At 39.6% G+C, this 58,635-nt stretch overlaps 5 protein-coding genes across 6 annotated transcripts; 2 read left to right on the top strand and 3 right to left on the bottom strand.

Annotated features, from left to right (window-relative positions):
• Positions 1-2,054: 2,054 nt before the first annotated feature.
• Positions 2,055-5,826, bottom strand: LOC117291272. The gene is made up of 2 exons (XM_033772907.1): positions 5,228-5,826; positions 2,055-4,684 (listed from the first exon to the last, which is right to left on the bottom strand). The coding sequence occupies exons 1-2, from the start codon at positions 5,663-5,665 to the stop codon at positions 4,658-4,660; spliced, it is 465 nt and encodes a 154-aa protein (XP_033628798.1). The 5' UTR covers positions 5,666-5,826; the 3' UTR covers positions 2,055-4,657.
• Positions 5,827-7,958: 2,132 nt separating this feature from the next.
• LOC117306817 (steryl-sulfatase-like) lies at positions 7,959-12,967 on the top strand. Its single transcript, XM_033791349.1, has 6 exons — positions 7,959-8,310; positions 8,652-9,021; positions 9,260-9,382; positions 9,542-10,234; positions 10,531-10,824; positions 11,112-12,967. Exons 2-6 carry the CDS (start codon positions 8,718-8,720, stop codon positions 11,498-11,500), a joined length of 1,803 nt encoding a protein of 600 aa, XP_033647240.1. The 5' UTR covers positions 7,959-8,310; positions 8,652-8,717; the 3' UTR covers positions 11,501-12,967.
• A 2,740-nt stretch (positions 12,968-15,707) lies between these two features.
• On the bottom strand, positions 15,708-20,339 carry LOC117297577 (steryl-sulfatase-like). Its single transcript, XM_033780681.1, has 5 exons — positions 19,983-20,339; positions 17,682-17,804; positions 16,836-17,528; positions 16,302-16,595; positions 15,708-16,096 (listed from the first exon to the last, which is right to left on the bottom strand). Exons 1-5 carry the CDS (start codon positions 20,305-20,307, stop codon positions 15,708-15,710), a joined length of 1,824 nt encoding a protein of 607 aa, XP_033636572.1. The 5' UTR covers positions 20,308-20,339.
• An 8,402-nt stretch (positions 20,340-28,741) lies between these two features.
• Positions 28,742-44,311, top strand: LOC117297915 (hydroxyacid oxidase 1-like). Of its 2 annotated transcripts, XM_033781102.1 has the most exons (8): positions 28,742-28,933; positions 31,023-31,174; positions 37,661-37,913; positions 38,301-38,437; positions 39,620-39,711; positions 43,065-43,226; positions 43,641-43,710; positions 44,151-44,311. In XM_033781102.1, exons 1-8 carry the CDS (start codon positions 28,809-28,811, stop codon positions 44,213-44,215), a joined length of 1,056 nt encoding a protein of 351 aa, XP_033636993.1. In that variant the 5' UTR covers positions 28,742-28,808; the 3' UTR covers positions 44,216-44,311. The 2 variants fall into 2 exon arrangements, with proteins under 2 accessions (XP_033636993.1, XP_033637000.1); XM_033781109.1 differs by lacking the exon at positions 31,023-31,174 and having other exon boundaries at positions 37,698-37,913.
• Positions 44,312-47,108: 2,797 nt separating this feature from the next.
• Positions 47,109-57,620, bottom strand: LOC117296569 (legumain-like). The gene is made up of 12 exons (XM_033779582.1): positions 57,448-57,620; positions 56,006-56,103; positions 54,405-54,486; positions 53,646-53,731; positions 53,230-53,305; positions 52,477-52,539; positions 51,399-51,584; positions 50,541-50,711; positions 49,677-49,793; positions 48,793-48,963; positions 48,601-48,668; positions 47,109-47,330 (listed from the first exon to the last, which is right to left on the bottom strand). The coding sequence occupies exons 1-12, from the start codon at positions 57,601-57,603 to the stop codon at positions 47,282-47,284; spliced, it is 1,323 nt and encodes a 440-aa protein (XP_033635473.1). The 5' UTR covers positions 57,604-57,620; the 3' UTR covers positions 47,109-47,281.
• Between the last annotated feature and the right edge of the window lie 1,015 nt (positions 57,621-58,635).

Raw genomic sequence — 58,635 nt, 5'->3', positions numbered from 1 at the left:
AACCACGATATTATGTGCCTTTGTTGTTTGTTAAATTTACTGTCAGATTATAATTTCTAACTTACCGTGGTGGTATTGCAGTCCCAATTTAAAAGTAGTGTGCTTACATAATACAGTAACACTGTGTTGGTCATCTGTGGCCGTGGCTTATAATGCTGTAGTGATATTTACAAGTCAGTGGAAATGAAGCCACAGCTGCTATAAGTAGTCAGCTCACAGCAAGTGGTTTTGCCTTTCCAATGTTCACCAAGTATGATCTGCAGTAAGTACTTTGTACATAATTGTTATCTGTTGCAGTGGTTTTTTACATTTATGATTTATTTGTGTATGCACTGATTTATGGACAATTTCCTTTAGGAGAAGGGATTTACCAGCTAGGTAGATCATCAATTTTTTTAGACTTGCGTTGACCTGTTTTAAATGAGTGGTAACAAAAGCAGGATCTTGTCAAGTACAAGTCGCAGAGAACACCATTTTTTATTATTATTAATTTTTATGAAAACGTTATCAATGCAAAAGTTTATGTATTAGAAAACACAAATGCACGAAAATTGTGGTATAATTTCATTTGTGTAAAATAAAAATGAACTTTTAATTTTCTGAAGCCAAAGGAATGAAGCAGTTACAATTTGACAGTGTATGGAACCGTATTGATCTATATACAATGTGCATCTAGAATGTCGGCCATTTTATGAGTCAATTCTCTCATGTACAAGCCTGTCGCTGTCTACCATGGGCAGCGGGCTGTATCGATACCTCTCTTCAAGCCTGTCGCTGTCTACCATGGGCAGCGGGCTGTATCGATACCTCTATTCAAGCCTGTCGCTGTCTACCATGGGCAGCGGGCTGTATCGATACCTCTATTCAAGCCTGTCGCTGTCTACCATGGGCAGCGGGCTGTATCGATACCTCTATTCAAGCCTGTCGCTGTCTACCATGGGCAGCGGGCTGTATCAATACCTCTATTCAAGCCTGTCGCTGTCTACCATGGGCAGCGGGCTGTATCGATACCTCTCTTCAAGCCTGTAGCTGTCTACCATGGGCAGCGGGCTGTATCGATACCTCTATTCAAGCCTGTCGCTGTCTACCATGGGCAGCGGCCTGTATCGATACCTCTATTCAAGCCTGTCGCTGTCTACCATGGGCAGCGGGCTGTATCGATACCTCTATTCAAGCCTGTCGCTGTCTACCATGGGCAGCGGGCTGTATCGATACCTCTATTCAAGCCTGTCGCTGTCTACCATGGGCAGCGGGCTTTATCGATACCTCTATTCAAGCCTGTCGCTGTCTACCATGGGCAGCGTGCTGTATCGATACCTCTATTCAAGCCTGTCGCTGTCTACCATGGGCAGCGGGCTGTATCGATACCTCTATTCAAGAGGCATTCTTGGGGGAAAATGGATGGAGAGATCATACACTACTACGATTGAAGTTTATAATAGATGTTAAATTTGCATCGGGATAAAGGATATTATTTTTTTATTTTTTTACCCATACACCAATGTGTGTTTACACTGTATACTCGGTAGTTTCCTGAGTCATGGGGAAAAAAATATCACAGGCATAGCACTGGGTGGGATTCGAACCAACGACCCTTGCAAATCTAGAGTAGTGTCTTATCAACTAGACTACCGAGATTGCATGATAGCTAGAGGCAGTTCGAGTTTTTTGCATATATTTTGCCTCCAAAAATGGCAGACAGAATGGGAGAAATGAGCTGCACACTTACTACTTTCCAATCCTGTCCGCCATGTTGAGAGTTTAAAAGTAACTTAAATAATAATAATTGCGCCATATCAATACCTCTTGATATACTCTCTTCACAGATGTCTGTGCCCCTCAGTTAATTTTTTGTTGTTATTCATTTTAGACAATGTTAATGGATTTTTGAAAGTCCATGCTGAACAAGTATTCATGTTCAAGTGGTGAAATTGACTTGCCGTGCCCCCTGCTTATCTATTATGACGTTTTGTGAAATGAAAAACATATTATAATTATACAGGCAAGCAAATTTTCCTCGGATCAGCTGATTTCCTCTTTATTTTATTAACTTAGTAATTTTCTCTTTTGGGGTGAAGTTACAGTTGCATGCCTGAATACAGTTATCATTCCCAGTATACAATATTTAAAAAATCAGTAGTTTTTAATCAGGGTAATTCTTAATCATATAATCTATCTTTTAATACAATGCCCTCATAAAATTAAAGTTTTCAACAGCTGAAGTGTAGAAATAAATAGAAACTATCAGCACATAGATTTAAAACAGAGTGTTTAATATCCCAAAATAATGGGGTTTTTAATGTCGAAGACTCGAGACAAATTTGTAATTATATTAAAATAACTTTTGTTAATGTCATCTTGATTGATGTTTGACAGACCATGTGCACATGCATTGCAACTATTTTTTGTTAATACTATGTATAATATCCAGAAGTGGGTTTTGGGACCCAAACCTTTGTTTTCATATAAGAAATCATTAATAGTCATTATATTCAGATTGGCATGCCATGCATATATTATTATTAATTGTTCGGCAGTAATTATTTGCTTGTTCGATCTCAAGCTGAAAAGTAGCATATTCTTCTTAATACTAAATGTACAAAAAAATATTGTGCCAGTGAGTGAAACCAAAGCCATAAAAGTGGGTCTAGGTATTTTATCAGCATTAACTTAGTATAAGATGCAGCAATATACAAAATGTTTGCACTGATTGTTTGTTTGATAGGTGTGAAATTTTTAACTAATTATAGAAACGGCAAAAACAGGGTGTCATCCAAAAATGTATATATTCCATTTCAAAATTTATTGTATCATTTCAAAATGTCAACCAAATATATCACCGTTTGGGAAACCGTGCAACTACAACCAGTGTTGTACATTCAGCCGTGTTTGTTGGGATTTAGGCGTACTTGGGCCATAAAGTAACATTACAGAATTGGTAAGAAAAAACCTTGTCTAAGATCTCAGATTAACATAAAAGTTGAGGTACACGGTCTAAATGATGATAGTAGAAAACATACCTTGAAATATTTCTGTCTGAAGTTTCCCGTTTGGAGTTGATCGCGCAGTGAGCGTTTTATTCATTTTTGTGTAAAGGGTGTCATTCAAAATGTGTAATCTGTCTTTCACTATTTTCTCTGGACCCAGATGGCCGATCGATCACAAACTTCTACAGATTTTTCAGTTTATGTACTGGTGGGTTAAAGTGCTAACATTGCCAGCTACTGTTTTGTTAGCAAAAAATAATGTTTGTAATGTTCCTTTAACCGTCCCCAAGTTGTTGGGATGTTATGGCTCTCTTTGATCATAGAGTAAGGATCATAACATGCAAAATGACAAGACCGATGTGAAGAGTTAACATCCCAACCCAACAAGATGGGCTAGGCCTAAACCTACTATTCAAAGTCAATTAAAACAAAGCAAACGCGGCAGTTTAGAGAGTTTCATCAGATGTGTACACGGTCATTAATTAAAGGGGATTTGTAAATCCTTTGAAGTATTATTTTAAAAAACGAGTGTGTCGTTGCAGTTCTTTCTCATAACATCAATCTTTAATATAATCAAAATGTTTTTACTGAACCCCTCCTTCATCCAGGAGGAAGATATTCCCTAAAAGTAGCCTATCCGTTAGTGGTCGAGAAAGCAGATGGTCAGACCCTTAATCCAAGTTGGCCATAAACAAAACCAAGATATCTCTGAACCGTATGGTTAAGAAAGGAAAGTGATAGTATTTATTGATACCATTCAAATTTACCAACTGAAACTACTGCCAAGAGAATCGGACAACATGAGCAAAAGTCTATACAAATAATCTGCTCGACAGCTCTATGAAATTGGGCCCCAGTACAGAGGAGGGAAGGGACCATTTGTACGATCTGAACTGGAAAGCCCTTCAGCAAACCTGAGCAATTATTTCTTTCTATCTCCTACACCTCCACGCTCCTACCATCAAGAGACTTGAGCCCACAGTACATGTCCCCACATAGTTTTCTGCTAAGTGCGTTTTTGCAGGTGCAGTGCGGCAAAACAAATGAATAGAGATCAAGCAACATCAGTGTTTTCAACGCACATTGCAAACTGGGCCCAATTTCATAAAACATGTAATCACACAAACTTGCTATGCCAGAAATATTGTGATAGAAACAGGTAACCAGCCGAAAATTCCATGAAGTTTAAAGTGTGTGCTTGTACCAGAGTGACCCAAGTTTTGCTTAGCAAGTAAATGTGCACGTATAGTTTTTGGGAAAAACTGTGAGGCCTTACACCACTGTGTATTAGAGCAATATTTTTAATTTGCACTAGATCGAATTTCCTGAGGGTGAACCTGTGAAGCAATGCAGTGAAAACCTTGCGGTACATGGAAGAATAGAATACTGCCATGGCCAAATAGGACTTTTTGCACATAATGTCTTTCCAGTAGGGCGCCCTCGCTCGCCTAGACGTCTAAAAAGAGGATGTTCATCGTTTTGGATCGAAGTTCTACTTTAAGAATAATCTTAAGAAACTCCTAAAGAAGAAGAATCTTGTCTCAAGATGAACATAAAACTAATGAGGTTCATCGCTGATTTCCGATTAACTTGCTATTTTGCTGATACATCATGTCCGTGTGAGGCTCGATGTAAAACTCGGGAATCAGCTTGCTTCGTTTTGTTCTCCGTCATCCAGTCATATCTTTGATGCCTTGCTGCAACAAAACAAAACAAAACATCGCAATTTCATTTCTCATTTTTTATTATGATCCAGTGGTTTCGGCCTTCCACCCGAAAACACTTTTGAATTGATGATTTTTATCATTAGTTGCGAAACACGATGAGACATAATCTGCCTCTGCAGATTTTTCTCGGACGACTTGCTTTTTAGATCAGAGCATGGAGGTAGAAAGAATACTATCCTTGTTTGGGTGTGTGTGTGGGGGTGTGGGGGGGGGGTATCGGAGAAGAGTCTTTATAACAATACTTAATTAGTTTTAAAGTTTAGGTTGTTATGACCCGTGACCATACAAAGCTTCAAAACGCAACTTGATATCACACAGTGTTTCGAGAAGTCGTTGTGATGTGTGTTTAGCATGCACATCCAGTGGATGTAAGATTCTGGAGTGGGTGGGAGGGAGCGGGGATCGGGTTGTTGGTCACAACCGCCGTCATAATCCCGTGTTGCATTGCACGAACGGGTATATGCCTATACTGCTGTGACAAAACCATGATAAAAACCATGATACAAAACTTACCAATTTTGTCTTCACACTTGCAATTTCCTCACGTAAATTACCCCTATCCTTGAGAAGCTGGATGACAAATTGTTTCAGCTTCTTTCCGTATTCCACCTGCCCCTCAGCTTTCTTCTCCAGCTCCTCTTTCAATTGAATTTCAAGATTCAAGTTTTCCTTGTAAAGCTGGCGGAACCTTTCCAACGTGGCTGCCCTACTGGCCAGTTGAGTTGCCAGCTGGCTGGTCTTCGTATCATCGATGTCCTGCTGTAGCTTATACTTGGCTGCCGTTTTTAGTTTAATGTTGTCTCGGAGATTGGCATAAGCGTTGTCTATGTTGTTGGCCAGCCTTAAACATCGGATATTTTGGCGCGTAAAGTACAAATTAATAAAGCAGTTCCAACTGATTATTACCAAGGAAAATATGGCCAGGAAAAATGGCACGTTTTGTTTAGACATGTTGGACCATGGGTTCGGAGAGTGGGTAGGCCTACTTGGGCTCGTCGGTTGCCGTATTAACCCTATACCCGGGTGGGTCAATTCAACAGCTTGTTCCGACGGTGAAAACGACGGCTGAGAGTGATCAGCTAATCTCGTGGACGCTAATACAGTCCGTATGACTGTCGTGTTGTGTGATGTTCTCGTATTGACGATGTTTTAGTACTATACTGGAAATGTGTGGTCAATAATCACTGCTCTTTTTGCAAGCCACGTATGGTTCCTGCATCTGTTTACACAAATCGATTATATTCAATGGGATAAATCTATGGCCCACTTCGATTGTTAAATTAAAAAAATCGATTTGCCGTTTTCATCGTATCATGAAAATATAAAATAAATCTGCACAATATTTCACACCTTTTTTACATAGGGATTATGATAGAAACTTTATTTGAATCATTGTTATACTGAAACTTGTCCATGTGGTTTGGGCCGATTTGATCCTTATTGCATTGTTTCTCTTACTAGCATTGTTCTGTTTTCTCATCCACTGATTTTATACAAGAACAATGCAAACCTTTGTTTGAGTGTACCACAGGGAGACACGTCAAGGGTGCCGCTTTGTTCCAAAGACACTGGAGCCTCTAGTAATTGCAAAGACCAGTCTTCCCACTTGGTGTATCTCATTATATGCACAAGATAACAAACCTCTGAAAATTTGAACTCAGTTGGTCGTCGATGTTGCGAGATAATAATGAAAGAAAAAAGCACCCTTCAGATGCTTGATTTCGAGACCTAAAAATCTAATTCTGATGTCTCGAAATCAAATTCGTGGAAAATTACTTCTTTCTGGAAAACTACATCACTTTAGAGGGAGCTGTTTCGCACAATGTTGTTGACTATCAACCCCTCCCCATTACTCGTTACCATTTAAGGTTTTATGCAAAAAATTATTTTGAGTAATAACGAATAGTGTCCATACTGCCTTTAATGCGCGCGACACAGCACCAAATAATAATTGTTTACAAAAGTGGCACACACACGAAAATAGTACCCACAGAAGTATCCCTTTAATTTTTGCTTGCATCTTATGCTCACTGAGCATTTCAATTTGTTTTGGGTACTTGTAAGCGGTGCTTTATTGACGGGCACTGTTACATCCACATTATGTTCATTGTATAAAAACAAAATTAAAAAATGCCACTAATGTGTATCATAATGATCAAAACATTGTGGAAAATGTCAATTTCAGCAGATGAAATATAAGGCCTATAGCCTATTTTTATCTCTGGCAGGCGGAAACTATTTATTTGAATTCATCAGAATCTTTTCTGTTTATTGACCAAAATCAAAACAACCATTATTAACACAATTCATTTTATGCAACCTTTACACTATACTCTATATATAGTGGGACTGGGAAAGTCTAATATCACCCCTTTATGTGCGCACTTTTGACGTGGGAACAGTCGGATACGGCGGGGTTTGTCTGCTAAAATATAGTCAAAGTTCACTCAATTCCCTCAAAAGTTTGTTTCCAACCAAATTTAGAGGGTTTTGTATCCGGCCTTTCTGGAGTGCCTGCAATACGGTGACATTCTTGTTCTAGACGATATGTCTGAAAACAATTAAAGTCTTCGGATATTTTGTCTATGTAATTACAAATATATGGGTTTGATTTAAATGTTTTTCTGTATTATTATTATTATTATTTTTTTTTTTTTTTTTTTTTTTTGTGTATGAAGCTCTGTATTTTAAACACAATCAAGCCTCTGGCTGCGAAGTTTGAATATTTTTAATAAATAAATAACACCAATAATATGCCTGCAAGTGCCGGGCCCTTCTGCCTACTCGTTTGCACTCTGTGACACGTGCTGTGTATTTCGAGTGATAGAGTGGCGAATTTGTCAATGAAGTGGTGAATTTTGATTTGTCACTTCGTAGAAAACAAAAATTATAAATGTTTATGATTGTTCACAGTTATGACAACTAGCGTAGTTACGCAAATTAGTTCCTGAAACAAAGCACTGAGTAGGCCTACATCAAGTATATACTTCGATACCTAACCGTAACAATAAATCACGAGGTGAGGAGGTTGTCGGATTACCGGGACAGTCGCCGAGCAAATAAACCATTCTTGAACTTGGAGTGTGTCATTCATAGAGAGGGGTCCTGTGTGTTTAACAATGGTGGAATTCCTCAACATTTTTTTGGACTTTCATGGACAGAGTAATAAAGAAATTGCATTAACCTACTTTGTGTACCAACTACAGGTACTTCATTGCAAGACTATGAGAGTGCCAGGGTGCAGAATTCCGTTGGATAGAATTGATCTGTAAAAATGGGTCAAGTTCGAGGAGGTAGTAAAAAGTCAACCATTTTGGGCGATTTTGCCTGGCACCCAGCAGGATGTTGCATGCGTAGGCCTAGGTTACCATGGAATATTGACTGATACATATTGACCACGTTGCTACTCGAACTTGCCTGTAGTTTGCAATCAACAAAACTGACATCAAAACAACAACTAAAAAACTAAATCTGCACTAAACACACAGAACTTGAACTCGGCCGAACTATGAAGGAGCTAAGTCTGAAGTTCAATTTTTAGTCCGACTTAATTTTGTTGATCTCATTTTTGTCACAGCCGTGAATACCAACTATAGGTAAGTAGGCCTACATGAAACTCTTACACCTTCGTTAATTTCTTGCTTTTGTTCGTTCCTTCTTTTTCCTCTTCCCCTGGGGAAGTATCAAACTTTTACCATCAGCCTAGGATTGGCTAATACGGCTTGAAAAGTTTGCTCAAACTCAAGAGATTATTTTCACCATACTAAATGGGGTCCCTTTAGCAACCAATGGAATTGCCTATGGCCCGTGACATCACGAAGATAGTTATAATAAAAGAACTATTAATTTTAAAGGATCCAACTTCTAGCTTCTCTCACTCGTTTAAACGCCACTTTTGTGTTTATTTCAACGAATGCTTTCACTTTTTGTCACACAGCTGTGTAAAGAACTTTCTAGATTTCGGGCCAAAAGCTAGCTACTCAACGAGCTACTTAAATCAATAATGTATACGACTAAGAAACAAACGTGTATTGGGAAACTTGTGGCATTGTTGTTGGTGCTGGGTGGCGTTGGAATGGCACTATCTGCTGAGGTGGATGTAGAAACTCGTCCACCGAATGTTGTCCTCTTCATAATGGATGACGTAGGGATGGGAGACATCGGTTGCTTTGGCAACCACACCATCAAGACACCTAACATTGACGGTCTTGCAAGGGAGGGAGCGAGGCTGACCCAACACATGGCATTTTCAATGTGTACACCAAGTAGAGCTGCTCTAATGACGGGACGACTGCCCGTAAGATATGGTAAGTCAATCGCATATAGATAATGGGCTGAGCTCATATAGAACCTAATAATTCCGGTGTATTGGTTGTTTTAATGAGCAACGACTCACTAAAGCCGAGGTATATTTTAATGGATGGAAAAAAAACAATTAGGGATTGGGGGCTTGTTGATGGTCACGCCGTTCACTATTGTGTAAAGTGTGTGTCCCTTAAGTTGTACAAAAGTCACGCCAGCTTTAAATTTTACACATTGTTATAGGTTTTGGGTCGAAACATCCGATGAGGGTCTTTATGTTCTCATCATCACATGGAGGATTGCCTTCAAATGAAACTACAATAGCTGAGTTACTGAAAGGATCTGGTTATGCTACTGCTCTTATCGGTAAGTCTGCCCCTCCAAAACAAGTTCCTCCCGCTAGCTGTGCATTCAGCGCCACAATTAAGTGATGTGTATAATACTATATAGAACCACAAGTTTTCTGTACATGAAATGGCTTATTTTAATACTCTCGTTCGTCTCTTTTTTTTTGCTCCATGATAGGTAAATGGCATCTTGGCATTTCGTGTAAAGAGAACAATTCTTGTTCAGATCCCAATTCTCAAGGGTTTGATTACTTCTTTGGCCTTCCAGTCACCAATTTTCGCGACTGTGGTACGGACAACATCATCCCTGTCTTGTGGGGCATGAGCAAGAAAGTTACATTGTCTGAGATGTTGACTAATCTTGCTATCGCTTGTGTCTTTGCCTTCCTCCTTGTGGGGACGAAACTCATTGGCCTTAGAGGTTTCATCTTCTTCATGGTTGTTGTTCTAGCAGGGAACATTTTAATGGCGTGCCGAGACGACATTCGGTCCAACTGCGTTCTCATGGAGAATCATTCCATTGTGGAACAACCTCTTCTTCTATATGACCACCTCACAGAGCGACTACACACCCGTGCCATTCAATTCGTTGAGCAGAACCAAAACCAGCCGTTTCTCCTTGTCATGTCATTTGTGCAAGCTCATACAGCACTGTTTAACAATAAGGAGTTCCGTAACCATAGCGTCCATGGTTACTATGGAGATAATATTGAGGAGATGGATTGGAGTGTAGGGGAGGTGTTAAAGACACTCAAGAGACTAGGTTTGGAGGAGAAGACGTTTGTGTATCTGACGTCAGATAATGGGGGTCATGTTGAAGAGTTTACCGATGCTGGGGAGCGACAAGGCGGCTGGAATGGAGTCTATAAAGGTACACTTTACTATAAAATAATTTAAAAAAATGATTCCAACATTCATAAATTTTCCAGTACCCGACTCTTTAAAATTCCCAGGTGTAGGTTTGCATTTCGATGGTAACACTTAAGGCTGATACACATTTGGAGCTGTTACCATTTATTTGCAAGTCAGTTTATCAACTTCCACCATGACATCATCAATTTGTCTGGATATTGACAGTGTTTTTAAAAATTTGTTAAACAATTTACAGAAAAACAAATTGGAAACATTTGGATAAAGTGACAATATGTTGTCCTTGTTTTTTGTAAGGTGGAAAAACCAACACGTGGGAAGGAGGAATCCGGGTGCCTGCCGTCGTGAAATACCCCGGGCATATACCATCAGACACCGTGGTATCTCAACCTACACATCTCCCGGACGTCTTGCCCACCGTAGCACGAGTCACTGGAGCCCAACTCCCAGATGACCGGGTGTACGACGGCCGGGATATGATGCCACTTTTGACACACGCTGACCATGCAGAGAAACAAGAAATATTACACGAGTTTATGTTTCACTACTGCGGGGGCTTTCTTAACGCGGCTAGATATACACCCAAAAACGGTAAGTAAGTGAAAGTATAAAACAAAACTATTTGGTCTATAATAGTCTGAACAACTGTGGTTTGAGCCAAGAGTTTCGAGAGACCACGTTCCTAAATTCAATCATTTGCTGGCAAAGACCATCAAATAGTGTTGTCCACTTAACTCAATAGAAAAAATATGTCACTTAGATTTGGTTTGGAGCACACATAAAAATGGGTTAGTCGTAATGGTTCGTTAAGTGTATAACATAACTTATGCCTATAACATGTGATAGGTTGTAATGGTTGTTCTCTATTAACAACGCAGGTGACACCACGTACAAGTTGCACTATGCCTCAAGCCACCTGGTACCCGGCATTCATGGTGTCATGGGATGTTTCGACGTATTCGCATGCGAGTGTGAAGGGAACAGCGTCGATCGTCACGATCCACCCCTGGTCTACGACCTTTCAAATGACCCCTCGGAGGTCAATCCACTAGACAGCAATGATCCCAAAGTAAAGAATGTTATAAGAAAGGTCAACGAGGCAGTGGCAACTCACCGCAAATCGCTCCCCCACAATACTGACCATCAGTTCACAGGCTCAAACTTAATGTCACGCCCCTGGGAACGACCACGATGTGGACGTTTTCCGCACTACTCATGCACTGATCCTTATTTAGATCAGTTGAAAAAGCTAAAAAGAGAAATTTAGTCAAGAAAAACAGCTTTCAAAATCGACTGTTTGGTGCATATTTTAAAGGTTTTAAAGATTCTAAGATTTGTCTTTGCCAGTTTGGTTTCAGTTTGATTACAGGTCTGTTGATACAAAATAGGCTTAAAATACTTTCTGGAAGGTGCACTGCCATGTTCCACTGCATGGTAAGGGGCACTTATGAAGAGAATGTTAATTTGTATTGGAACTTTGCAAAGGGTGCCACAGCAAAAGTACAGGGCACCACGGCAGTTGCATGCTGTGGGCGCCATGTGTTATTTTGAGGTCTGAATACACTTTAGGTTCGAGAAGTACGACCTAATCTGTTGTTCTAATTCAACGTGATAAATTGAGGCATTCCTTGCTCTCTGAAAATAACATTACTAACGACTTGGTTTATTTGAAAAATTGTGTATAACCCTTCATTCGATTCAGTATGCTACATACAGTGACATCTCTGTATTAAGGTACAGTGTTGCTCAAAATGGTACGCTCGGTATCGGTCATTTTGAAACAATAAACGGTGGTCGTTAAATGGCAGTCGTTAAAAAATTAATAGTTGTTAATTAATTAATAATGAGTATCTGTGTCATATCAATGATTCTTAAGATTCATTGTGTTTTCCCCCGTTAATTTTATTACATAATCGCTTAAGAGGTAGACCTGGAGAAAAAGTTTGCAATGACTTTTGGGGAGAAAGACTTTTGTTGTTTGTCTGCTTTTAGGTTGTCGTATAAATGTTGTCATCTTAGCTGATAGTCTCCCCGCCCATTATCTTGCAGAAGTCCCCGGTCGTGTCTTCGCCCTTCGGATAGTCTTATTTAAGTATAGATTCGCTCATAAAATAATGTACATTATTATCTAACTTGACTATTGTACTTGTTATTAAAGACATGGACACTATACTGGTAATTACTCAAAATAACTGTTAGCATTACAAACTTACTTGTTGGTAACGAACAATGGAGAGCTGGTGATAGTATAGCACATTGTGAGGATTCCTCCTCCTAAAGAAGGCATCTGAAATCACTTTTAACATTTTGCATGCAAAACGAGTGGGTTTTTTTTCTGACAGTATTCTCTTGCTACTTCAACCACCCAACAATCTTGCTATTGTGTGTGTAATGGTGGGTTTCACCAAGTTTGAGGACTGTCTTTGACAATTCAATTAGCACAGGTGAGCCCACTGCCTATAAATCTAATCGATATGTTGAAGTGATTGATATAGTAATTCACCATTAAATTATTTCGACTCTCTGTTCGGGTTTTTTTCAGTGTCACATTATTCAATTTCTTTGGTGCATCTGAAAATATTCGGCTTTTTCAGATACCTGTATTAACAGATAGTTCAGAGATTGTTGACATAACTGTATCAGCGCTCTCGACTCGTGGTCTTTGTCGTTCGGGTGCGACACATCGAGTTCTTAAATTTCAATTAGTAATGGTGTTCCTCTGGTAGATACAAATTGTGTGGTTTAAATACAAAATAAACGGTTAAGTTAGATAGAACAAGACTTGTGTCCGACTGGTGTGTTTTGTTTGAGGAGTTTGATGATGAGCGGGACCGGCCATGGCGGTCAAACCTTTCATACAGTGTCCTTAAAATTGGTCTGAAAAAAAAATAGTTCAAATTCAACGGTATTTTCTTGAAAACACGGTATGAGCTGCTGGGCTAGATCGCCACTTCTCGAGAAAACGGCGGAAAACAAAATTGAATGTGGTAGCAAACCTAGTTTATCTCAAGTGTATGTTTTTAGCTAATCTTGTTTTGGGAATAAACAAGTTTTTGCAACAGCTTTTTAGTTAAACATATAATTGTGCATGAGGTTTGAGCTGTGGGTAAAACGGTACAAGACGTGTTTAACACACGTATAGCCGTTGTTACAAAGTTTCCTATATTATTATTCATCTTTGTTTAATACCGAAATGGCATTTGTGAATGGGAATAAAAGGGTAGTCACTCGTTCTTAATAAGCCGTTTAAAACCTTGCAGGGTCGTTGCCGTGCGATAAACTTTGGCTCGGGCTCGCACGGCCACGACCCTGGCTAAGCTTTATCGCACGGCCACGACCCGTGCCGGTTTTAACCGGCCGATTTAGAACTCGTTGCTATCATTTTATTCCCCTAATCAATATAGTGAACAAACGCTGCGCGACGTTAAACATCAAAGCACAAAACAAAGGAGACACAGACGTAAGATTGTCTTAGTTATTTTTTAATGTCAACATCCCTGAAGAAAAAAAAAACAATCGATGGTCAAGCGAGAGTTTGAAGAGCAAAAATACAGGGCTTCAAAAATGAAGTGGACCAGCATGTCTATGTTCGGTTGATACCAATTTCTGCTATTTTAGGCCTCCGGAAAGATTATTAAAGGCACTGGACACTATTGGTAACTCAAAATTCCATTATTCTCTCATAGCAACACCAGATAGTCGACTGTCGTTATTTAATGACCGAACGTACCATGTTTGCACTAATGTTTCTCTGCCCATAGGTTAGGGAACAAAAACATATCGCTTAATCTTATACCTAATCAATGTGGTCTTTTATTTGCTGTTTATTATTGAATCATTGTGTGTATATCTGGGCATTATTGTATTGAATGACACCATTAAAATAAATGTTGCTGTATTGAATTGTTAACTTAACTATTCGTCAAAGTAAATTTAATCAATGGGAGACTTTGGTAGGCTCTAGGTGGAACTTCAGACTTTACCAGGAATCCATTGTTCTTGGTTTTGTGCGCATGCTCAAAACAATGTAAACAAAAAAATGACAATTCTGCTGCCACATTAAGCGTTCCAAAGTCTCACATTGCCCTTTCGAAACCATGACTTGAGTTTGGGCTCCGGCTTGAGGCTCCCGTTAGGCTCCGTCGGTTAGATGTGCGCTTTCGGTACTGGGCTTCAGACAGGTGCACGGACTCGAAGCCGGAGTCCTCGTGTATCAGGGCCTTCGTGGCTTGGAGAGTTGCGATTCCTATAGTAGCGTCTGGAGTGGGAGACCACGCACGTGAGTGGCGAAGCGTGCGTGGTCTCCCGTTCAAGTCGCATGGGATCGAAAAGGCACATTGACAGGATTATGAAGATGTAACCGATGAAATCTACCGAGAGATCTCAACACAAATAAACATGTATTCTGACAAAACTATAGAAGGTATTTCAGTCTATGCTTTATTGTTTCATCTAATTTGAGTGGATGAAGATGTACCTTCCTACAAATTATTTTTATATACTTTTTTAAAGTTTTAATTATAGGTTTTCTTGGTCAAATTCTGCAAATCAGCAGTCAATTTCATTTTCGTGCGTTCGAATTAAAGCTGTTTTGCCTCTCCAGTTGTTACTGCGTTTCAAATTCAGAATTCGGCCATTCAATTTCGTTTTGAGTCGAGTCAAATTCCTTTAGCGTATCGTCATTCTTTTTCGTGACACACACCCCTCAAGAAGCGTCTGCGAATTTGAATGCTGCTTTGGTAAATTGTTAAATTGAATTATTTATTTGTTAAATCGAATGACGCAATATTTTACTAATCATAAAACGAAATCGAATGACCCTTTTCAGTTGCATTCGATTACGCGCGAAATATAACAGCTTGTTCATTTTCCGAAACTGACCGAGAAAACCTATAATAACAACAGAATGTTTTTGTACATCAAATCCTTCCCCTGAAAATTAAAATAGCATCGATCGCGTAAGGTTATACTTTGATTTATGGGCGAGTGAAGTATTGTAAACTCGGACCTAAATTGTATTTAAAGACACTGGACACATTTGGTAGAATGGTCAATGACTGTTTCACCTTGGTGTATCCCATAAGTGCATCAATAAAACCTGTACATTTTTTTACTCAATTGGTAATCAAAGTTGCAAGAACATAATGAAAGAAAAAACCCCTTTACTGCATTAATTTGTGTGCTTTCAGATGTCTTAGAAAGGCTTCAGGCCTAGTGAGGTCATTCACAGATTCATATATCTTAGTGAGAAATTACCACTTTCTGGAAAACTATGCAACTCTTTTCTCGCATTGTTTTGTTTTTATTTTCAGCTCTCCGAATGCTCGTAAGTATCATTTTTTATGCCAACATATATTTTGAGTAATTACCAAAACATGTCCAGTGCCTTTGAACTTGTTTTGTCAATGGATGGTTGTTTACCACAAATCTTAATGCATCATAACAGTTAATGTTGAAAGCTGTTTTTCTGTGGACTACATTTCTCCTTTAAGCTTTTTCAATTGATCTAAATAAGGATCAGTACATGTGTAGTGCGGAAAACGTCCACATCGTGGTCGTTCCCAGGGCCGCGGCAGAATACTTAAACGTGCGAACTGGTGGTCAGTATTATGGGGGAGCGATGCGCGGTGAATTGCCACTGCCTCATTGACCTTTCTTATAACAATCTTCACTTTGGGGTCATTACTGTCTAGTGGATTGACCTCCGAGGGGTCACTTGAAAGGTCGTAGACCAGGGGTGGATCGTGACGATCGACGCTGGTCCCTATACATTCACATGAGAATACGTCGAAACACCCCATGACACCGTGAACGCCGGGTACCAGGTGGCTTGAGGCATAGTGCAGTTTGTACGTGGTGTCACCTGCGTTGCGGATAGAGAACAATGTTAAAATTAGGCAATTTTATCAAATGAATATTAAGTTTAATTCACACGACGATTCATAAATTTAGATTGGTCAATTGGAGAACTCTTTGTCAGCAACAGCAGACTAGAATCGCCGCACAGTCGTTCATTCAGAGAATAGATAGACACAAAGAGTATGTTATATATACTTTTCAATACTAACCGTTTTGGGGTGTATATCTAGCCGCGTTAAGAAAGCCCCCGCAGTAGTGAAACATAAACTCGTGTAATATTTCTTGTTTCTCTGCATGGTCAGCGTGTGTCAAAAGTGGCATCATATCCCGGCCGTCGTACACCCGGTCATCTGGGAGTTGGGCTCCAGTGACTCGTGCTACGGTGGGCAAGACGTCCGGGAGATGTGTAGGTTGAGATACCACGGTGTCTGATGGTATATGCCCGGGGTATTTCACGATGGTAGGCACCCGGATTCCTCCTTCCCACGTACTGCCTTTGCCACCTAAAAAAACAAACATTTAGAAACATTTTAAATAACCGTGAACAAACCCTTTCAAAACGTTTCTCTGTTTAACTTTCAACAATGTTTAGACAAACAATTAAACTCAATATCCGGACAAGTTGATGATTTTATGGCGGAAATTTATCAACTGCTTTTGAAACACGTTCTCAATTTTTTCGAAAAGCAAAATAATTGTGAACATTTGCATCAATTAAAATTGTTCTGAGTGTAATAATTTACCTTTATAGACTCCATTCCAGCCGCCATGTCGCTCACCAGCATCGGTAAACTCTTCAACATGACCTCCGTTATCTGACGTCAGATACACAAACGTCTTCTCCTCCAAACCTAGTCTCTTGAGTGTCTTTAACACCTCCCCTACACTCCAATCCATCTCCTCAATATTATCTCCATAGTCACCATGGACGCTATGGTTACGGAACTCCTTATTGTTAAACAGTGCTGTATGAGCCTGCACAAAAGACATGACAAGTAGAAACGGCTGGTTTTGGTTCTGCTCAACGAATTGAATGGCACGGGTGTGTAGTCGCTCTGTGAGGTGGTCATTCAAAAGAAGAGGCTGTTCTACAATGGAATGATTCTCCATAAGAACGCAGTTGTTCTTAATCTCTCTCCAGTACACCAAAAAGAAACCGTTCCCTGCTAAAGCAACAACCATGAGGAGCACGAAACCTCTAATTCCAACAAGTTTTGTCCACATAAGGAGGGAACCAATGACACAGGCGGCACCAACGGAAGCCCACATCTTAGCTCGAACGTTCCGGGGCTTGTTCCATGCCCCATGTACGGTGTTCTCCGTACCACAGTCGCGGAAATTGGTGACTGGGAGGCCATAGAAGTAATCGAACCCTTGCGAATTAGGATCCGAACAAGAATTGTTCTCTTTACACGAAATGCCCAGATGCCATTTACCTGTAAATGTTTAGTGGAGGAAAAAAAGAGAGACGTTGAAAAAAATGTTTAAAGAACGCCATTTCATGAACAGAACACCCTGATATTGTCATATTTTTGGCGGGAAGTTGGAAGTGCGCCACAACTAGTGGATCGTATAAGGGACAGACTTACCGATGAGAGCAGTAGCATATCCAGATCGTTTTAGTAACTCAGCTATTGTAGTTTCGTTTGAAGGTAAACCGCCACCCGATGATGTGAAAAGAATAACCCTCAGCCGTCTCTTACCTCCGAAACCTATGTGAGATATAGGAATGCAAAATAATCGGAATACACTCAGTATAATCAAAACTTAGTGTTAAATAATACCTTAAAACACACTGTGATAAAGGGTCCCCTCTGAAGTAAATGTATTTTTTGAGAAAGATGTAATTTCTCACTAAAATATTTGAATTTAATAAGAGACCTCAGCTGATGTCTCGAACTCAAGGCATCTGAAAGCACACAATTTGTGCGACTATAGGGTGTTTTGTTTTTCTTTCATTATTCTCTCACAACTTCTACGACCATTTGAGTAAAAATTTTCACAGGTTTGTTATTTTATGCATTATGTTGGGATAGTGAGAAGTGAGAATACCGGTCTTTGACAATTACCAAAGGTGTCCTGGTGTCGATTTCACCAGAAAGAAACTCTTCCTAACTTAGGATTAATCTTAGGACTTAGGACGAATTTTCCCATCCTAAGTTAGGACGAGTAACTCGTCCTTACTCGAGATAGGATTACAGCGTTTCGTGAAATTGGCTGCAGTGCCTTTAAGATGTGTAGAGTTGTCGTTGACCGTATACATTTGTACTCTTTTAATGCTACTCTCACACTTGGGCGAATATTCTTGCGAATATGGATATTTGAAATTCGCAGTGAATTCGCCCAAAATTTGCGAATTGATAGTGAATATTTTCACGTTCGCCCTCGGTCACCCCTCGACCTGTCCGTACCAATATGTTACGAATTTTTAAGAATGCTTAACAATCGTGGCCAATGATTGCCAATTCCTTACAGCAGCTTACGAAAGTTGCCAACGCTTACGCACGCTTACCAACGCTACTAATGGCTACCAATGCTTACGGAAATCTACGGCAAATGACTGTCTTCGCACCATTCGTTAGAATTAAAAAGCGCTTCCCAATGCTGTTTCACACTGTTGCGAATAATATTAGAGTGAATGTGCTTACGAATGAAAATATTTGACAATCGCTCATACTTCGCAACATTCGCCGTGTCTTCGTAAGCGTTCGTAACAAATTCGGAGCGGTTACCCGTCATCTCCCTAAGAAGATCGGTCAATTTACAAACTGGTTTGTTAGTTTCAACGAATGTTGCGAAGACGGTCATTCGCCTCGACATTCGTTAGCATTGGTAAGCCATTGTTAACGTCTGTAAAGCATGCATAAGCGTTGGCAACGTTTGTAAAGGCACCTGTAAGGCGTTTGTAACCTTCACGGATCCCCTTTTTTACAAATGTGGTCACGTTGCTGTTTGTCAAACGAACAAGTGGCCAGAGCGAGATTCGTCCCGGCATTTATAGCAATCGTGGCCGCGTGAGTCAGAAAATGGCAAGACATTGGCAACGATGGTAAGAAATTCGTAACAATCCTAAGTGCATTATTAACGTTTGTATAAGCCCTTTCGTAAGCATTCGCAAGCATTCGTAACATTCGCAAGCAATCGCTTTATTTGTTTGGTAAGCTAAGTCGCGACGTGCGCAACGTTCGTTGCCTATTTGTAAGGCATTGGCTAGCATTGTCAAGCGTTGGTAAGCATTCGTCATATATTGTTAAGGAGAGGTCGAGGGGCGACCGAGGGGTGACTAAAGATGAAAATATTCACCATCCAATCGCAACTGTTTGGCGAATTCACCGCGAATGTAAACGTTTTTATTCGCAAGAATTTAGTCATAATCGCAAGAATATTCGCCACATTTTGATTGAGTGATCTTCGAAAAGAGGTGGAGAATGAATAGTGAACGTTCCGGAATCGTTACCAACGCTTACGAAACACGGCGAATGTTGCGAAGTTTGAGCGATTGTCAAATAATTCCATTCGTAAGCCCATTCGCTAGCATATTTTGCCAAGTGTGAGAGTAGCATAAGTGATTGTTTTAAGAGAGCAAACTCTAGCTATAATAGTCAGTGCCAGCTGTGGCAGCAGGACGAGTGCCCCAAATCTGCCCCTACCCAAATGAGATTTAAGGAAATGCACAAAAATGACTGGCTCGAAACGTACCCCCCCCCCCGCAATTATGATACGCCTTCCCAAACGTAGGTACGTTCATAACGTGTCGTTCTTCAATTTTAGGTAGATTAACACCCCACACATCGGGCTTTTATGCAGATTGTTAGACTCTGATAAACTCAGCCCAACCATTCCAACCCATTATACTTTGCAACCTATACTCTTAGGCCGACTTATAATACCATATCTCATGGGCAGTCGCCCTGTCATTAGGGCAGCTCTACTTGGTGTACACAATGGCATTGCCATGTGTTGGGTCAGCCTCGCTCCCTCCCTTGCAAGACCGTCAATGTTAGGTGTCTTGATGGTGTGGTTGCCAAAGCAACCGATGTCTCCCATCCCTACGTCATCCATTATGAAGAGGACAACATTCGGTGGACGAGTTTCTACATCCACCTCAGCAGATAGTGCCATTCCAACGCCATCCAGCAACAACAACAATGCCACAAGTTTCCCAATACACTTTGGCACTCCAATTTCCCGCGCTTTTCCCTTAGCCGAAGACATGATTGATTCAAGTAGATGCCAGTTGAGCAGCTAGCAAGTTCGTAACAAATCTGTGTGGGGAAAAAACGGTACAGGCATTCGTTGAAATAAATACATTCAAAATTAAAAGTTGGATGCTTTGAATGGTTATTTTCTTTTGAAAATCATTCCCTGTCACAAACCTGTAGCCAGGTTCGGTAGCTAGCCTTATTAAATGGCTTTTTACCAATTAATTACGAAATAACGAGGAGTAATGAAAGTAACGATGGTTAGAGAACTGTGAAAGTGGTTACGTTTAATTGATTTTATATTGCACACCTTTTCTTGTTTTCTGAAAGAAACAGGGAACATTTTGTTTGTAATATAGCGCCCTCTATCATTCGTTTCATGGAAGGAGAAGCATGGTTGTGGTTTTCGCTGCCTGTTTGTTATTGCTGTTCTGGTAATAGAAACAACACCCTCTGCGTTGACGTCGTAACTTGTGGCGATGACGACGAGCAAAATGACTTCCTTTGTATACATGACATAGAATGTGATCGAAAAATGTGCCCTGTAATGAAATTGTTTACACCCAACTGTGATTTCTTGTAATAATGTTTCCTTGTAATATAGACGCAGATATTTTGGTGTGAAATAAAGTGTGGTTGACCTTGAGATTGGTGTCTGTCTTACTACACCCCAAGTATTCGATTTTAGATCTGAGCTAGAGTTATAACAAAACACCACGACGTTACGTAGAGAGAAAGCAGTCCTCTGTTTCTGAGTGTGCTGAGGTGTCCAGTGTTGTGACGGCTAGTGTTTGTGAGTATTAACCAACTAACACTTTGCTTTTGTTGTCTATACAAAATAGTAGGCATTCAAATTGACAAAAAAAAAGACACTGCGTCACAACCATTCTGGGTGTTTTGATGCAACATGCAACTGACCTTGTCACCCAAAGATAGATTTTTGACCTGGCCTTTCGACCAATCAGTTCGTTGCTAAAATGGATCCCATCGGGTTAGGAGTGTTGTAAACTCATTCCTAATGAGCGTGAAAAAAATCAGCAATAGGCCTAATGACAACGAGCCATTGTTTTAAAGGAAAAATGTGGGATGTTGCTCTCTCCAAATTTTGAAAATGAAATTCACTCTATTGTGTGACACAATGTATGGGGAAAAAAATCATCTGCAAATGTCACTATAGTTTCAAAAAGATTCAGTGAATTTACTATGAAACTTTGGAGAGAGTTTACTACAATATTTCTGCAGTGTAAAATTTCAAGAAGAAGACGAAGAAGAAGAGGAGAATAAATTAAGAATGAACAAACTAAAGTATGAGGCGGGGAGAAACTGTACTTACCTGGTGTAGAGTGTGATCCATGAGCGCAACTAAACTATAGGATACACATAAGATCAACAAGTTATTCATTATTTAAGAACTTCAGACTTTAGGCCTCCCCCAAGGACGGGTCGGGTCATGTGATGTGTGTGTTTAGTGCCGATTTGTTTTTTTAAAGGCACTGGATACTATTGGTAATTGCTCAAAATAATTGTTAGCATAAAAACGTACTTGTTAGCGATCAATGGAGAGATGTTGATAATATAAAATATTGTGAGAAACAGCTCCCTCTGAAGTGACGTTGTTTTCGAGAAAGAAGTTTTTTCTCACTAAAATATTTGGACTGGATTTCGAGACCTCTGAGCTTGAACATATGAAAGCACACAATTTCGCGTGACTAAGGTTTTTCTTCTTTCATTATTATCTCACAACTTCGACGACCAATGGAGTTCACATTTTCACAGGTTTGTAATTTTGAGTATATGTTGAGATACACCAAGTGAGAAGACTGGTCTAGACAAGTACCAAAGGTGGTCAGTGACCTTTATTTTTATGCACTTAAATTTATCGAGGCCAAGTTCTGTGTGTTTAGTGCCGATAGTTGTTTAGTTTTTAGTATCATTTCGGCAGTCGTGATTAATTGCCGTACGGGGAGGGTCATCGCATTATTTGTGCACTTTGCAATGGCGGGGTTCATGTTGTGCTCGGGGCATGGCGAGATAGCCACTCTATGGTTTATTATGAAATACTGTTTGAAACGAACGTGAATCATGAGTAATTGCTATAGTAACTAATTTCGGGAATAACCTGGATTTTGATAGTGCCGTAAGATATATATATATATGTAAAATGAATAGGGTAGATGGCCTTAGCTTTCGATCCAATCCGGACCTTCTTAAGAGGCATAAAACGAGTACAAACAAATACATATCCATTTATAGAAAAAGAGAGGGGAAAGGGATTCAGGGAAGGATCCAGAAAGAAGCGGGAAAATAACAGCTAATCAAAGTTTCTATTTCAGACACAATATTGGTGGCTATGAACCAATAGGAGTGAAGTGGCGAGGAGGACAAAGGATGTTTAGTATGAAAGGATGGGTTACTGGACCATAAAAGTGGTAAAAAAATGTATTGTTCGACAACAATACAGGGAAACATGAAAGGGTAGGATTAGAGAGCAAGTTGCATCATGATGCAACTAACAATGGTCAATTATAATATATGTATATATATCCCCCATGTTACGGGCCAAACAAAACATACAACAGAAAAACCAAATAATGTAAACATGTCTCTACATCAGGCAATCACACTGGCTCTTCAAACAACATAAAGTCCGAGTCGGGGAGCTTATGGCCAAAAGTTAAGTCCCGTACAAAATACATCATTAGAACATGCCACCTAGCTAGATACCTAAATAAGACTCCCAGGAACAAGAAAAAACCATGTTGGCAACCTGTCAGGTGTGGCAGAGGGCGGCCATCTTGGATTTCAAAATGGACGCCATTTAAGTTATATTTTTCGTTAACTTTGGCTGTGAATGTCGTAAAATCCTGGGGGGGGGGGGGTTGGCTCAAATTACATTAGCCATAAACTAAACTAATAAAGGGTACAACTGGAGTGTTTCAGATGATGGCTATCTTGGAATTCAAAATGGCCGCCTTTTTATTTATATTTTTCTACCAATTTGGTATTGTAAAATCCTGTTTTGGTGACTGAAGTAACATTGGCAATGACTTGAAGCTATACAAGCTAGCATTAATATAATTTATATATATAAATATAAAGACCAAATTAAGCAATCCTTTGGTTAAGGCGACCATTTTGAATTTCAAAATTGCCACCTATCAACACATTTTTGCACGTATCATGGTCTATGAGCCTCACAGAAACTTGGTGTTGGTTTCTTAATAAAATAAAAATGTTTGCAGGTTTAAGGAGCCCTATTGACTTTCAAAATGGCCGCCAATTTAATGTGCTTGTTTGACATATATCTTGGACTCGTATATGCGGGCTAGTTTTACGGGTCAACAAATACATCAATACATATACATATCCATCACAGCTAACTCTGACAAACTGGCCCAGATCTGGCCCAGTGATGACAAGGCCCTGGTTTGGTCTGGGCCAAGACCAGGCAACCCTAATGTTAGGTTTGTGCCAGGTCATGCCACACTATAGTTTAGATGGCGTCAGACCTAAGCCAGCTGTGGCCAGGCCCGTAATGTTAATATAAGATCTGTGCCAGGTCTGACAACACCTGATCTGGTGTAATATCTGGGTCAGGTTTGGCCAGAACAGGACGTCATATGATCAGATTTTTTGCCTGGTCTGGCCAAACCAGGTAATCCAACTGTTAGATCTGTGTCAGATCTGGCCACACCTGGTCATATTTTTAAATTAGTGCCAGGTTTGGCCGGGCAGAGAAATATTGAGGTTAGATCTGTGCCAGAGCTGGCAACACAAGCTCAGGGCAAGGCATCTACTTCGACTTGACTTAAGTCCCAATGATATTATTATTTTCGGTCCCATCCCCTAAAGTAACCCAACCTCTGCCGCGCCGCCTCGAGATCACAATAGCTACATTTTGACGTTGAACTTCTAAATGGCTTGTTGAACTGTTGGCGCGATTTAGTGTTTAGGGACCAGGAAAATTTCAGATCTAGCACAGATGTGACGTTTGGATTCCTGATCTGGACACCTAGCCCAGATCTGACATCATCTGACCTAGTGTAGGCTAGACATGATTGAAGATTGTTCAATCTTCAATCATGCTAGGTGTCCAATCTTCAATCATGTCTAGCCTACACTAGGTCAGATGATGTCAGATCTGGGCGAGGTGTCCAGATCAGGAATCCAAACGTCAAATCTGTGCTAGATCTGGCCACGCAAGGACAGATGACGTAATTGTATCTTGCAAGGTCTTACACTAGCAAGATGATGTTAGATCAGCAGGACTGGGCACACCAGAATATCATTAAGTCATCTATGGGCCAGGTCTACGTCTAAATACAAAATAATCTGATTGTTGTCCAATCTGGCCCGGGTCTGGCTACACCAGAACCTACGTTAGATGTTCACCCGATGAGCCAAATGGCTGATGTAGGCATTCATGTTCTGGTCATTTACAGTTAAATGCCAGATCTGGCCCAAACACCCCTTTGATTATTGATGTAACCATGTTGCCATTCTTTGAGTAGATTCGGCCAGATCTTGCAAAGATCTGAAATCATCAGATCAGGTGTGGCAAGACCTGGCAGAGATCTAACACTAATTTTCCGGGCTTGGTCACTTCTGGCCAAGATCTGACGCCATCTGACCTGGTTTGGTTGAAACACCTTGCCCAGATTTGCCATTCTCTGAGCTGGTGTGGCCAGAACAGGCACATATCTAGAAATATCTGACACATTGTGGCCAAACCTGGCACAGGTCTGACATCAAGATTTATTGGCCTGGCCTACCCCGGCCCAGATGTGATATCATCTGACCCGGTGTGGCCAGACCTGGCACAGATCTAACAAGATCTGACCTGGCTTGGCTTAACCAGACCAAGATCTAATTCTGAACCGGTGTAGTCTGGTCAGGCCTAGATGTATAATTAACTGGGCCCAGACCAAGCCAGGGCATGTTACTTCTGGGCAAGATCTGGAGCCAGTTTGTCATCGTTAGCTGTAATGGATATGTTTTTATTTGGTTTGTTGAACCGTAAAACTTGCCAGTATACCTACATTTATGAGTCTCCACAGACCAAGATACAGTATGTCGTCAAACAAGCACATTATTAATTTGAAGCCATTTTGAAATGCAAGATGACTCTTTAAACCAAATGATCCAACATAACCATCTTATTGGGTTCATTGACCCTGCAAACATGGGTATAGACACTTACACCAAGTTTCTGTGAGGGTCATAGACCGTGATACAGGCAAAGATGCATTTGATAGGCGGCAATTTTGAAATTCAAAAGGGCGGCCTTAGAAATGCAAAATGGCGGCCTTTACTAAATGAATCAATGTTATTTGTTTAACTTGGTCTTATTATATTAATGCTAGCTTGTATAGCTTTATAGTCGTTGCAAATGTTACTTTAGTCACAACAAAACAGGATTTTCCAACGACATTGCCAAAGTTGCGGAAACAAATACTTAAAAAGGCGGTAATTTTGAATTCCAAGTTGGTCGCCATCTGAAACAATTCAGTTGTACCTTTTAATGCTTTCTATGCAATTCTAGCCATACAAATCACGGTTTTATGACATTCACAGCCAAAGTTGAAGAAAAAATATAACTTAAATGCTGGACATTTTAAATCCAAGATGGCCGCCATCTGCCAAATTTTCAGTTTTGCCAACATGTATTTTCCCGTCTTTTAGGACCTAAAGAAGGTCCTAGCTAGGTGGCATCTTCTAATCATTTATTTGCTACGGATCACCATAAGCTCCTGGACACGACTCAGTGATTATGCACTGAAGAATACAATGGTATTGATCAAGACATGACGTAATAGGGCCACGCCTTGGCCCAATTTCATAGAGCTGCTTAACGGTCGATTCATTGCTTAACGGGCGCACCTACTAGCAAAGAAAGCAAAAGGGTCATAAAAGCCACATTTCTGCTTAAGCACTCTGTCCCCTTTCAACTCAACTCGACCCCATTTTAAATAAATTTGCATGTGCTCAGGTTATTTATTAAAACGACTGGTTTACTTCTTGGAAACATGTTAACATTATGCATCATTTTAAAGCTTATATATAGTGCTATATTGTAAGAATATTTTTTACCCCCAACAGGCTTTTGAAAAAAAATATGGTCATTTATATTAAATTCATATTTTTATTTTGAAATTTAAATTGTTTCATATTTTATGCAAATTTGGTAATTTCCAGATGTTCAAAAATATTTTGAGGACTGTTTTTGAAATCTACATCATCTGATCTTTCTATAGAGGTAAACATGTAAAGATGAAATATTAATTTTACCTCCTAGAATTTCGCTTTACATGTACATTATCAGCAGTCTATGGTCGGATCAATTCCTTCGTTCAACATTTCTTCCTCGTCAAGATCGCTGTTTTCATCTACAAAACCCCCCAAACCCAAAACTTACTCTTCTCTAAAATGTCTCCTGGAATGTTGAACAACATTTTGATATCTTTCCAGGCTTTTTCGGGGCATTTTGAAGCTGAAATGTAGCATTTTATATGAGATAAAGAGCAGAGTTTGCACGAAAGTCATCGTACAACGTGTACAACGTGTATTTCCGGGTCGCACTAAAAAAACAAGAAAGAAAAGATCAGCAGCTAAAACCAAAACGAAAAAATAAAACTCAGCCCTCAGAAATTACCTCGAATTAATAGAATTGCCAAGTACGTCGAAAGACCACATGGCGGATATTTCCGTTCGTTACTAAATTCGGGGTACAAAACATCTTTTTTACAGTTAAAAATACAATTTTTCAACAGTTTGAAAGTGATTTAGATGCATATGACTCTTGTGCACATATTTAATGGTTGAATTACGTTCAAATGTTCTGTTAAAGTGCACTTAAAAATTGTTGTCGTGAGGGGTCGTGAGTTTTCGGTATTTATGTTTTGTTCATGATCGAGGGCAGTGCGGATCGTAAACTTCAGCGGGCACAAATAGAATTGCATTTGTGCTGGGGCCAAGGACATGAAGTGATTTTGCCGTATTTTATTGATGGAATACATGATGACCATGAGGTTCGTAGAGACGATAGCGGATCGAAACCCTGTGGAAAACGCATGCGCAATGTAACGAACCGGTGTCATGACAAAAACTGTCCGCTGGCAATAAGTGTCCGCTCATTAGCATATTGCGTTATGATTGGTCAAGCGTCTATGACGTCACATTGTTTACGGAAGCTTGCTAAATAGTGTCCGCGGTTAGCGTGCATCATCGTTGCGTGCTTTGCTTGCTTCTTTTTTAACCTTTTAGTTTTACATTTTTGTAACGCTTTCCTGCTTGTATTTGATTATAAATATTCGTATTATTTATCATTTTTTTAGCACTTTCACAATTCTTACTTTTTAACCTGCACTTTTTAATTACTCAAGTAAAATACTAAAACATACTTCTGAGCTATTTAGTAACTTGACTTGTATTTACTTAAACGTTTTCTTGGTTGTATTTTATTATAAATAATTCGTAATATTTAGGACAATCACTGTTTAAACCTGCACTGTTTTACCATAGTAAAATACTAATCTTGACATACTTTGGATATTTCCTGTTTTGAAATTGTACTTAGATAAATATCTGTATATTTCTTAATTCGTTTTTCTGTAATTTTAAAACAGTATATATTTGTTCCTTTTTTTTATATAATTTTACACGCAATTCAGCATCTGGCTGCTGCCAAGTTTGATTGTTTTTTAATAAACCAATACTAATACTAATAATAATAAATTGGCTTGTATTCAATGAACGCTTTCTTGATTGTATTTAATTATATAATCAGCAGCATGGCGCCCGGACACTATTTGTTGGGCGGACACTATTTGTCACGTAATACGTGACAAATAGTGTCCGGGGTCTACTGCGCATGCTCAGCGGACACTTATTGCCAGCGGACAGTTTTTGTCATGACACCGGAACCAGCAATGGTAAGGGTCGCCGATGCATGACCAAATAATCAACCTCTTGGGCTAGTTTAGTCCGGATGGCAAGAATAAATTCGCTGTGTGAACGCAAGCCAATTTTGGACTAAGTCATGTTTATGTTTTGGACACCCGCGGTGCTTAGTCTTGGTTCCAACACCATTGGTGTTGCGCGGTCACACATAACCAACGTTCCGATCTATGCACGGTCGGATCTCTCTCACCAAGACTGGAACCAAGACTACGCGGTGCTCGGATTAAGGGCTAGTTTAACCCCACGTCTGAACACTATGTGCCACACGCAGATGGGGGTGGGGGTAGTCTTGGCCCAAGACTATGGTGCTTGATTCTGGATAGTGTACTACGCGCTGTTGAATCGCCAAAGCGCGCCCGCCACGGTATGATTTAGTTACGTGGACGGCTTGAAATCTAGACTATCCAAAATCAAGCACCATAGTCTTGGGCCAAGACTAGGGTGGGGCGGAGGTTGTCCACTAATTCCTGTACTCAAATATTGGTACCTCGTTCCTTTAACCAGAGTGCCCTGATCTAGGCTGCCGGTTTATATACAATAAGGTACCACATCAAAATGATATGTTTGGATGACTTTGAGAAGTATGCACGAGACAATCTTCCTCGAAGTGTCTTTAATGTTGTCAGTTGTGGTGCAGATGATCAACAGACCCTCCATGACAATCGGAATGCATTCAAAAGGTATGTACAACCAGAACTCGCTCTGAGCTGAATGAATGCTTAGCCCTGGTGGGCCAAATTTCATAGTGCCGCTTATTTGGGCTTACTGTAGCAGAACAATTTCTAAAGATGTTTACAAGCGTATTCAAAGGAACACGTTGCCTTGGATTTGTCAAATTGTTGACTCCCATAAATGGCCGACCGTGTTAGTTAGATAAGCAAAAGGTAAACCAGGCAATTTCGAGGCATATTTGTGTGGATCATTGTATTCTATTTTTACAACATCTTTCCAATCATATGCTCCGATCACTCGTCTGATCCAATGCAACGTGTTCCTTAAACATTTCATAATAGGCCCTATGCCCAATTTTATAAAAGCTGTTCAGCAGAAGAAAAAAAAAGTGAGGGCCCCTGTCACAACAATGTAAACCCAATGTGATAACTTTCCGTATGGCGCCACCACTTTTTCACTCATTTTTAGAAAAAGGGATATCTCATTGAGGTAAATTAGATACTATATTATTTCATATCGAATGAAAAAGTGGTGGCGCCATACGGAAACTTTTCCACCCAATGTATTTAATGCGTCAGTGTGTCCGTCGCACTAGTGCACTCCACTGATGGTGGACGGTGCAACCATGCAACGAACGATTTCAACCCGCGGGCTATCCGACTGTTCTATTATTGTAGCTCAATTCGTTGGACTGTTGCTATGGCTCTGTAAACTATAGAGTCATAAATAAAAGATTTTATCTTTTATGAAGCAGGACGGTTTGACCTTGGAGCTGGTTTGACTGAGGTTCACGCAGAACGAACCTCATTATAGTTTTAACGGTAGTCGGTAGGTCCATTATGGGCCACATAACAAAACAACATGTTGATCGTCTTTTTGTGGATGGGGAGGGAGTTTTTTATATTTTAATTTTGTGTCTTGCTTATTATGCAGTTTTGTTGACATGACCAACTATGAAATAAATAATAACGGATCATCACAATCACTTTAAAACGTAGGGTTTGTGTGTTTTTGATGTTTTCAATTGTTTTGTCAAACCAATTTATTTCCTAGATTGCTTTTTCTGTAAACATTTTCGAAAAACTAAAACGCAGTGTAGCCCGAATAAACATTTGAAGAATCGTTCTTGCTTTTGCCAAGTTGAATAGAACCTAGTTCTTTAAACATCTTTTTTTAACCTGTAACATTAAAGATGCTTTGTCAGATTTTTGGCCCCAAACATTAAAAAAAAATTTTTTGAGTGAATGGTATTTCAAAGAGTATCACCCGCTATAACGAAAAAAAGTTAAACTTTTACTGTTTATGGTCAGAAACCATGAATTTTTTTTAAAACGTTTCTTATAAAACACATAAGAATTGGTCACGTGATATATTGTCGGGATCCCGACAAAAACTAATTTTGAGCACTTTATTTCACTGCTAGTAGAATTGGCGGACTTTTTCGAGCAATGGCTCAAATGAAAGCCTGTAACTTTCTCGACCCCCATCAAAATACCTATTGAATTTTAAATCAAAATTCTGGGGTCAAATCGGCCAAAAATCTGCCATAGCATCTTTAAAAAGTATATGCTGTAAAATTTGACCAAAAAGATTATTGTAAATGTCGTTTTTATGATAAAAAAAATGGGGTCGGGTATTTGAACGGTCGGGTGGGGACGATCAACAGATTTGTTATGTAGCTTAACCTTGTTGGGGCTAATGCAAAAATGACAACCACTATCATGATAATGTGGTCAGCTAACTAAATCGGTGGGGGCATGGCAGGCCAGTCTTGAAAGAAAGTAGCTATTATGCATGGCTATTGCTGTGACTGACGATCTCTCAGAAGGATAGTAATGACCTTGTTTCTACCACGTTTCTACCCTATATGGGATTTTGAAACAGCTAAGCTAACCATTGAATATACATATCGAGCATTGGTGTTTTCAAATGTCATTCAATCAAGCAGTTTGTCCAGTAAAACATGCAAAGTGTCGCCATAGTGTGTTGGGAGCGGGGGTGGTCTTTTGGGAGTGCAAAACTTAACCACTAATACCACATAGCTAAAAAAAAGTGTCTTTTAAAGTTGCCAAATTACTTTATTTTATACATTTGTAGAATTCGCATCCGTCCCAGGGTTTTAAGAGACGTTTCCAAGAGAGATTTATCAGCAACCATTCTTGGCCAGCATGTACCATTTCCTTTTGGTATAAGCCCATCAGGCCTTCATAAACTGGTGTGCAGTGATGGGGAAACTGCAACAGCAAGGGGTAGGCCAAACTAACTAACATAATTGTTTTTTTGCTAACAAAACAGATGCTGTCAGTGTAAGCACTATATATAATGAGAAAATAGAATTAGCTGTTGCAAACAACTTACCAACCAAATGGACCGAGAGTATAAATGCAAAAAATAGTTAACCTGTAAACCTGTGGGAATGAAACGGGTTAGTGTGTAGAACCTGTAGTTGTCTCGATGATACGAATAACGTAGTGCTTTCTCTTTTAGTTTCCTAAGTTCCTGAAACAAGCGAACGCAACTTTGGTTAGACATGGTGAAAAAGAAAACAAACAGGAACAAATCTGTAGAGAAAAGCAATAAAAAAATGTGAATAAACTGAGGCTGGCGGTAACACCAAGGGATGATAATCTAAAGAGGAGTAGGGGTGGTTCTGAGAAGAACCTTTGGTTTCAATTGGAGAAAATGGTAATTCAATTCAATTCAATTCAATTCAATTCAATTTTTATTTGTCCCACCATGTAGGAAACTCTGTATGAATACATGCAATACAGAAAGAAAAATAAATAACACACAATCATAAATAAACTACTGGAAATATTAATTAATCAGAAAACTACATTACTAATAAACCACAAATTAATTATACTGAAAACTACATCTAAGCAGAAAGTAAACAAAGTAGTTAAACACGGTTGAGGAGACGGACGGAGTATGGGATGAAGGAGTTGAGGTACCTGTTTGTTTTGCACCTAAGTGACTGCCATCTCCTACCACTTCTAAGTTTGATGAAGAATTTGTTTAATGGATGGTTGGTGTTACATACAACAGCCTCTGCTTTAGCTAGAACCTTATCTTTGCAAGTTTCATCAAGATCGATGTCTCTTGTTTCACAACCCGTTTCATTTTACCAGTATCTTGTTTTCTTGCGCCATTGTACCAAACCACACAATCATGAGTAAAAGCACTTTCAATAACAGATGAGTAAAACAGAATCATAATTTCCTTGTCTACATGAAAATAGTTCAATTTACGCAAAAAATACATTAACCGACAGCCCTTTGTGATGAGCGCTGAGCAATGGTTACTCCAATTCAATTGATTGTCGATTATTGTACCCAGGTATTTGTAATTTTGCACAATGTCAATATCCTGTCCAATGAGGGTAATACTATTTGCTGAAGGTTCACCTCTCTTAATATGCCTGAAATCAAACACAATCTCTTTTGTTTTTTGAGGATTCAGTATGAGAAAGTTATCATTACACCACTGGCTAAAGTTCTGTATCGCTTTCCTATATTCCCCCTCCTGCTGGTTGTATATGAGTCCAAGAATCACTGTGTCATCGGCATATTTGAAAATTTTCACTGAACTGAGGTTGGATGTACACACCATGTACATTCATTTGTGTAAAATAATGATAAACAATATGGGTGAAATGACACAGCCCTGAGGTGAACCAGTGTTACAAACTATAGGGTCTGAAAGAATGTTGTTGACTTTAACCTTTTGGACTCTTGCTGAGAGAAAGTCCCTTATCCAGAGAATTAAAGATGGTTTTACGCCTAAGTGTTTGAGTTTCTCCAGTAACAAAGATGGTCGTATCGTGTTGAAAGCCGATGAGAAGTCAATAAACAGAGCCCTTGCATAGCACTGTTGTTTGTCCAAATGTTGGTAAATTTCGTGCGTGAAACTCAGAACAGCATTCTGGACTGATTTTTTTGGCTGGTATGCAAACTGGTAGATGTCGAGTTTCTCCTGAATAGGTTGGATGAGGTTATGTAGAATAATCTTCTCCAAGCATTTCATCACCACAGATGTAATTGCTACAGGGCGGTAGTCGTTATTCTCCGACGCACGTGGTTTTTTAGCGACTGGTGTTATGATGGCTGTTTTCCAGCATAGTGGCAATGCTTGTTGATCAACTGACATCTGAAACAACTCTCTATATGGAGTTGCGAGTTGTCGTGCACAGCATTTGAGAGTTCTTCCCCGTATTTCATCAGGTCCAGTAGCTTTATTTGGGTTGATTAATTTGAACTGTTTGACGACATCCCTCTCCTCTATCGAAATTGGCGTGTCGTCCATTTGGCGTAAATCGTCACTAATCAGATCAAGTGTAGTCGACATGTCGATATTGTCAAATCTGCAATAGAACTCGTTTAAGTTGACAAAGACATTAATAAACTGGGGGAGGAATAAACTGGGGGAGGAAAACAACATTAATATACAAAAGGGAAGTGCACTAAAAAGGAAACAGATTTTAGTGAAAATGCAGGGTGTATAGAGTAAACCTGGAGGGGGGGGGGAACTGTGGTTAATTATACACGGGGGAAGAACTCATGAAGGGAAAAAAGGACATGATGAAACAAGTATGGAAACAAACGGGAAAACAAAAGTGCTGAAACAAAAGTTCAAGCAAACTGCCACAAAAAAAAACAAGCAAACAAATGAAGAAACCTGTGGAGAAATATAGTAAATTTAGTAATTGAACATAGTCAAAAAGGAAATGGGGGAAACAAATTGGTTATTATATACGGAGAGAAGGCAATGAGAGAAAGAAAGAACAAACTGTGAAATACAACCAACAAATAATACAAAATGTAACAAGAAACCAGGGAGGTAAGGAGGATCACCAAAGGGATATTGCAACAGAGGAATATAGATGAGAAAATAGAATTAGCTGTTGCAAACAACTTACCAACCAAATGGACCGAGAGTATAAATGCACTATATATAATGAAAACTTTTGGCCCCAAACGCGCAAAAGCTTTCTGTGTTTGATGATCGCCGAGAGCCATGCACACAATATCATTGAATAAGGTTGACCTTGCAACTATAGCATACCCACAGATTCGCTCGGCCCGTGGAGCAAGTTTTTGCTCCATGCTCGGCCCCAGCACTAGTCTAGGTTCCTAGACCATTGGTGTTGCGTGGTCACACACAACCAACGTTCCGATTATGCACGGCAAAAACTGTACACGCTTGTAATGAACGAACGCTAGCGGGCGCTCTGTTTCTCTGATTTCCGGATCTCCATAGACCTTATCACAAATACCAATGCGCAAGCGCAGACTGTTGAATGAGGTGCGTTGTGGGATATATATGGATCACATTTGGATACCAGCTAGACCACAATGCACCTTATTCCAAGCTTTACGCGCGCGCCCCGGTATTTGCGAAAAGGTCTATGTCCTGTGCTCACCAGGAAATCAGAGAAACAGAGCGCCCGCTAGCGTTCGTTCATTACAAGCGTGTACAGTTTTTGCCGTGCATAATCGGAACGTTGGTTGTGTGTGACCACGCAACACCAATGGTCTAGGAACCTAGACTACCCCAGCACCTGGCCTGAACCATGGAGGAAGGAATAGAAGGAGCTCGAACGACCCGCAAAACCGCAGAGTAACAAAAGAATACCCTGACAATGCCCCCGTCTAACCAGTGGAAAAAGGTAGGAGACCTCCAGCTGGACGGCCGATTAACGAGCAGGATTAGATTTCTTTGTACAGAACGTGCGGTACCGTAATCTTGGTGCAAGACGTTTCTCGTTTCCTTTTCACGCACACCGCGGCCAATTCACCGACAGCGCGCGCACCGACTCACCGGCCTGACGCGTCTTTGCGAAGATAAGAAGCCCAGCCACAACACCACGTTGGCATTCGGTTGTGTACTGTGTGCATGTGTACAAGAAGGTACATGTACATGTCAGACACATCCTTTGCCGACACACTTGGCCACAACTAGACGTGACATGTAATGGAGGAAAATTTTCGCCCAAAACTGTGCTTTATAGTTAAGTGCCGATAGCCATGCAGGATATCTTTCTTTATTTTCGAAATAATTTGCAAATATACCCATACAAGTTACAAGTTCTCTCATCCGCAAATAAAACACTCGATACCTCGAGTCCACTCACCGCCCCGGAGAAACGTCTTGGTCCGTGTGCTGATCGCTCGGGGAAATCCGAGCACATTCCAATCATGCCGTGCTGCGCTAGGCCTGCATAACTCTGACGTAGCAGTATCAGCATAATTTCCCACAGTCTGGTATCTGTACGTCTTCGGTGCAACGCAACCAGAAACAGCCAGGCTTCCTCGTATGTTAGTTGGTGTGTAGGGCTTGTACATTTACGTTCGTCTTTTAATTTTTGTAAACATGATTGCTGCTGAACGATGTGCGAATTTTAGTTTGCCCTAAAATACGTTTTTAGGGAAGATTTTGATTATTTTTGTAAGTGCAATTAATTTAGGGGAATGGAATCTTAAAATGTTATGAGGATGTTTATTAGCAACAGAGCTAACAAAAATAGATCGATGTACACGAACATGGGATTTTCTGGCATTTTTAGTCTTAGTCCAAATGGTAACTTTGTAGGTACAAATAATTATAGGGTCACAATGCCTGAAGCTACTTTTTATGCAGAAAAAACTAAACACTACATCTTAAACTTCCGTATACTATTCACACAGCTTGGTCAAAATCAACCGGTGGTCGACCACCATTAAATATCTTAGCCTATGAGTAATTTGACACGTCTTCGCGAAGATAAGAAGCCCAAATAAAACACTCGACTCCTCGAGTCTTGCCGATGCGGTCAGCAATATTGTTATAGTATTTTTTCATTGACTGACAATTTCTTCCCTCTAACAATCGATCGCAACCGCTGATCTCTAATTAATAATAACATAAAGATCAGTGATCGCCTTCGCATGCACAACAAAACGCACATGGTGTGGTATTTCCCCGGGTTCCCGCTGTAGCATGATGCAGCGAGGCTTTTACTCGACACGTCAGGTGCATGCAAGTTACCAGGCTGGCCTGCTTGTCTGTTTCCAGTTGTGCGCGTGCGTAGTATTTTGTTGACCCACATGTTGAATATGTATGTTAGGATAGGTCACATAACTCAAACACATGCACACGGACCAAGACGTTTCTCCGGGGCGGTGAGTGGACTATAAGTCAGGTGAGTCGGTGCGCGCGCTGTCGGTGAATTGGCCGCGGTGTGCGTGAAAAGGAAACGAGAAACGTCTTGCACCAAGACTAGCGGTACCGCCGCTCTGCACCGATGGCTTCGTGTAAAGTTGAATCATTGGAGACAAGAATTGTGAATATACACGTTTTCATTTACCGTTTGTGGTGTTTTACTGAAACATCATGGCATATTTTTTTTTTTTTTTTTTTTACTTTCCGGTCACTAGCGGTGGTTCAAAATTTGGGTATTAGCACACGAGGATGGTTGGTATTCAATTGTGTTTTTCGATTTGGTGAGCACAAGTGTACACAATTTTTATCAGGTCTCAAAAAAGTTGTTTTTCTGTATTATATCCATACGACATACGACACCATGGTTGATGAGTGAAGAACCAAGTGCGCACGCGCAAACTCACATACGCCAGTTCGCCCATTGTCTGTATAAGGTATGTCGGTGATTACGAGATGTTGTTAAACGACCGCGGTACCGCAGGTTCGACTTTTGAAGTCCCTTCGTTTGAGCTCCTTCTATTCCTTCCTCCATGCCTGAACCAAATAATCTTTGCAAGCTGATATAGCCCATCCAAGCGGTCCTGGTTTAGCACCGGCCCGCTCTGAATTCACGAACTGCATTGATACTACTATACTGCACGGTTCATAACAGTACTTGAGCTCCATGATACTATGGGGTCGAAACATGGCTTTTCGAGGTGTCAACGAGGTTACAACGCGGCCTCGTTGTATGAGGTACTACAACCTCGGAAAAACATGCTTCGACCCCACGGTATCAAGTACTGCTATGTACCGTGCAGTATAGTATCTATGCAGTTCTTTAATTCATAGCAGCGGGCCGGTGCTTTCGTAAAGAGCCTTGGACAACAAGGCTAGTCCTGGATAGACCTGTCAGCTGATGGGGCCGAGCGAATCGAGAAAATAGCGGTCACGAGAAAATAGTGAAAAAATGATAACACATTTTGCACTACCATCGATTTAGAATAGAACGCTCACTGAGCGATAAACTCCAAACGGGAAATTAGTTTAATTTATTGTTCATCAGATATGACATTTCAGTCAAAGGGATGTTTTCTACCATTATCATCATTAGACTCCCCGCGTAAGTTTGATGTAAATCGGTGGTCTTAGCCGAGTTTTTTTCTATCCAATTCTGAGATGTTCCTTTATTACACTTATAAGAGAGATTCTCTATACGGTATAATTGCAAGTGCAAACTTGCAGATGTTCGGCGCCAAGAAGCTTACCAAAAAAAAACGTTTCGTTGTTACTATTTTTTATCCAGAATCTGCATAAGAATGAACAGTTATAACTTTTAGAATTCCTTTGATATTACAATGCAAGTTAATTTTCTATGAAGTGCCGTTTTGTATTAAACAGGTGGTCTTTGTCCTTTGAAATGTTTTATGGAACAAAACACTTGCGTCATTGTTTTCTCATTTTCAGAATAGTTTTCTAATAATAATTGTCTTGAGTTTTTGTTTTTGTCCAACTGACTACTTATGCCAATATGTTTTTGTTGTTCATATTATGAGCTGCATCTTCCGTGGGCGTCATAATGATTCTTAGCAGCTACTCAAACAGTAGCATCGAGGAAGTTACAAATGCAGCACCCACCGCCCATCTTTGGCTTCAAGTTTACATCTTCAAAGATCGGGAAATAACAGCAGAGCTAGTACATAGAGCAGAGCGGGCTGGTTATAAAGCCATCGTGGTTACAGTCGACACTCCATATGCTGGCAACAAAATAGATGTAAATCGATATGGTGGATTCAACCCCCAAGTCAGGTATTAATAATAATAATAATAATAATTAACAACAAGTATTTAGAACGCTCCTCATAAAAAAAAATATATAACAGCGTTTACAAAAAAATAAAAATGCACAACAAACAAATAAACTTCATCAGAAAAGCTACAAACACAAGGGTATTGTTGTATTTGTGTTTGTACTTTCAAATTAATGTGAAAAGTCTTTCAAAGCCTGAATTGAAACTGACATTGAATATTATTATAGCCAGAATAATCTTTTTGATTTTGATTTTACTTTACAATGCACCAATTATTGAACCTACCGGTTAACCAAATCCAAATCAGCCAACAGAAATAATTTTAATATGTTTTTTTTTGTCATCATACAACTTTCCGAAGACTTGTTGACATTGTTACTTTCAGATTGCCAAACTTAGAGTCAAGTTGTCTTCGACCTTTATGCGACTCGTTAGAGCTTTCAGCATCAGTTACTTGGTCTGATATAACATGGATTCAAAGTCTCTCAAGTCTACCTGTCGTTGTCAAAGGAATCATGTCAGGTATTTTATCAAAGACAATAGAGAAAATAAACAATACATTTGGAATGGGATAATGGTATTAAAGACAGTGGACACTATTGGTAATTGTCAAAGACCAGTCCTCTCACTTGATGTATCTCAACATATATGCATGAAATAACAAACCTGTGAAAGTTTGAGCTCAATTGGTCGTCGAAGTTGCGCGATAATAATGGAAGAAAAAACACCCATGTCACATGAAGTTGTGTGCGATTAGATGGTTGATTTCGAGACCTCAAGTTCTAAACTTGAGGTCTTGAAATCAAATTCGTGGAAAATTACTTCTTTCTCGAAAACTACGTCACTTCAGAGGGAGCCGTTTCTCACAACGTTTTATACTATCAACCTCTCCCCATTACTCGTCACCAAGTAAGGTTTTATGCTGATTTGTAATGGTCAAAGACCAGCCATCTCACTTGGTGTATCTCAACATATGCATAAAATTTAAAAAAACTGTGATTTGAGTCAATTGGTCGTCTAAGTTGCAAGATAATAATGACAGAAAACACCCTTGTCACTCGAAGTAAACATGTGCTTTCAGATGCTTGATTTCGACACCTCAAAATCTAAATCTGAGATCTCGAAATCAAATTCGTGGAAAATTACTGCTTCTCGAAAACTACACTACTTCAGAGGGAGCTGTTTCTCACATTGTTTATACTATCAACAGCTCTCCAAGTAAGTTATTATGTTAACTTTGATTTAGAGTAAATAAGAGAAAAATGTATTTAATATTGGGCTGAATATTTTAAAGCGACCCGCCGATAAAATATCTTCAATTGATTAACCAAATATCCAGAGCACCCGAGCACCCATGTCAACGCAGTACTCAACCAAACAAAAGTCTGCCAACAACTCTTTTATGAGTAATTCAAATATTTTGCGTTGAAATGATTTAGAGGAAAGTGATGAAAAGAAAGACTGTGTGCCCACGGCATCAATTTTTTTTAAATGGAAACTATATATTTATAGCAATGAGGTATTAGGCATGTGTGACAAGTACCCATTTATTCAGCTACAGTAACTCACCCTCAGACTTTTTTTTTGACATTATGGACTGTTAATAATATATCGATAGACATATACAACCAAAAATGTCACAAAGGAGTTGTTCAACCACATAATATAGACACAGCATGTTTGCATTTGACTTTATCCATGCAGGAGATTGTGCGAGAGAAGCAATGGCGGCTGGGGTGGATGGTATAATGGTGTCTAATCATGGAGGAAGACAACTGGACGGTGTTCCAGCAAGCGTACGTCAATGTTTAAAGGAATTTCAACCTTTCCACAACAAAACATCACTTCTAAACACACTGCTATTTTATTTTATCCCATGTCTTCCGGTAGCATGTTTTTTTTCTGTTCAAGTAGTACACAATCCCCATCCAAACATAAATCTTATTCACGTGGTTTTGTTTTTGTGTCACACCGATGTGTATAAAATCACTGTCTTCTCACTCACCCGAGTACTAGCTTTGATTCAAGGCTGTGTAGTGTGTTGCCTTGATTCAAGGCTGTTGGCGTAGTGTGCCCGCGGTGCTCGGCACGATTCGGCAGCAAAAATTGCACGCAGTGTATACACGAACAAGGTATACATTGTATGTGAAGTACATGTACATTGTACAGCGAGAACAGTATAGCGTAGTCATGAGTACGGTCGTGTCTTCAACCTCGTGCGTGTGGCTCAAAGTACTCATGTATAGCGTACCGTAGAGATGGTACATGTACAGTATGTGTATATACGCTGTGCACGTGTTATATGCACGCTTTGTGTTATGTATGGGGGTGCGCTGGCGGAATTCAGTGATGAGGACTGGGATTTTGATCAAGGCTATGTAGTGTGCCCTCTTGCCCGGTACGTCGGCAACAAAAACTGCACGCAGTGTATACACGAACAACGTACATTGTATGTGCAGTGCATATATAGCGAAGTCATGAGTACGTCGTGTCTTTCAACCTCGTACGCGTGGCTCAAACAGCAGCTACTTAGGTTGTACCCATTGATCTCTAATAATAGTAGATATCAATGGCTGTACCCATGTACATGTACATATACAATATAATGTGTAACATACATTGTACAGCTGGTACATGTAAGTATATGTACGCTGTACATGTATTATATGCACGCTTTGTGATGGGGTGCGCTGGCGGAATTCAGTGGGGACTCGGACTATCGGCTGGAGCGCCTTGATCAAAGGCTACCCAAGTACAGGTACATCTCGGACGTTTTTTTGAATTTTGCCCTTCAAGAGCAGATGTACTGTTAGTCTAGTCAATCTATGGTTTGCCCTAGACAAAATTGCAACAGAAATGATTTTTTTTGCAAGTGTCTCCTGAAACCATCTCAAACAACATATCCAAAAAGTAGAAAAAAGTAAGCAGGGGAAGTAGTGTATAATTTGCATGAATCACAAATTACCGTTTTCCCCCTAAAATAGGTATGCACACCCTATACAAAGTAGACATTTTTTCACTTATTTTTTTCCATGGGAATGGTCACTGCATTGTTTCTAAACATTATGAGTACATAGAAATTCAAGATGGCGGTCATTTTCCCCTCCAAAATCGATTTAACGCATTTAAATGGGGTAATAATCTGAGTTAAATAACCGATACGCGGATGTACATGCTTTAGACTCTGTGGTAGGTTTAAATGTGATTGTTCAATGTTTATAAGTGACATTATTTTTAAGTCACATGACAGTTCTCAGTATTTATCACTATAGTAATCCCATTTTACAAACTATACCTGTGACAATGGTATATTCAAATAAACAACTATCAACTTTATTACATTTAGAGCAGACATTCAAAAGCAACTCGAACTTGCATGCAGTGTTTAACTGGAAAAGTTGCATGACCCCCAAATATAACAATACCATTTTATTTATCCCATATTCAGAAAGACACAGTGCGATGTTTGCATACATTTGAATTGGTATGCAACGGATTCTGATGTAACACTACCTTCAATACATGGTTTTAAGAGTTTTAAGAACTAAAATGGGGTAAAGAACATTAATTTGAGCTCTTCGCTCAAGCTGTCAGTGGTTACCTGATGCGAATTCGTACAGTAGTCCCTTGAATTGGCCACACACTACTGAGCATTCCAAGCCCAGCTTCTTGCAGGTACTGGTATCACAGTCTGTTTTGCATTTGCATCGGATCACCTTCAAATAGATTATATAGTTCTCTTACATATTATGTAGACTGGCGATAAGACGGTTTTGGCGGGAAAATGGGGGCCATCTTGAAAAGTGGCCGTCATCTTGAATTTGTTCTTGCTCATAAATGTGCGAGAAAATATTAAGTGACCATTCCCATGGAAAAATAGGCTGTGCATTATTATTTTAAAGGGGAAAAGGGTAATTTCTAATTTATGCAAATTATACATATTTCCCCTGCTTACTTTTTTTCTACTTTTTGGATATGTTGTTTAGATGGTTTCAGGAGACGCTTGCATAAAAACACATTTCTGTTGCAATTTTGTCTGGGTCAAGCCATATTTTGGCTTAGATTGACTAGACTATAGTTGCCCTATAGCTAGAGGCAGTTTGAATTGAGCAGTGGGACTGCATAACAAATCTTCCATTGTAGTGGCTCTGAAAAGAACCGTTATACCATGGGTCCTAGCTCTATGGTTATACGGAGAGACTTTTTCAATTGTCATTTCAGTCAGAAAAATAATCGCTATCGAAACTGATTTCCAAGCAACAAATTCTTCTTTTATTCTGTGCAAAAGAAACATGCTCGAGATTCCAAATCAATCTATTTTTTTTTTGCCAATTTTTTAGCAGTATATTGCAAATTTGTCATGTTTGAACAACAACGGATACACTAGATATAATGTGGCAGCAGTCTATGCCATCCACTTTTATGGAACAAGGGATAGACAATACATTCTCCCACTTTTTGGCCGTGTTTTTGCACCCGATTCTTACTTTGTTCTCCCAGAAATATTTCACAAAGAAAAGCAGCACGATGTTAACATTTTGAAAACAACTTCAAGAAAAGTTGCTATAATTATATTACCCACAACATTTAATTGTTGTGATAAACTAACCTGTTGGAGAGGTCAATTTTTCCATTATTGGTTATTTGTCAAGTTTTACAGCTTAAAATTGTAACATGTATCGAAATTGCTATCGAAAGAGGGTTTTAAAGCAATTTTTTTTCTAGACTAACATTTCGAATTGTTTTATAAACTCCACTCTTTTTGTTAGCAAAATATCGAACATTTTGTCATGTTTGAGTTAAATACCACTCTTTTTCGTTTGAGCAGCCAAGGATGAATCTATCCTTTCCACATTTTGGCTGGATTTGACGGATCGACAAGGAATGGATAATTATTTGTATCCCCTCTGCTTTTAGGCTGGGCTTGTGCATCCATTTCTTACTTTGCTCTTTCCAGAGATATTTTATGAAGAAAAAAAAGCACAATTTTAACAATTTGAAAACAACTTTAAGACAAAAACTCAATATATATATTATTATTATTATTTTTTTTTTTGCAAAACAAAAAAACACAAAATATGCTTATTCACACCCCAAACGTGAACAATTAAAACTTGTAGTTTTTAAAATGAACCTGTTTCATTATTAGATTGATGTGTTACCAGAAGTCATTGCTGAAACTCAAGGCACTAACGTAGAAGTATACTTGGACGGTGGAGTCCGCCTTGGTACTGACGTCTTGAAGGCACTAGCTCTAGGAGCCAGGGCAGTGTTCATTGGACGACCTATATGGTGGGGTCTAACCTACAAAGTACGTATTGTCTGCATCACCACTCCATGTTGCTTGGAAATGGGCCGATTTCACTAAACGCTAAATCCAAAATTTGGCAACTCAGCGATGGATTTTGGATAGGCCTTACTTTGTAATTGCAGTTACTGCACACATTTTGTCCCATCTTCTCTTCCCTTCACTGTATCTGTTCTAAGACTAGAACTGTGTTATTCTGTAGTCCTTTAGAAAAATATGATTCTTCTTCGGTGCTGACTCTTCCTCTTTCACTGTATTATAATACGAAAGCGTAAGGCCGCCAGGGCTAGGATATTCTATACTTACTTTTTTCCGTTTTGCTGCACTTTCGAAATTCAAACCTCTTGCTTGTTTTTCACTATTTTCAAAAATGTGTGTAGACTTAAAAAAATATGAATTATTGTTTGTCTTTCTCAGGGTGAGGAAGGAGTGAGGCAAGTACTTGATATTCTCCGAGACGAATTGAGTCTGGCCATGGCCCTTTCAGGTAAAAGTTCTTTATCTGATAAAAGTCTGGAATGAAAACTATACAAAATACTGTTATGCTCAATAAACCTCAAATATTATAGATGATTGCTGATAAGACAAATCAATCTAGTTGACAATATTGGAATTGCTCACAGTCAATTGATTGATGGGTTAGTTTACCAAATTATCAGTTATTTCAAGTTCATAAAACTATCTTTTCAGAGCCAACAATCCAACCCCCCCCCCAAAAAAAAAGGAGAAGAGATTGACACCTGGTTGTACCCACAAATTTACTATTTATTGATTCTTTCTATTTATCCACACCATGCTATTTTTTCCCTATTTATCCACACCGTGCAAAGCTAATCGTGATCAAACGACTGACAATACTAATCTTTAGTTAATAAGTTTGTTAAAGACAGACTTGGTAAAGTAGACAATTATTGATAATATTTTCAGGTTGTGCTTCAGTGAAAGATGTCAGTTCATCCCTACTGGTTAGATGCCCTACCAGTAACCTGTAACCGTCAGACCCTTCCTCTTATAACCAGGGCCCAATTTCATAGCGCTGCTTAACAGTAAGCAAATTTGCGTGCTTACTGTAGCAGAAAAATTTGCTTAAGCCTTAGCGTATTTCACAGGTTAGCAGGAAAATTGGGCGGCCGTATTGCGTGTTTACCATGAATTTGTATTGTGACGTCATTTATTTTCGTGCGGTAAGCACCGGAAGGTAAGCATGCCTATGAAATAGAAATTGCACCGTAAGCACAAAATCGGCCGCTAAGCAGCGCTATGAAATTGGGCCCAGATTGACGACCAAAAAACACATGAATGCCTAGTTTGGTTTAGCCCTAATTGTTACATGTCAAAGCAATAAATAGTTTAGCAAATATTTAAATGGTTTGTTGACAACAGACTGTAAAGATAATGTTCCTTCTTATGATTGTTCTTCCACCAAATCAAAACTCACAAACACCCTAAAGCAACATAACAATCTTGTGTTTACTCAGTTTTTTTCATGAGTTCTGCCAAAACAAATCCACAGGCTGACAGAACGCATGGCCATCATACAGAACGCACATTTAGGCATGGATTTACGGGGATTCGTAAATTGGTTAAAGGGGCAGAGGAGTTGATTAGCCCAATATTTTTACATTTTTTAAAACGTAAGATTAGCCCAATATTTTACATTTAAGATAGAAACATAAGTTAAGATAGTCTTAAAGTTATAAAATTGTCTATATGTTTGTTGTTTTAGCTCATGCATTTAACTGGAAACAGTGTCATTATCTTGAGTTGAAATCCTTTTTTAATGAATCTGCATATTTTATACTAGTTTCAAATCAATACATCGTTGGAAAAATGAGTTATCTCCACTTTGGGTTTGCCCAACTGCCAATTTTTTGAAATTAAATAAGAATCTAAATGTCAGTCACAAAAATGGATCATATCAGTCAATACAACGTCAGTTGCAAACAGGAGTAATGTGGGCAATAAACGTTTCTTTTGTTTAAGCCCATTTAGATGAAACCAACCAATTGTCACACTTGTGAGCTTTATTCTTTTGTGAACGTGTCTTTCAATGGAAATCTTGTTATTCGAATCTATACATCATTTAAAAAGGAGCTATGGTCATTCAAGCCGTATGCCGAATCTTAGCAGGGGTTAATTGCCCTTAACATTTCTTCAACTGGCCACCAGGACCAGTTGGCTTGATTTTTAACTGGTCCGCCAGGTTTTTTCGTCAATTCTTTTAAAACATGAATACTGTTGTATACCAATTTGTATTGATACAATATCTCGATTTTGGTTCGTCGCTATTTCAATATGAATTGCAACGTCAAGTTAACTGCACTGAAAGCCATATTATGTATACCAAGTTATTGTATTCGTAAGGTGGTCAATGAGTGCCCTTTTGTCTTAAAAAATGTTAATGTGATAATTAACGTAATTCGACCCAAGTATTGCCTATTACAGTTTTAAAATAACAAGTATTCATGAGACACCGATCCGACTGCCTTCATCAATGGGTGAAGAAGTTCTCACAAACTTCTCACTTTCGTTAAGAAAAACATCAAAAAGGAGACAACAAAACAGTTTCAACTAATCCAGAAGCCTATGAGTTTACGGTTATTTTTGTATTTTGTGTAACCATTATGGAATGGTCGGGGTGTCACCGTCTGTTTTGCGACAGAAATTTGTGATTGGTCAATACGCAAGTGGATCACTATATTCTACTTTCAAATATATTTCCAACCGTATAACAAACTAAATTTATTTTACGCGCTTTTATAGATAAAATTGTGTCCCTTGTGACAGAAAGTTACTCAATAAATCTATAATACTATTAAAAATATCCTATTCGACACAATAACAAACATTTAAGCAACAATGGTTTATGTCGTTCACAAAACACTAAAGCAAATTTATTGACTTTTTTTTAAACTTGGAATTAACAAAATCGTCGCCTTCTTGTTTTTGACACAAAGAAATATCATAAAACCATTATAGAAACCAAATACATTACTTTAACGTGGTATAAGAATACTGAACGCAAGGCAGAAATTTGACCCGAGTTGTAGAATGTGTTTTTTATTCAAATTAATTGGCATAGCCTTATGAACAGTAAAATATCTGTATTTATCATATTTTTTTAAATGCAAGTTCGTCCCAAACAAGGCTAATAGAGCCACTTTGGTATGGGGCTTCAAGAAGAACAATTATTTAAAGGCAGTGGACACTATTGGTAATTACTCAAAATAATTATTAGCATAAAACCTTACTTGGTTAATGGAACACGTTGCCTTGGACCGGTCGAGTTGGTCTTTTAAAAGCGTATGTAACCGTTTGTTATAAAATGTATATATGGTTGGAAAGATGTGTTAAAAGTAGAATACAATGATCCACACAAATATGCCTCGAAATTGCACAGTTTTCCTGGTATTTCCTTTTACCTCGTCGACTAACACGGTCGGCCATTAATTATGGGAGTCGAATTTTTGACCCCCATATTAATGGTCGACCGTGTTAGTTCACAAAGCAAAAGAATCCACGCAATACCGAGGCAGATTTGTGTGGATCATTGTATTCTACTTTTAAAACATCTTTCCAACCATGAGCATTTCATGACAAACGGTTATAAAATGCTTTTTATAGACCAACTCGTCCGATCCAAAGGCAACGTGTTCTTTTAAGAGTAATGGGGAGAGGTTGGTAATATAAAACATTCGTAGAAACGGCTCCCTCTCAAGTCACGTAGGCCCTATAGTTTTCGAGAAATAAGTTTTTCCACGAATTTGAGGTCTCGAAATCAAGTGTCTGAAAGTACACAACTTCGTGTGTCAAGGCCGTGTTTTCTTTCATTATTAACTCGCAACTTAGACGACTAATATTGAGCTGAAATGTTCACAGGTTTGTTATTTTATGATGTTGAGATACACCAAGTGAGAAGACTGGTCTTTGACAATTACCAATAGTGTCCAGTGTATTAATGTGAATTGGGAGATGAAGGTAGGAATTTATTATTTTCCTAACAGTCTAAATTGTACGGTGGGGGAAACAAGGGCCTTTGCCGGTGCAAACTGGCAGTCTCAGCGTCCTCTTTGTTCGGAGCACATGACCTGAAGACGATTGGAAATTCTGTAAACAGAAATAAAATAATATATTAACTCATGAATTAAGTTTCGGAATAGGGTTTCCAGTGATGATGACATTATGTTAGAGGAACATTACAGATTTGGTATAAAAGAAACTCGTCTAAGATCACAGATTTACATCAAACTTAAACGGTCTAATGATGATGTAGAAAACATCCCTTGAAATATTTCTGTTTGAAATGTCATACTGATGAGAACAAAATAAAACTAAACTCCCGTTTGGAGTTTATCGCTCAGTTTTATTCACTCTCTTTTGAACCGATGTCAAGCAGAAAATGTGTAATCTGTTTTTCACTATTTTCTCGTGACCCAGATGGCTGATTGATCTCAAACTTGTACAGGTTTGTCAGTTTATGTATATGGTGGATTACATAAAGTGCTTACACTATCAGCAAATATTTTGTAAGCAAAAACCAATTATGTAATATTCCTCAGTCCGTATTTTACCGTGATTTCTTGCTGCATCCAAAGCAATAAAATACAATGTACTCATTTATGAGTAACTCTTCATTGTTTTATTCTGCCCATTAATGAACGCTGTACAATTAGGCCAACGGTTGGTTCCCATTTTATTTTTGTTTCCTTCCAACGGTGCTGGTGAATGGTATGGTGATTTTCTGTCGCCGATGCTACCAGAAATGATTTCAAACAGGTTTTATTTATTTATTATTTTTCATTCGTTTTTAAAGGGAAGGTACACGTTTGGTAATTACTCAAAACAAATACTAAATTAAAAACTGACTTGATAAGGAGCATGTATTGGAGAGCTGTTGATAGTATAAAACAGTGTGGGAAACGACTCCCTCTGAAGTAATAGTTTTTGAGAAAGAGGTAATTTCTCACTCAAATAATAAAAGCATTCTTGCTAGAAGCATTTTATTCCTATCTGAAAGCACACAAATTCGTCCAACAAGGGTTTTTTTCTTTCATCATTTCTCGCAACTTTGATGACCGATTGAGCCCAAATTTTCACAGGCTTGTTATGTTATGGTTATGATGGGATACACCAAGTGAGAACACTGGTATTTGACAATTACCAAACGTGTACCTTCCCTTTAAGAGAAAAAAACATAACTTTACAATTTTTGTTTACATTAAAAGGTAGGCTACATACACACGTGCTTAAGGAAACAGGATAACCCTCTGACACTCATGGGCGACCCCAGACCATCCAGACAACAAGTATTACTGAAATAAATTGTATTAGGGCTAACAGTGTTAATGTTATAAAAATTAGTTTTCAATAAACTTACTGTGGTGCGCCAAACTTCATCTCGCAAAGGTTACCGAGAACGTGCACTTGTCCCCATGCATAGTGAGACTGCAAAGAAAGAAACACAAATAATATGTTTTGGCGTAACTTTGTCTATATAGCTGTCAGAAACATAAACATTGACAACGATTTTTATTTGTTTACTACTTCTTTTTCACAACAAATTTCAAACCTGTGATATAGTGTAGCACTCTTCACGGTATGTTTGTGTCACTGCTTTGTAGCAGTCCCAGTTCTTGATAGGGCGCCCTCTGGTGTTTATCAAGCTGTCGATCATGGTACTGTTTTCTCCAACCAGGCTCCTTGTTACGCCGTACATAAGGCTATGCACACCTTGCTGCATCTGCATGTTTTAGGACAAAAATTAATGGTTAAACCTTCTGTTGAAAACTATGATGACTACTGGGAAGTTACTTGATACCAACAGCCCTCCAAAAATGCACTGCAGCCAATTTCACGAAACGCTAGGATTAATACTACATCGAGTTAAGGCGAGTAACTCTTCCCAACTTAGGATGGGTTCAATAAGTCCTAACGTTTATGGTTACGGTGTCGCATGCAATTATGTCCTCTATACAATACTATCCGGAAAACATTATTGCATATGCAATAATGTCCGCCGGACGGTTTTGCATATGCAATTGTGTCTGCCCGGACGCTGCTGCATATACAATTGTGTCCGACCCGTGCAAAACCGTCCTTGCAGTAAATTACACGCCCTTGGTCGACGGAATGCGTTCGCCATTTTTTTGTTCGGCCGTTTGGGTATTCGCTTCAACCATAAAATACGTAAATATCCATGCTGCATACGTAGGTTCAGTGCATGCACGCTCGGACATACATACAGTCATGTAAAATGTCCACTGGACGGTTTTTTGTCCGGAGCGGACAGTATTGCATGGCGGACACAATTGCATCTGACAACGGCACTTAACTCGTCCTACGTCCTAAGATTAACCCTAAGTTAGGAAGAGTTTTCTGAAATCGATGGACCCGTGCATCTATTTCGCAATGTATTTATAGCACAAATAAAGACCAAACATTGGCGAATCTTACTTGGGCGAGCTCTGCAACTTGTTCCATAAGCCACTTCTTCTGAACTGGATCAGTTTCTTTCTCAAAGCGTCGAAACAAAAGATCAAGGGGAACATCACGGTTGTCGATGGCGTCCAACTGTGGAAAGAAAACTCTTGATTTTATGAAGAGCATCTCTGTCAACCATGGCCTCCATGCTTGTAGACCCGAAATCAACAATGGTCCTATGTTATTTTTACACAGTGAAGAGGTAATTAAGCATTTATAATGTTATGTTAATTTCTAATGGTCACACTATAAATCGTTCTTACAGTAAGCACGCAAATTTGCTTACCGTTAAGCAGCGCTATGAAATTGGGCCCAAAATTGCTTAAGCAGAAACATCCTTGCTTAGTAAAATCAGATTACCGGCCAAGACTCATCTCAAATTGTTATGCTAAGTAAACACCAGCTAAATACCAGTCACAAGCAATACATATGGCATGACAATTGACCAGTAAAATGTGTAAAATAAGCAAGCTATTTTCGTGCTTAAGCACATTTTTTGCTTAAGCAGCTCTATAAATTTGGCCCCTGGTTGCAGCTTCGGTTTTACGTTCCATACCCTTTTGTTCACTAGGCCGCTGTGGTTACGAAAAGACCATATGGATCTTTTTGAAACTACGGCTCGGGATTATGCTCTGGGTTGGGCTCTGTCCGTATTTTCGAAAGAGCATATAACGCTTTCCATGTAGGACCTCCCGACTGGTGGACGGAGGGGGCCATGGGGCCGGAGGTGGAGCCCAAGCCGTGGTTTCGACAAGGTTTTATGTTCATCTAATCTAGAGTTATTGACCTAACGTCATCGTCACAATATTCTTGTTGGCTTTTTGGAAGTCAACTTACCGGCACGTTGGGAAGAGGTTTCCCGGGCACAGACGGACCTCCATTCCCCTGGAAGTTATTCAGGGTATCTCGGTCGAATTTGAGGTCTCCGAACTGATGGACTACGCTAGTGTTAGTCTCCCTCTTTACTATTTTGAACTGCTTCTGTAGCGTCTCTGCCGTAAGGTCCTCCTACAGTTTGAGATTACGTTAAACAATTGGTTCGTTAATTTTTACATTTACACTGTAGTCATCTTTGTGCAGCATGCATGCAGAGTGCCAATGGTTAGGGCGTGTACCGTTGTATAGACGGCGATCAACACAACTTCGTCACAATTAATGGTCCAGTATAGGATATCAATGACATGAGATCCCCAGGTCGTTGCACTTTTGAAAAGTTTGGCGAAATAAACAAAATGTGTTATGATTAACTGCACATGATTTTAATAGGGGACATTTTGGGAAGCTAGATGACGCCAGACTTCAGTTCAAATCAATTGTTCACGGTAATGTGCGCATGCTCAGAACAGTCAATGAAAATTTACCCCATCTGCTGCCATCTAACGTTCCAAGGTTTCCCATTAAAGTTTGTCTGTACCTAGCCTGAACATCTGACGTTACACTTCGAGGCTCGTGAATAACGCCAGAGACCGGCCTCTAAAAATGCAAAACCGGCGAGTAGTTTGACCTTTGACCTAGGTCATTTTACAAAGAGCTATGCTGTCAAGTTCTATTGCGGACGTGACAGCAGTGACTATTTAGGCATCTAAGTCACAGCACGTTTTTCAAACGATGGTATCCAATGGAATCACTGGATCTGACAGCGGGGACCTGTCTTTATCCTTGCGGATAAAGACAGGGGCCCAGTCTAGTCTGTACCTTGTCTGAATCCTCCATCCACTTCACACTGTACACGTCGCCCAGGTAAGTATCTCTCTTCTTGTCAAAGTAACAAGCGTATGAAGACTTGTCTGGTCCCGAGGCGGTGGTTGCGTAGATGTTAATGCTCTTCGGGAGGCTCTCGAACATGGAACCAGACTCACAGGCTTCTAGGTAGAATACCAACTAATGTTTGGAAAATCGTCAAAGAAAATGTTCAATAAGCAAACCATACAAAAGACACATGGAAATTAATCAATGAGGGTAGCCTAATGGGCCTTTCTTTTTATTAAAAAAAAAGGTTTGAATAAATAATATCACATTCATGTTTTGTTTAGGAGACTCGTAGGCACTTTTGTATAAAATATTTTTTTTCAATTGCTATCGAAAAGACAGTGGATTATCAACACATTTCTAACCAAAAGTTTTGTATACCACTTTTTTCACTTTTTTGTGTTTGAATGCTACAAACCAATACCTCTTATTATAACAGTTTCAGAGAAAAATATTCGTTATAACAAAACACAAAAATATTATGTAGCAGTATTTAATTTAGTTTCATTTTACGTTACTTATCTCTCCGGGGAAGAGTTCAATCAACAAGTTTCAAAAGTTAAATATTAGGGTTTTTACATCAAAGTTAGTAGTATATAGTTGCCCAATGTATTATATTGATGTAACTTTTCTTGTCCAATTTGGTTACTTGCCCCAAGTTGCCAAATCGTACCCGTACGAGTTTTAAAATCTTAAGCCTCGATAATAGTTTTATGAGCTTGTATTTCACATCAATAAATGTACGTATTTATACACCAGTACTGGTAAACACGCTGTATACCAAGCTGAGCGTTCTACCATCATTGCCTTCAAACTGTGTAAGTTTAAAGTTAATTTATGGACATTGTGTTTTTGTTACAAAAAGTACCAAAATCCTTCAAAGTAAACCGCGAAATTTTTGACGTCACCTTTCGGACATGGGGCAAGGTAGTCACGTAAAGGAAATTGACGCAAATTAGCTTTATCTATTCCCGATTGGGAAGTTACATTAGATTATCCTAGGCCGACAATTCCCGGTTCCTACCTTCTGAAATTTCTGTGCCGCATTCATACTCTTTAGTGTTGTGATGAGATCTTTAGCATACAACTGCAGATACATTAAAGCAGTGAACATTGTTAAAGGAACTGGCATGGACACTACTGGTAATTACTCAAAATAATTGTCAGCATAAAATATTACCGGGAAACGAGCAATATGAAGAGATGTTGATAGTATAACACAATGTGAGAAACGGCTCCCTCTGAAAATACGCAACGTAGTTTGTGAGAAAGATAATTTCTCACTCAAATTTGAAGAAAACAAACTTTTAAAAGGCCTGCATGTGTTTGGATATACCAGGTGAGAATTCTCCTCTGTGGCAATTACAAAACGTGACCAGTGTCTTCAAACAGTTATCTACGTTTAACTGATCTGAACATTAATTTCAATCTTAAAACCTGAGGGGAAAGAACAAAAAATGTGGCTTATTGTAGTGATGATTTCTAATTCTCACCCTCCTCCCTAACTCCCAAGATAGAAGAACGCCGCCATCGCGAAATTCTTTAGCCGTTGCTCTCGACCAATAGGAATGAAGAAAGTGTCTTAAAAGAACAGGTGCAAGGTCGCGTGTCACGCCCATGACTTAACACTTTTTACCGGTCATAAACAAAGGTTTATACACACCCACGTGACGCGCTCTCCACCAATAGGAATAGCGAAACTGTCTGAGGTATTTAGGAATAGCGAAACTGTCTGAGGTATTTAGGAATAGCTATTTATAGACATTTAGAGTATTACCATATCATCCATGAATGCAATTAGGCCTTTAGCACCGTGGTCAGAGAAGAAAACAAACACGTGATCATTTGGTCCGCTGTGATCAAAAATATATAAGAAAACAAATCACAAATAATAAATCAATATAATGTCGTTTGGGGGTCATAATCCCATGTTATATTTCTTTAGCTTTTCATTTTCATCATTAAACGCATCTAAAAGAACTCATGGTCAATTCTCAGAATGAAATGTTTTTTAACCCCAAACTCTTAAAACCATAGGCCCTACCTTTTAAGGGATTTTTTTTATCGCAATTGTATGAATTATCAACAGCTGCTGCACGTCTAATTCACATATTTTGTTATGGTAACTAATTTCTGGACCTAACATCAGGGGATTTATACCCGATACAAATTTAGCATTGTGTTGAGTCTTACCTGCCAATGACCTTTCCACTACCAATACCATTCATCGCTGCCTTGTTGCCGCTTAAAACATTCAAAAAGTTCTTGGGGTTCACATTCTGCAAATTAAAAACCAAACGATGGAAACGTGACAGAATAAGATCGCGTGTAGAACACTTCTTAAAAAACACGAGAAGAAACTTACAAACTTTATTTTTAAAGATACTGATACCTTGATGACTATAAATGAGGCAATAAATGTGTGGTGAAGAGGTTTTCAACTAGTGGTTTAAACCCAGGCCTGGTTCTCGATAATTTTACCGATACGAAGTCGAGGTAAATTATCAAGAACCAGGCCTCGGCGGGTTTAAACCACTAGTTGAAAACCGATTCAACACACTTTGATTCGCATTCATAAATAAATTTTCGGTCAAAAAACATCAACACTTTTTGGTCAAAAACTGTTCAATGATTTCTTTCAACACAACACCCCAGCCTCCAACTATGAAATGGTAAGGCTCTCGGGTAAACAACTCCTTATAAGGAGATTGCTGTGCGCGTCGCACGTATCGCGTGATGTGGCACAACTATTCCAGCCGTTGCTCTCGACCAATAGGAATGAAGAAACTGCCCAGCTCACAACCGGTCATAAACACTGGTCATTCTCAAAGGCTTAAACACCCACACGTGACGCGCTCTCCACCAATAGGGATAGAGAAACTGTCTGAGGTATTTATGGGGGGGGGGGTAAATTACATATAGCGGGTTCTTCAGGCAAGTTGTTAACCATACCTTGCCAGTATAATCCTTAGGGACTCCGTGGTACACGTCCGATCCGTTGGGTCTGTTGATTATAACTCCTGGGGTAGGATTCCTGTAAACCATTTTAAAACATCGGCGCATTAGTGAAGCTATACAACTCCTGCTTACAACGACCCAAACCCCAAACCACAACCAACCACCTAATTGCAACCCCACCCAATAAGGGACGGACCAAAGCGTGTCTGTTTTTACGAAGAAAAAGAAAAGTTGTCGAAGCTGATGTGTATAGGCAATAGGCTATACTTATAAATAATAATATTTTCACAATTGAAACAATGATACATAATGTTTATCCTTTCCGTGTCGATGTGTTTGGATGTGAGTGGTCCATATTGTCTTTAGGTCAAAAACAAAACATGTTTGGCGTTCCTGCCCGCTTCCGTTTTTCCCCCACCCCATTTTTTTGCTTGCTTTTTTTTGTTTTTTGGGGTTTTTTTTAAGAAGATTTTTTTTCCCTTCATAAAAAAGGCCCTCCTTAAATTTTTCAAAAAGGCAGCACGCTAAACATGTTTGGATCCTTGGCCTTAATGTGTTGACATCATTATTATTCTCGGGTCAACACTTTGGCAAAATTCTTACCCCAAGGCCTCATCAGGAAGGAAAGATTATGGTAGGCGTATATCTAGGCCTTTATCATTGTTTTGTTCACCTTCAGATTCACAATGTTCGTTGAACTTCAATCGTTGTACCTGAGTCTGTAATCTTTACCTTTTTCTTCCACATCGTGGTCATCAAACAATGGCAAGTTTAACAAACTAAACGTCAATAACACAAAAATATGAGGGTGTCATGCAAAAACTCCCGTAATCAGATCGAATTGAGGGTTTGTCTTCTACTCTCCCGCAGAAAAAAGGTACATCCTTCGGCCTCGGGACAATCCAATGCACTCATTCACATCCTCTATGTTTTCAAGTGGCACACCATACACCAACTCAAACATCGTCATCATCGATTTGGATGTTTGCGACCTGTGAATAATCTCTTTAAAATAGGCAACCTGTGAAAAAATCTCATCCAATTCGGCAAAGTTAGGCCGTGTCCGAAACGACGACTTCGGCTACAGCTACGTCTAGATCAGCGCGTCTACCAGTGTTGAAGAATAGCAGACGCGCGCGATCTAGCCGTAGCTGTAGCCGAAGTCGCCGTTTCGGACACGGCCTTAGTATAAAACGTCACTCTTTAAACTCCCTGGTCATAATCACGGAGTATTGTCTTATTGGGCCAGACTCCAATGTGTCAAACAGACTGGCCCGGAAACTGTAATGGAAACTTTGAAACGGAGTCTGCGTCAGTTTGATGCATATTTCTACTGACCCAGAAATGGGTCAGACACTGCAGCCCTGATTCGGTTCAATGGACCCTATCACGCTTTCACCATCGTGGTCATGTTCCCTGTGTCCAATAACAGTAATGAATGCTAACATTCATTGCGCAGACATGGCACCAGACAATTATTTCGTCCAGCCTCAGTTTGGTTACAATGAGTTGGAATGAAGTAAAATCAAGATGGCCAAACCGTGATAAAGTTCTATAGTCTGATGCATCACTGCACTAGAGGGGTTCGAACTTACGCTTCGTTGTTGGCGATATCATCAAACATCATGACGACAATTCTCTCATCTGGGATACCATTCTTGTGCAAGATCTGATAGGCGTGACAGACATCGGCCTAGATAGGGAAATACACAGTATATGTGGAGGGAAAACCATTAGTCACCATCCTGACTGATGTTCAAACAGATCTATACATTTACGTAAATCCAGCCGCCATCTTAGGGCCTTGTCCACCACACGTAGCAACTTTCACAGGCAACATGAAGGCAACCAACTGCAGTGAATGCTACCGGACTACTTTGACAATGATTACTATTTCAAACACTGTCTTACGATCCCCAAGAAAAATATGTGAACATTCAAATGTGACTGCCTTTTTGCTTTTGGAGATTGCCTGGAACTGGTTGCCTGTAAATTGCCTCGTGTGGTCATGGGTGTAGAGGTAAATCGACCATGAAACTTTAGGAAGGTTAAGCTGCACGTTAACGCAGCTTTTTAAAATCTCACGTGTTTAGCTTACGCGAAGGTACCTTTTTCACGTCAGGTACGTACGTGCAGACGTCATCGTGAGCATGAAATAAGCCCAATGTCGTGATGTCACCTAGAACAACACACATTTTTGACGTTCACGTCACGTTCACGTGTTTGCTCGCGTAACGTGCAGCGTTAACGTGCAGGGTTAAACCTCCCTATAATTATTGAAAACAAACGTGATACGCGCGGTGCATGCACTAGGACTGACCACCAATGAACAACGTTCTTTTGATATATTGGCGAGGGCGCCCTATTAAAATGACGTCAATGTGCGTCTGAAATCTCACTGATTCTTAGGGCCTTGTCACACGAGGCAACTTGGAGGCAACCAACTGCAGTGGATGTTACAGAACCACTTTGGTAGCACATGAGTCATTTTTCAAACAATGTCTTACGATTCCCAGGAAAATAATGAGGATATTAAACTGTGAATGGATTCTGTTCTTGGAGATTGCCTGGAACTGGTTGCCTGAGTTGCCTCGTGTGACATTGCCCTAAAGTTTAACCAGTTTTAACAGATTCAAGCCGACAACAAAAATCATCATTGCTCAAGCCCAACGAGCCGTGGTCTTGAAAATGGTCAAAAACACGCGGTCTACACAGGGTAGGCCTATGAAACATTGACCTCTGGCCGAGGGCGCCCTAATCAAATGACGTCAATTGCGTGAGGTCTACAACACAACATTGTCACTTTTTCCTGTTCCACAGTATCCTATTGGTTTATCATTTGAAACAAGAGGAGAACTAAAAATTAATCACTCTTCCAAAAACCATTTTTATGTTTCCCCTTTCAATTGTCACTGCAGTTTTAATAAGCATTGTCTTTTCCAATGAGTTTTTTTAATAAATCTCAATTTCAACTTTCACCTCCAATTTAAAAGCCCCGAGGCGAAACAAGATGACATTTACGATGTTGTTAAAATACCTGGTGACGGTAGTTGCCCCAACTGTTGGAGCCAGCCACGAGTAGACCCCAGTGTTTAGTGGGAGACGGTTCAGCCTCCGGCATAGGGAATGCGTCTTCCACAGGGAAGGCTGCCACCAACGGCAAGAGCACAAGTAGACTAAGCAACATCTTCATCTAGGTCCCTATCCCACTAAGATGCTTTATACACTGAGTTAAAACACTAAGTGAGTACGCCCCTATTGCTGGCTGGTCACGAGATTGGAGTCAAAAACCTCGTCATTGTCACATGATAAGCATCAAGTCCACTTGTGCCGTGCAAATGGAATTTGGACGCGGGTTTTATAGCTTGCTGCTGATCATCACTATTGTTTACATCGAGCAGATGGTAAACACAATGCCAAGTAGGCCCTATCTATGGGTGGATAGCAACATATTGCACAACACTGTCGGTCAAGTAACCATAATAATAATACTAATACACACAATTTTTGTTTGATTGATTTTGTGCAGAATGTTTACCCAGGCCCGTTCGTTGTCATGGTCATCGCTCCTTGTTTCTGGGGAAAACTCATATAAAAACTTAGGTTACCAATTCACATGGTCATAAAGGAGTCAGGACATGGCGGTTATTAGATCATAGAGTAAGGACAGAGAATTAGATCAAACTAATCCTACCTCCATGGAACACGTTAGTGCGGGAAAATTTTACATCGAGCTCGGGGGTGGGGGTGGTATGGAATTCGAGGTCAAGTAAGAAGGCATTTCAAAGAATAAACTAGACGTCACTCTGTATATTTTGTTACCGGTGTGGCGGTTTCAGACTTCCGCCGTGTTCAGTTTTCCAGTTGACGTAGCCGGAAATTTCGACACGTTGCTCAAACGGTTTTAGCTTTCCGGCGTGTTCAGTTTTCCGGGTGACCTGTCAGATACCGCCGCGAGTACCCTGGCGAGTACTGTAGGTCTCTCAGCAGTGACCCCCAAATTGTTTATATTACGATTCTTTTCTGTGTAGTCACATAATCTCTTGCCCCATCTTTACATGTATTCATGGGTACAACTTTAGGCAGGTCACACTCTGCTTGCATAAAAAACAACTCATACGATCCACGCGTTTGCCGCTAGTTGTACTCGACTCGTGGACGCCGCCATGACAGCTACCGGAGGGTAATGGATGACTCAATACGGCACTAAAAACGGACTACTTTC

Source organism: Asterias rubens, chromosome 1 (genome assembly GCF_902459465.1).
Source record: "Asterias rubens chromosome 1, eAstRub1.3, whole genome shotgun sequence".
Lineage (NCBI taxonomy): Eukaryota > Metazoa > Echinodermata > Asteroidea > Forcipulatida > Asteriidae > Asterias > Asterias rubens.
Note: the sequence above shows the minus strand (reverse complement) of the source record. Positions and strands in the feature narration are given on the sequence as shown.

Bases quoted from the DNA above. Each gene is read 5' to 3' on its own strand.
- LOC117306817 (XM_033791349.1), top strand. From the start codon at position 8,718: ATGTATACGACTAAGAAACAAACGTGTATTGGGAAACTTGTGGCATTG. The intron at 10,235-10,530 runs GTACACTTTACT...GTTTTTTGTAAG, and splicing joins CTGGAATGGAGTCTATAAAG to GTGGAAAAACCAACACGTGG. The intron at 10,825-11,111 runs GTAAGTAAGTGA...TTAACAACGCAG, and splicing joins TAGATATACACCCAAAAACG to GTGACACCACGTACAAGTTG.
- LOC117291272 (XM_033772907.1), bottom strand. From the start codon at position 5,665: ATGTCTAAACAAAACGTGCCATTTTTCCTGGCCATATTTTCCTTGGTA. The intron at 4,685-5,227 runs GTAAGTTTTGTA...GTTTTGTTGCAG, and splicing joins CAAGTGTGAAGACAAAATTG to CAAGGCATCAAAGATATGAC.
- LOC117296569 (XM_033779582.1), bottom strand. From the start codon at position 57,603: ATGAAGATGTTGCTTAGTCTACTTGTGCTCTTGCCGTTGGTGGCAGCC. The intron at 53,306-53,645 runs GTAAGACTCAAC...TTTTGATCACAG, and splicing joins AGTGGAAAGGTCATTGGCAG to CGGACCAAATGATCACGTGT. The intron at 52,540-53,229 runs GTAATACTCTAA...ATGTATCTGCAG, and splicing joins TTGCATTCATGGATGATATG to TTGTATGCTAAAGATCTCAT.
- LOC117297577 (XM_033780681.1), bottom strand. From the start codon at position 20,307: ATGTCTTCGGCTAAGGGAAAAGCGCGGGAAATTGGAGTGCCAAAGTGT. The intron at 17,805-19,982 runs GTATTATAAGTC...TATCTCACATAG, and splicing joins GCGACTGCCCATGAGATATG to GTTTCGGAGGTAAGAGACGG. The intron at 17,529-17,681 runs GTAAGTCTGTCC...AAACATTTACAG, and splicing joins ATATGCTACTGCTCTCATCG to GTAAATGGCATCTGGGCATT.
- LOC117297915 (XM_033781102.1), top strand. From the start codon at position 28,809: ATGATATGTTTGGATGACTTTGAGAAGTATGCACGAGACAATCTTCCT. The intron at 31,175-37,660 runs GTAGGCCAAACT...TCATATTATGAG, and splicing joins GGAAACTGCAACAGCAAGGG to CTGCATCTTCCGTGGGCGTC. The intron at 43,711-44,150 runs GTAAAAGTTCTT...TAATATTTTCAG, and splicing joins TCTGGCCATGGCCCTTTCAG to GTTGTGCTTCAGTGAAAGAT.